The sequence below is a fragment of the Scardinius erythrophthalmus genome (assembly GCF_964197995.2).
Source record: "Scardinius erythrophthalmus genome assembly, chromosome: 2".
NCBI classification, from domain to species: domain Eukaryota; kingdom Metazoa; phylum Chordata; class Actinopteri; order Cypriniformes; family Leuciscidae; genus Scardinius; species Scardinius erythrophthalmus.
The window spans coordinates 66830308-66902396 of record NC_138222.1 but is presented as its reverse complement, the minus strand read 5'-3'; the positions used below and the strand labels follow the sequence as shown (position 1 = coordinate 66902396).

Sequence of the window (72089 nt, the reverse complement as noted above, 5' to 3'; positions counted from 1 at the left end):
CCACATACTGTGGCCGCCAGGTTACAGGCCTCACCCAGCCTTCCTGAGTATGAGCTCCCACACACCGTGGTTGCAGGTCTTCCTAGTTATGAGCTTCCTCATGTCAGGTTACAGGCCTCATCCGGCCTTCCTGAATGTGAGTTCCCACATACTGTGGTCACCAGGTTTCAGGCCTCTCCTCCTTCCTGAGTGTTAAGCTCCCACATTCAGTGGTCACCAGGCTTCATGCCTCCTAGGCCTTCCTGGTTATGAGTTCTCACATGTCAGGTTACAGGCCTCGCCAGGACTTCCTGAATGTGAACTCCCACTCACTGTGGTCGCTAGGGTATAGGCCTCACTGGTTGTGAGCTTCCACATGTCAGGATGCAGGCCTCATCAGGCCTTCCTGAATGTGAGCTCCCACGCATTGTGACTATCAGGTTACAGGCCTCGTCTGGCCTTCCTGATAATGGGTTCCCACATGCTGTGGTTACCAGGGTACAGGCCTCACCGGCCTTCCTGGATACGAGCTCCCACATTCTGTGGGCATCAGGTTACAGGCCTCAGCGGCCTTTCTGAGGATGAGCTCCCACTTACTGTGGTCGTCAGGTTATAGGCATCACTAGGCCTTCCTGAATATAGAGTGATGAAGTACATGCACCTTTACTTCATCTATTTTTCTTTTTGGTACGTACGCTCCCGTACCTTCTTAAACCCATACTTATGGTAAGTCACACGACTGAACGTCTTGTGTACTTTCTCAAATCCATATTTTTTGATAAGGGTCATGCGCTGTACGCTTCGGTCCCTTCCTATGTGGCTCAGACCCCGGTCTTTCACCTCAGGTCCCACTTTAGATGCGTCCTGTCATCGAAGTATGCTACGACAGACGCCTTTTTCTAGCTACTTCCACATTCTGATGGGCTCCCACACACTGTGGTCACCAGGTTACAGGCCTCACCGGCCTTCCCGAGTATGAGCTCCCACATGCTGTGGTCGCCAGGTTAGAGGCCTCACCAGGCCTTCCTGAAAGTAAGCTCCCACAGGTTGTGGTCACCAAGTTTCAGGCCTCACCGGCCTTCCTGAGAATGAGCTCCCACATGCTGTGGCTGCCAGGTTAGAAGCCTCACCGGCCTTCCTGGATTCGGAATGGCTAAGTACATGCACTTTCGTTTCGTGTACTTTCTAAAATCCATATTTATGGTAAGGGTTATGCGCTGTACGCTTCGTTCCCTTTTTTACGTGGCTCAGACTCCGGTTTTACGCCTCCCTCTCGAGCTATCTCCCACATTCTGTGGTTATCAGGCTACAGGCTACAGGCTTCATTAGGCCTTTCTGGAAGTAGCCTCCACATGGTGTGGTTGTCAGGTCAAAGGCCTTACCAGGCCTTCCTGAAAGTAAGCTCCCACAGGTTGTGGTCCCCAGGTGGCAGGCCTCACAGGCCTTCCCGAGTATGAGCTCCCACCTACTGTGGTCACCAGGTTACAGGCCTCACAGGCCTTCCTGAATTTGAGCTCCCACGTGCTGTGGTCGCCAGGTTACAGGCCTCACCGGCCTTGCTGATGTGAGCTCCCACCTATTGTGGTCGCCAGGTTAGAGGCCTCACTGGCCCTCTTGAGTTTAAGCTCCCACATGTTGTGGTTGAATACGAACTCCCACATGTTGTGGGGGTTATCAGGTCAGAGGCCCTACCAGGCCTTCCTGAAGGTGAGCTCCCTTTAGGCCCTCACAGGCCTCCTCAGTGTTTTGAAATACAAACACTGGGTAGATCCATGGATCGAGTAGAGAAACTCCCCTCGCTGGCAAGGGTTGTAAAGCACTATGCTGAGTCATACTCTCCAGGATATCCCGTCTCTGAGATCCGGGCTGAGTGGTTTACTGCCTGCTTTGCAGTCACTCGTGTTGGATGCCTTACCTAAAGGCAAGTGTCCAGAGGCTCTGTCTTCAGACAGACTGGAAGTGGCCAGACTTAGTGTCTTATGTAGTGACACCAGGTCAGGCCTGCCTGGTGGTATTTCAGGTGGCACGTTCCCCTGAATAGTGACTGGCTGGGGTTCCCTCGGGTCCCCTAGCCACATTCCCTAGAAGGGACCCTTTCTATTTTTTTAATTGTGGTTCTAGGCCTTTGAGCTGGCCCAGGTAGATCTTCCTTTATACTGTGGAGGTTTTCTGTGGTATCCTTTAGCTTGGGCTATGACCGTAGGGAGTGCTGTCACTGACAGCCCAGTGTGACCTGAGGGGGTTCTAGCATTCACCGGATTGCTGGTTTGACAGTTGTCACTGCCTTGGGGCATGCACTCCCCTCAACATAGCGGAGTGGGTATTTCGTTCCCCAAAGCGTCAATGACGTAGTGTCGAGTTCCCTTCGAAAGGGAACGTCTCAGGTTACGACTGTAACCTATGTTCCCTGAGAACAGGGAACGAGACACTACGTCTCACTGCCATGCCTCGGGGCCTGCCTGCAACAGTCCCTTCAGACGATAGGATGTTGTCATGTGTGCAAGGCTCCCTTTTATACATCCAGGTCGCACTTTAATCAATTAAGCTGATGATTCACGGGCTGTCGAGTTGATATTTGATTTCAGACACCTGTCACGCCTGAGGCGTTCCCCAAAGCGTCAATGACGTAGTGTCTCGTTCCCTGTTCTCAGGGAACATAGGTTACAGTCGTAACCTGAGACGTTTTCCAATTTCCATTGTTTATTTTCAGAACTTATTTTGTCAAATGGGGTTACATTCTGGTAACCAGTGCGTTCATACTCCTGTTTGAGGTCAACAAATGTCATAGTGACTTCCTTTGTGTTCATCACATATTTTTTGTTATCTCTGACATGTACGCTGGAATAACATTTCCCTGTACACACAGTGCAGCGGCTGTTTCTCATGACTGAACACCATGAGGGATGACTCGCCCAACTGCAGCCCCACTCATGACAGTTTTCCTGGCAGACGGAGCAGCAGGTTGCGTAGCTGTTCCACCATGATTCATTTACAGTGGGGACTTTTTCTTTGATATATTTGAAGACAATAAACTCAAAGTTTTCACCTTTCTCAATCTCTTCTCTGTTCTGTCTTATGGCTTCCTGAACCTGAATTAGTGCTCTCATTTTTGACTCCTTCTCATCTATTCGGTCCTTCAGATTAGAGACACAGGCTTCAAGTCGTCTTCACTCTTTCAGAACATCTACTGTCATCTCAACACTTTTTCTGTTCTTTCTTCCAGGAGTTTGAAGAACTCATTCATGCTTTTGTCTCCCATTTCCCAGGCTGATCTGTAGAGATGATCACACTGTTTGTTTCTTTTCTCTTTCTGTCGGTTGTTGAATAAGAAGTGAATGGATTATGTTTTACTTTTCTTTCTGCAGGGTATTCCTGCTGTGTTAACCCCCTGAGGTCGGCGGTATCGCCGGCGATACCAGCTCGCTTTTTTTTTATCAGTGTAAAAGAAACTCATAAATACTCTGTTGACTTTGATTTTCCATAGGAGTTTCATACATCAATCGATTCTGTTAAATGTGTATTATTTTTGTGTATACTTACAATTAAAACAAAGTGTTGTGCTTTTTGCCAAATAAAGAAAAATAAACACGAAGCGAGTTCTGCCTTCTCTCTGCCAGTGAAGTCCATTCTGAAACGCGTCTGAAAATGAACAATAACTCAGCGAATACTAAGTCAAACAGGCATACAGACACACAGGCATGAAGCTTGAATTCTCTTCTTTTAAATGAAGTAGTTTATATAAAAAACAAATATTCTCATCTTGTGAAATCTGTATTAAAAGAGAGCGATTCCAGTCGAGCTCATTACAGCTCATTCAAATGTAATGTGACACGCCCACGGAGAGCGCGCGCTATTCAAACGCAAATGATTGAGGCAATCCACGCAAACCTGTGAACGCCCCCCATATCAGCTCGAGAAAACACAAGTTTATTCAGATCATTACTTGTTTACACAGTCTCGCAGCGCTGTGAGGAATAATAATAATGGAAAATGTACCTCAGAAGTGCGGGTATATCGAGGAGCGAGCTGAGGAATACTGTAGTAAGTTGTTTTCCTTCTCACATGAATCGGGTTTCTGTTTATGAATGAATGAACGGCAGAGATGCGCGCTGTTTACCACAGCTCGCAAAAAGACAGTTTAAATTTAAATCGCGTGTGTGAATGAATGATGATGTTTTAGCAAACTGTATTGCTATACTGAGATGAATAAAAATCGACTGAAATATGTTGAAATAAAATGTAGGCTATTTGTATAAGCAACGTATTAAACTGCAAATTAACATTTATATGCCCTAATATTTCATAAAAACAACGTTACAGTCAGGCGAAATATGAAAGACAACATTTTGTTGACTAGATTTGGGTACAGTTTTTAATGTAGAATATACAGCCACATCAAATAAGCTTTTGTTTAGCAATTTCTATATATATATAAAATACAATTTTTGTCAAAAATAAAGTCATCAACTAAGATGTTAGCTGTTCCAATGTTGGCTATATTCAAACTAATGAATACATAGATAAAGCTTAAGCTTAAATAAAAAAAAAGATTTAAAAAAAATGTAGGCCTATAATCTTTTTTTTTTTTTTTACAAAGAAAGAGTACACTTGAAATATTGTTGAAATTGTAATTATTGTTGTAATTGTAACCTTTTTAATAAAATAGCAAAACATATTTACAAGATAGATGTAAGCAAAATCTTAAATGGTCAATCTTCTAAATATATCTTTTGTCCTTGCATTGTGGCTTAGTCAGTGTCACACCTGAATGAATGGCTAATTATGCAGAGTCATTACGCATAATGGGTGGGACATTGTAATCTCAGGTGTAAACCACTCCTCGTTCACGCCCCCCTCGCATATTGGCTTTCCAAGCAAAACCTGTTTTACATCAATTTAAATCAATGTATTGTTTTATGTGAATGATAAAGCAAGACTATTTTCACATAATTTTGAAGCCAGAACTCAAAGCGACAACATCCATTAGTCAAAAGTCTTATTGACACATATTTATTATGAGTTTTGTGGTCTTATTTCAGCAACTTTCATTTAAAAAAAAATTCAATAACCACGCATAAACATTATTCTCTTAAAAATTCAAAAATATACATGCATGGTGATCACATATTTTGGTAGCCCTGTTTGTGCTATATAGAGTGAATTTACACCTTTGCCATTAACATGTTTGTAAATAACTGAAAAAAGCACAAATGTCAGAGCATGTCAGAACACCTCCAGGGCCCAGAAAACCGCTCAGACTCCAGAGGGTTAATGGCATTAAGAGCATCTGATGGAGATCCTCCATCTGAGTGTGTTATAATGAACACTATGTTGTTCTCTATATCTTTACCAAACAGAGACAGAACTGAGTGAAATATGTAATGCTGTCTGTCAGAGAGACAATTCTGAGACGCCTTCATCACAAAACACACTGCATCAATATAATGAATCCCATCATCCTTATCTGAAAATAATCTGGTCAGATACTCAGCAATCTCTCTGCCTTTCTTGTCTCCTCCAGTGTCTTCATATGCTGGAGTGTCAATGATGGTCAGAGATGTTGGGTTTTCTTCAACAAACGTGTCACGGGGTGACTAGAGGCAAGCGGAACCTTTTTCTCTTGGAGGGTATTTCCCCCGCCGGAGCAGTTCCGGTGCGACACCCGGCCGGTTCCGGTTGTCTCATGAGCTATGATGAAAAGGGGGGATTAGACGAGGAAATGAGTGTCAGGTGCGCGATGAGATGGTGGCGATCGGCGATTGGGACACGTATCTGAGATGCGGATTATAAAAAGAGACTTTGGGGTGAAGGAAGGGCGGAAGTACGCAGCGGGAGAAACCAGTGTGAGAGAGAGAGAGATCGGGAAGAGAGGAAGTGGGGCGGAGACGGATTTTCGCAGGCTGTTGACTGGAGGTAAAACTGATTCTGTAAAGGAGGACTCTCGGAGAATGAAGTACGGATGTGCACATGCTATTTTTGGAACAAGTTAACCCTCTGGGGTCTGAGCTGTTTTCTGGGCCTGGAGGTGTTCTGACATGCTCTGACATTTGTGCTTATTTCTGTTACTTGTGACATTTTCATGGCTAAAGTCTGATTACACTGTATTCAGCACAAACTCTGCTACAATAATATATCAGCAGCATGTATGTAAAAGTTTGTAGTTTTGAGATAATGACATTTATGCGTGGTTTGTGAAAATACAAAAAAAAAAATTCTCACTGAAATAAGGCCATGAAACCCATACTGATAATTTCTTCACAAGACTTTTGAAAATTGTATCACGTAGCCTATAATATTTGCTCCAAAACTATGTGAAAATCATCCTGACTGCTCATTCAGAGAAGACTGTGTGAAAGTCTCACTAATGACACTGATTTACGACGTGGATGGATAAGAGCGCTCTCTTCCTGGTTGCGGGGACTTTTATTTTGACGGAACGCAGCTCATACAGTGGAGTGCTTCAGAGTGCGCGCGCGCCCCGATCCAGTCTTGCATCAGCCGTCATCTTCAGAGAGAACGAGCCGTGAAATTCCCTGACTAAATGCAGTTTTGATCTTTATGTTCCTTGAGTGTTTAAAGTAGTGTGCGTCCAGAGAGAAAGTGAGTATTGTAAATTTCACTGTTACTCGAGCTGAGTTTATTGTTGTTTGCTGAGATAGAAATGTTGAAAGAGTTATGACACAAAATGGATGCTAATGTGAAGTATTGGAGTATTTGAGTTTTCATCCAGTACAGTGTTCATGTATAATTATTATACATGTAAGCTGTGTATTATGTTTCATGTTCTGCTGTATTCAACGGCAACATTGTGTTGATGTTTTGGGGAAGCCAGTAGTTTTAATGCCATTTATGTTGTTATGAGTGTGATTGTGATAAGAAAGAAGCATTGTTTGTTAGAGCATATCTTTATTTGTTTGTTACAGACCACACATTCATATGCTGACACTGCTAAGGACATAAAGCAAAGCTCATTAGGATCTGGCTTCTCCTCATCACCTGCTTGCATAAATAAATTGGTTAAACTGGATTCCTTCTCCGATTTTGGTGTTCTTACCGGCACACCCGGACCAGCTTCACCTCATTAGCAACAGCTAGCACCTTACAGTCCTTAGCCCCTAAGCTACAAAGACAATATATTGATTTAAAAATTGTAAGACATGTTTTGTGTGAGAAAGCTTTATGCGGGGAAGGCGTGATCACCTCATTAATATGTAAGCTTTTCACACCTGAGAAAGACAAAGACACTCCCTAATGGCCCTATTAGGAGCTAACAGGCCCTGTCATTCTGAGCAACCTTACACAAAGAATGAGGAGATTTAAAAAAGAATGGCTTTTTGATTTATTTACAACACAACATAATCCAAAGATACAAAACAAATGACAAAAAAGCTCTTATTGAAAACAATGATCCAAAGACAGAGACCTTTGTGCCATACCTAAAAACATTGTACATACCTTTAATTTCCAAGGTGTTTGATTTTCACTTTACCATGTTCATGTACAGAGACTCATGTGAATGTTGAAGTCAGCAGGACTTGGTCCCTGAAAGAAAAAAAAAGTGAACATACTGATATCAAAAGGAAAATATAGGGAATATAGTTCTAAAATTTATTGGGAATAAATTTTAGATTTGTCTGGTTAAAATAGCTTTTTAAAGGTGCATTGCGCAACATTTCATGTTAAAAATACCAGTTTTTCTTACCCATACATGCTTAAACAATTGCCTGATCGGCTGAATGAGCCCTTCTCTGATCACTGCGATTGCCTCTATAATCCTGTACAGTAAAATAAATAAGAAGGATTCGGGACGGAATTTGAGACTGGGCAAACTCCATGTAAGACAAAGACACATGCGTGTGGTCCATGAGCGTGCACACCTCTGGTTGCAGTTTCGCTTGTCGCCAGAGGGGGCATAGTTCTGCAAAAACTCAGAGACTTGCGCAATGCACCTTTAAAATTCACAGAATACACACACACACACACACACACACACAAATGTTTCCAACAATATATAATATAATGAACACCAGGTTTGTTGTGCCTTGTAAGCATAGGCTATGCACAGTGCTGCATAAAATAATAATAACAATAACCTATAGCAGCATATAAATCTTCCAAAAGATTTCAGTAACAACTACGCTAGAGAAAAATATATTGATTATGATATGTTACTTCAAATGTTTCCATTCGTTATGATGATATGAAATTAGATAATAGTAAAAACATGAAGCCTTTGTTTGGTGCGTTTTGCTTTTCAAACGCGATCGTTTCAAATGCGATCGTGATACATTCAAAACCAGAGGTCGTTCCAAAATATGAAACATTATGGTTACCATATTATACATATCTACGTTTGAGCAGATATCCACAAACACAGTAACAGTAAACACGGGTCTAAATATTATAATATTCACCATATATCTAGCAACAGTTCAACTGCAATGTGAAGTTTATGCAACAATAACATGAACTAATAATTAAGAATTTCTTACCTTACATCTTTCTTGTCTTCAAATCGCGTTCTTCTTCTTCTGAGTTAAAGCCAATGTAAGCTCACAGCACGTCTTTCAAACTCGACGAAAAGCAGAGACTTTGGTGAAGTTTGGTGCTTTGTTCTTGAGGTAACGTGAGCGTTCGTGTGAGGCATGGACGATTTGCAAGTTAATCTCTTTTGCGCGCGTGGGCGTGGTCAAATTTAAACTAATGAGCAAGCGCGTTAGAAGCTGAACATCTTGTTGGTTTTATACAAATTACTTAAACAGAGAATATTTGTTTTCAGTTTGAATCCGATCATTTAAAAGTACACACTTAAATGTTTATAAAGTATTCACTGAGTTTTGTTTCAGCTTACAGACGTGCTCAAGAAAAAAAAGTTCAGCGAAGCGAGACACACCCTGTTTATTTTCTTTATTTTACAAAAGCACAATGTTTTGATTCGATTGTAAGTGGACACATACAAAAGTAGAAATATCACAGATTCTTTTTTCATATTTCTTTTTTCTTTATGACCATAAATGACGGAGAAATTTAAGTTTATTGTGCTACTATGTGAAGAAAATCCAGCAAAACGCGCCGGCGCGTTTGTCGACCCCAGAGGGTTAAGTACCACGCTTACCTTCTATATTGATCCTCAAAGCTCTGTGTTCCTACATGGATGTGATGGTCGGATGATTGTTGGTTGGAAACTAAACACTCTGATGTTCTAATCTCTCAAAGCCAGTATGTTTGTTGTTGTCCATCTCTCACGCTGTCTTTGAGCCATAATCCCCTCGAAGCTGAAGATTCTGTTCCTGCATGTATGCACCAGTCCGATGATTGTTTGCTTAAAACTAACATTATGATGTTCTGATCTCTCAAAACCAGTCATGCTTGCCGTTGCCCATCTTTCACGCCATCTTTGAGTCCAAATACACCGAGGACGAGGATTCAGCCCCCACACGTAAGAGCGTTTTGATGATTGTGTGCTTAAGAACTAAACATCATGTTGTTCTGATCCCCCCAAGCCAGTAAAGTTACTGTTTGTTGTCATCCATCTTCCTGGCTGCCCCCGAGTTATAGTCACATCGAAGACGAGGAACCTGGTCGGAGCTACGAGCAAAGGCCCTAGTTCACTGAGTGTGTGGATTGCAGTGCTTATGGTGGATATTTGCACGTGTGAAGTTTTTGGAGTGCCTAGTTGAATACACGAGTGTGTGTTCGTGCCTTTGACCTGTTGGATCGCCTAACTCGAGGGGCGTTGTGTCTTGCTAACCAGTGCTTGTTGAGTGTGTATTATACCCTGGATTCAATTGTCTGGCATCATGACGTGATCTACAGAAGAGAATTGATTTAGAATTTATATGTTATGATTTCAATCAGTTATAATTATTCAGTTATTATAATAGGGGTTGATAAAGGAATGTTATTGGCTCGTGGCCAGTATAAGAGTGTTGGCCCGATTGACAGAACAGCCTTTTGGGCCAGTTCAGTGCTAAACATTTCACAATCCTTTATCTTGTATGATGTTTTTTTTTTGTTTTTGTTTTTTTCTAATTCGACAACAAGTTTATGTTGTTTATCTGGCTAAGATAAGGAAAAAAAAAAAAACAGATTAAGGAAGAAAATCTTACCGCTTCCCCTCTGGTCGATTCCCATCACCTGTATTTGATAAGCATTTTCAAAGATTTTAATAATGAATAACAGACAAAATAAATCACTTTTTACTTATTTTAATATTATTCATGACAATCAATTTCTGTGATTACAAAATAATGTGGTAATTTACAGACTCACATATAAAATTAATAGGACAATCATTACTGTGATCTGAAGCATCGCTGTCATCACTGCAGTCAGAGTTATTGTGAAGTTGATCCATCTTAAAAAAAAAAAAAAAAAAAAAAAAACTTTTACTGTCTCTTAAGCAGTGTTGGGCAGTAGCGTTGTTGCTACAAGTGGTGATGTTACTAGTTTACATTTCTCTAGTGTGGTTGTAGCATCGCCGTTTTCTGAATCAAATAGCTTTTCAGAAGCTAAGCTCTTTTTTAATAGTGCGGCAGCGTCCACACCACACTAGCTACAGAACCAAGCATTTCTAAAGCTCAAGCTCAAATCGGAAATACATCTGCTAAGTGTAACTGATGCTGGATCAGTATGTGACCACACACACACACACACACACACACACATTTTTTTTACCACACACACACACACACACACACACACACATATATATATACACTCACCTAAAGGATTATTAGGAACACCATACTAATACTGTGTTTGACCCCCTTTCGCCTTCAGAACTGCCTTAATTCTAAGTGGCATTGATTCAACAAGGTGCTGAAAGCATTCTTTAGAAATGTTGGCCCATATTGGTAGGATAGCATCTTGCAGTTGATGGAGATTTGTGGGATGCACATCCAGGGCACGAAGCTCCCGTTCCACCACATCCCAAAGATGCTCTATTGGGTTGAGATCTGGTGACTGTGGGGGCCATTTCAGTACAGTGAACTCATTGTCATGTTTAAGAAACCAATTTGAAATGATTCAAGCTTTGTGACATGGTGCATTATCCTGCTGGAAGTAGCCATCAGAGGATGGGTACATGGTGGTCATAAAGGGATGGACATGGTCAGAAACAATGCTCAGGTAGGCCGTGGCATTTAAACGATGCCCAATTGGCACTAAGGGGCCTAAAGTGTGCCAAGAAAACATCCCCCACACCATTACACCACCACCACCAGCCTGCACAGTGGTAACAAGGCATGATGGATCCATGTTCTCATTCTGTTTACGCCAAATTCTGACTCTACCATCTGAATGTCTCAACAGAAATCGAGACTCATCAGACCAGGCAACATTTTTCCAGTCTTCAACTGTCCAATTTTGGTGAGCTCGTGCAAATTGTAGCCTCTTTTTCCTATTTGTAGTGGAGATGAGTGGTACCCGGTGGGGTCTTCTGCTGTTGTAGCCCATCCGCCTCAAGGTTGTGCGTGTTGTGGCTTCACAAATGCTTTGCTGCATACCTCGGTTGTAACGAGTGGTTATTTCAGTCAAAGTTGCTCTTCTATCAGCTTGACTCAGTCGGCCCATTCTCCTCTGACCTCTAGCATCAACAAGGCATTTTCGCCCACAGGACTGCCGCATACAGGATGTTTTTCCCTTTTCACACCATTCTTTGTAAACCCTAGAAATGGTTGTGCGTGAAAATCCCAGTAACTGAGCAGATTGTGAAATACTCAGACCGGCCCGTCTGGCACCGACAACCATGCCACGCTCAAAATTGCTTAAATCACCTTTCTTTCCCATTCTGACATTCAGTTTGGAGTTCAGGAGATTGTCTTGACCAGGACCACACCCCTAAATGCATTGAAGCAACTGCCATGTGATTAGTTGATTAGATAATTGCATTAATGATAAATTGAACAGGTGTTCCTAATAATCCTTTAGGTGAGTGTATATATATATATATATATATATATATATATATATATATATATATATATATAACATGATTATAATGATAAAGCTTTTTCCTGAAGTCACTGAATTGAAACATGTTTTTCCACACCAATCAATGTCCTTCTGTATATTTCATACATTGCATTATTGTGATATTGTTCATTATTAGGAGATTTGTGAGATGTTTTCAGTTTATCATCATTTCATCACATGACTTAAATCAATGAGAGTCTGACTATCATTCTCACAGTTTACTTTAAACATATTGCATTTCCTTATAAAGAAACTGCATTTCATATCTCATTTATCTCTGGTTGAGGTTTGACTTTTGGACCCTGGATGAAAATGAAAGCATTTAGAGGTGTTTTGAAGCAGTATAATATCTTTTATTATGAAACTTTGAACCTTTGCTTATGTATGTAGCTTATCTGATAATACAATAGACAAACTGCAACGTATGTTTCTGACAATAATTAACCACATTTCACTGTCCTCAGATCACTGCAATAGAAGCTCCACCGCTGTACATTATTGTGCACAGGTACTGTCCTTATGTACAATCATATATTATGATTTATATAATAAATTCAGAGCTATTTAAAGCAGCCCCTTACAAAAAATAAATATACTTCAAGTACATTTGTTTATGTATACTTATAAGTAAAGTTCAAGTTATATTTTTAAGAATACTTTATGTAGTACTATACTAATATCAATGTACAAGAAGTATACTGGTAAGTTTTCAATACTGCTAATGACTAAACTGGCCTACTTTTTATTGTAAAACAATATACTTTTAAGTGTACTTTAAGTATAACAGTAGAAAACTTGAGTACACAACTAGTTTACAGCTAAGTTTTTCGTTTGTACTGCAACTAGTATAAGAAAATGTCTCGGGTTACGACTGTAACCCTTGTTCCCCGAGAAGGGAACGAGACACTGCGTCGTCGTCGTGACGACACTTTGGGAACACCCCCAGCGTAATGCATCTGAAGCATGAATGAAATCTGTCCAATCCTGATTGGTGCTGCGTCATGACGTAGTAGATGACGGCATAACCGGAAGATACAAAGGGACGCCGGCACAAACATACATTAGCTATTTGCGATGAAGCAAGCGCTCTGACCGTGATAGGTGTGGCGACGAGACGCAGTGTCTCGTTCCCTTCTCGGGGAACAAGGGTTACAGTCGTAACCCGAGACGTTCCCCTTCGAGGGAACTCGCACTGCGTCGTCGTCGTGACGACACTTTGGGAACGTAATACCCACTATGCCACACCTTAATCACACCTGCCCTAGTATGAAGCTGAGAACCAGGCATACTTAGGACGCGAGCACTCTGGCGCCAGGCGTTACAGGGAGTTGCAGACTGTAAAAACGTATGAAGGTGTGCGGGGTGGCCCACCCGGCCGCCTCGCAGATCTCCTGAAGCGAGACGCCAGAAAGGAGGGCCACCGAGGAGGCCATGCCCCTGGTGGAATGAGCCCTCACGGCCATAGGTGAAGGCAAATTGCGCACCTGATAAGCCGTGGCTATAGCCTGGACAATCCAATTGCTGATTGTCTGTTTAGATGCAGGCAGCCCTTTCTTGGGTGAACCAAAGCACACCAACAACTGGTCTGACTTCCTCCATTGAGAAGACTTCTCCAAATAAACCCTCAGGGCTCTGACTGGGCAGAGCAGGTGAAGTCTCCCCTCTTCCGCCGTCCCATGAGGTGGAGGATGGAAGGCCTGAAGAACCACTGACCGTGCCACATTCGATGGCACCTTGGGCACATTGCCCGGTCTAGGATGTAAGATGGCCTTATCTCCGCCAAGGGCAAACTCCAGGCAAGTTGGCGTTATAGCCAAGGCCTGGAGATCCCCCACTCTCCTCAGAGAAGTGATAGCAAGGAGAAAGGCCACCTTAAGGGTCAGGTTCTTTGCCTCAGCCGACTCTAGTGGCTCGAAGGGGGCCTCAGCCAACCCTTCAAGTACCACCGCCAGGTCCCAATTTGGGACTCTGGAGCGAGCCGCAGGCCTCATCCTCCGAGCCCCACGGAGGAAACGTACAACCAGATGGTGCTTCCCCAAGGGCCCATCACCTACAGGTGAGTGGAAAGCCCCAATGGCAGCCACATACACCTTAAGTGTGGACGGGGTAAGACCGGCGGAGAAACGATCTTGGAGGAACTCCAGCACTGAAGCCACTGGGCAGTTAACTGGGTCCACCTCACGCTCTCTACACCAAGTGGAAAACACATTCCACTTCAGGCTGTACAGTCTCCTGGTGGAAGGAGCCCTGGAGCTGAGTAGGGTCTCGACAACACCTGCTGACAGGCCAGCCTCTAGGTACCGAGCCCCCTCAGGGGCCAGACCCAGAGGTTCCACAGCTCTGGCCGGGGGTGAAATATTGTGCCCCCTGCCTGCGACAACAGATCCCTCCACAGAGGGACCTGCCACGGGAGGCCTTCCAGCAGTGCTACAATGTCCGAGAACCATACCCGGGTCGGCCAGCGAGGTGCTACTAAGAGTAGGCTGATCCCCTCCTGGCGGACCCGCTCCAAGACTCCCGGGAGCAGAGCGATCGGGGGAAATGCGTACAGACGCAGCCTCGGCCACGTCTGCATCATAGCGTCCAGCCCCAGCGGAGCTGGATGCCTGAGAGAGAACCACAGTGGACAGTGGGACGTCTCTTGAGACGCTTCCTACTTCCACTGGGCCGAATCTCACGCACATGGCTTCCACCACCTTGGGGTGGAGTCGCCACTCCCCGGGCCTCAGCCCCTGCCTCGACAGGACGTCTGCTCCCTGATTTTGGTCCCCGGGGACGTACATCGCTCTGAGAGACGACAGTTTCCCCTGGGACCACAGAAGGATCTGGTGTGCCAGTCTGCATAGAGGGCGCGACCTCAGACCCCCCTGATGATTCAGATACGCGACTACAGATGTGTTGTCCGAGCGTATCAGGACATGGTGGCCGCGGAGGTCCGGGAAAAAGCTCCTCAGAGCTTTGTAGACCGCCAGCATTTCCAGGCAGTTGATGTGCCAGGAAGAATGCCCGGTCTCCCACAGACCTCTCGCAAAGCGGCCGTCCATGACCGCGCCCCAACCAGTGAGGGAGGCATCTGTTGAAACGGTTTTCCAGCAACATGATGCTCCCAGCACCGGTCCCTGGGACAGGAACCAAGGTTTCCTTGCAAATGCCAAACGAAGGCATTTGCGCGTTACCCTGATCATACGGAACGGATTTCCCCTCGGGGAAAACCCCTTGGCTCTCAACCACCACTGTAGGGGTCTCATGTGTAGCAGGCCAAAAGGTATGACGTTGGACGCTGCTGCCATGAGCCCCAGCAGTCTCTGAAACTGCTTCACAGTGAGGTTGTGGCCTAGCTTTGCTCTGGAGACCATCATCCGTATTGATTCCACGCGCGCGGGAGACATTTGTGCCCGCATCGTCGTGGAGTCCCATACAACTCCCAGGAACGTAGTCCTCTGGGAGGACGTCAACACACTCTTTTTTGTGTTGAGTCTCAGCCCCAAGCACCTGATATGGGCCAGAACGACATCTCGATGCCGAACTGCCATCTCGCGCGACTTGGCCAATATTAGCCAGTCATCTATATAGTTGAGAACACGGATGCCCTGGAGTCTCAATGGAGCCAGCACTGCATCCATGCACTTGGTGAAGGTGCGAGGGGAGAGAGCTAGGCCAAAGGGAAGAACCCGATATTGGTACGCTTCGCCCCCGAAAGCGAACCTCAGAAACTTCCTGTGACATGGAAGGATGGATATATGGAAGTATGCGTCCTTCAGATCTATCGTGACGAACCAGTCCTCGAACTGGATCTGACTCACGATGGCTGGAATTGTGAGCATCTTGAACCTGAATCTCCTCAGAGAACGATTCAAGTGCCTGAGATCTATTATTGGATGCAACCCCCCTTCCTTCTTGGGAACTATGAAGTACCGGCTGTAGAACCCGGACTCCCTGTCTGGCAGAGGAACACGTTCTATGGCCTCCTTGACCAACAGGGATTGAACTTCCTGTTCCATAACCCGAACCTGCTCCGGGCCGACCACAGTCCAGACCACCCCGTTGAACTTTGGTGGAGGGGAGTTGAACTGCAGTCTGTAACCCAGCTCTACAGTACGCAGGGCCCACGCAGATATATTCGGAAGGCATGACCATGCGCCGAGATAATCTACTAAGGGAACCAGCCTCTCGAGGCTGGCCTCGGGTGTCAACCGAGACTCGTTCCCGACCCCCTGAAGCGGCTGACCGGCAGGGAGCAGTCGGGAATGATTTTCGGTGTGCGGACGCGTTCGCTGCCCAGCCACAGGTCTTTCTAGAGGTTGCTGGGGAGGCGTGCGTACGCGGGAAATCAGTGTGGCCCGAAGCGTGCTGGACGGCGGGAACACAGCACTGATTTCCCGAGAGCTCCGGGAGGGAGGCGACCTCAATCGCTCCACCCCGGGGGGGGACAGCTCTCAGCGGTCCGGCCGCAACTAGGACCGCTTAGAGGAAGCCTTCTTTGCCTGAAGGACGGTCCTCAGATCGACCTTAGGCTCCTAAGGCTTACCTCGAGAGCGCCGCCTCCTTTGCCAGGCTCCCTCGGGAGGGGCGCGGGTGGCGACACTCTCTTTTTGCACCTGTCGGTGCGAGGAGCTGGTAGACGGCCGAGGCTGCCCTTTAGAGGCAGCCTTCCTCGAGGAGCCGGAGCGACGGGTGAGATATTGCTGGAAGGCCGCCGACTGCTTTCTCACCTCCTGAAACCTCCCGACGACGGTATCAACCGCGCCGCCGAAAAGGCCAGAAGGCGAGATCGGGGAATCTAAGAGAAAATGTTTCTCCTTCTCTTTCATCCCCGACAAATTCAGCCACAAATGTCTCTCCACACACACCAAACCAGCCATGGAGCGGCCGATGGCACAGGCCGTCTCCTTGGTGATGCGGAGAGAAAAATCGGTGGCCTTCCTGGGCTCCACTATATCTTCTGGAGAGGGACCCTGGCCCTCATCCAGCTCCTTGAGGAGGTCGGCCTGGTATGCCTGCAACACCGCCATGGTGTGCAGATAGCTACCAGCCCGCCCGGCCGCCATATAAGCCCTGCCCACCAGCGCTGATGTATCGCGGCACGGCTTAGTGGGCAGTATCGGGGCCTTAAGGGACGATGCGACCTCGGGAGAAAGGTAGCTCGCGAGAGCCTCCTCCACCCGAGGCATTGTCCCATAACCACACTCAGCCGCCCCCAATACGTTAGCAAAATCAAGTACTGGGGGGGTTGGAGAGCCTGGCTGAGTATGGTTTGTCCCATGACTTGCACAACTCATTGTGCAAGTCAGGGAAAAATGGAAGGCCCCGGCGTGGAGGTTGAGATTTGCGCTTGAAAAACCTCTCATCCAGTTTACTAGGCGGCTGGATTTGAGGTTCTTCTTGTGGCCAATCGATGTTAAGCTTGGCCACAGCCACTCGCTACAGGCGGCTCTCGAGGGAACAGGCGGCTCTCGAGGCTCACGCTGAGACAGTGCACACACAGCTGGTGTGTGTCCGAGCCCGAAAGATAGCGCGGACACGGATCCACACACACCTTCTGAACTGCTCGCTTGCCATGCTTATAAACTGCTTGTGAAACTGTATGAGGACAGACAACACCAAATAAGACTGACAGAAACACAGAGCGCTTTAGCTGAAGAGAAAAAAGCTAATGTGTGTTTGTGCCAGCGTCCCTTTGTATCTTCCGGTTATGCCGTCATCTACTACGTCATGACGCAGCACCAATCAGGATTGGACAGATTTCATTCATGCTTCAGATGCGTTACGCTGGGGGCATTCCCAAAGTGTCGTCACGACGACGACGCAGTGCGAGTTCCCTCGAAGGGGAACTTTAATGTATACTGATAGGTTACTATAATACTTGTAGCACATTTTTTATTTTATCAAAGTACACTTTTAAGTATACTCTCAGTAAACTACCAATTAAGTAGTTGTATGCTGCAGTTTTCGTTGAGTGAACATAACATCCTACTTATAGATTACTATGTATATATTATTTTTGCACTTTAAGTATACTACTACTACTAATTATAATAATACGTTTTATTTATATAGCTCTTTTAAAGGACGCTTTACAATGAACAAGCAACAATAATGGCAATGGACAATGATAACAAACAAAACAACAGTAGGTAGATGAGAGTAAAAGTACTACAATGTTCCTATTTAGATATAGATTTTTTATACTTGAAACATCCCTTTAGCTGTACTTTAACTCTCCATTTTAAAAATACTTTATTCTAGCTTCATGCATCCTTTTTTATCTACACTTGAATGTGGGTAAGTGTAATAAAAAAAAGCAACATTTATATGATGCATATTCGTCAAAGACTACTTTAAGGATCTAAGCTCATGGTCACGGCGCAAGTGCACTTAGGGCGTCTGAATCCACTTTTGCAAGTTTAACGACAGGAAAAATGGTCGGCGCTCCCGGCGCATGGTATAAAACGGTTTTCCTTATTCTCTTAATTAGTAATGGGTGTGTTTTGTCTCTATTTTCTTAATGAGTAATGGGTGCGTTTCGTCTCCATTCTCTTAATGAGGAATGGGTGTGTTTTGGGCTTTACGTGCAGTAAACCAATCAGAGTCTCATCTCCCATTCCCTTTAAATGCCAGTTGCACTCGCGCCATCGTGGATCCGTTATTTACATGAAGGAATTTGATACTGAACGCGTCTCCAGAGCGCAAACTGGATTCCATCATATCTTTATGTACACAATATTAACCTTTTATATTTTAATACTTTTTTTTTTTATATTTGGCATGTTTGTGTGCAACTGCGCGTCCCTGTGTGTGTAATAAGCAGAGTGTGTGTAATAAACAGAGTGTAGGCACACTGTAAAAAAAAAAAAAATTCCTAATTTTACAGAGAATAACTACATTTTTTTGAGTATTTTTCTGTTATTTTAAATCATATTCAAAACTCTGTAAAATTACAAACAATATCTGTAAATTAATTAATTGACTGTTAATTTAAGGATTATATCATTAATTACAAATTACAGTGATTCTTATTTCTTCACATGACAATTACTGTATTATCTATACAGTATTTTTCTGTTTTCTTTAAATTACATACAAAACTCTGTAAAATTACAAACAATATCTGTACATTAATTAATTGACTGTTAATTTAAGGATTATATCATTAATTACAAATTACAGTAATTCTTATTTTTTTCACAGAACAATTACTGTATTATTTATACAGTATTTTTCTGTTTTTTTTAAATTACATACAAAGTTGTGTAAAATTACAATCAAACTGTGTAATTAAATATGTACATATGTCCTTGTAATTTTTAAAGTAAATGTTATTAGTTTTAGATGTAAGTGTATTTTTACATTTAAACTCTGTAATTCTGGATACAAATTTAATGCAAGCAAACTGCACAATTATTGTTAAATTGACCTTGCTGGTCAGACAGCAGGCCAACAGGGTTCATGGTGGAACATAAATGTGCGTTTAGGTCCTCCTGGGAAGTTTGTATTCATGAGGTTTTACTATTTATTTTTTATGTTTTAAATTAATTTATGAAGCCACTGTATCATTAGGAATAGCAGCTACGCTAATTCTTTTCTATTTGCTTCTCTGTTTTATCTCGGGATGCCCATTCTGAGTTAACTAGAGAGTGTGTCAGCTCCATTTTGGATCCAGTCTATTATGAAGACTTCAGATGAAGCAAACTCTGAATCAACATGCACCAATGCTACATTGTTCTATATATCCTAAACATTTGATAACATGTATTTATTGCCTCAATAAGCTCATTGTTTCTGCCTTTACATTGTTAGTTAACTGTGTGATTTGTATATGTACATTTGTGAAATACATAATTTAGACAGTTACCTCTGATAACAGATTACTCTAAATTGTAACGTAGACTCATGCCTTTTCTGTTAAGCTGCTTTGAAACGAAAAGTGTCATTGTGTATTGTGAAAAGCGCAATACAAATGAATGTGAATTGAATTAAATTAAAGTGAATATAATCAGGTGGGACAAAATCAGATATGGTCAAAAGATCCGATCTGTGCATTAAGAGCTGCAGTGTAAATGCAGCTGTTCTCATGTTAAACTCATTCTGGTTCAGGATTTCATTTCGCCCTCTAGTGGACATTGAGCATATTACAAATATAGAGAACATAAGTTGAAGCAACTAAGGCATATTTCAAGAGATGGAACATGACAAAATATTAACATATTATAAAACATATAACATAAAATATCAAATATTAATTTGTTTTTCAGGTTAAATGGGTTAAACTTCTTTTTAAAGGATTGTTAGACCAGGGCTTCCCAGGAACATGGTTGGGGACCCCTGGTCTATCTCAGAGCTTCTCAAACCTCACCACATTGTCTGTCTTCCTCATCAGACACACCCAATTCAACTCGTAGAGTCTCAACTAATGAGCTGATGACTTGAATCAGGTGTGTTAGATGAGGGAGACATGCAAAATGTGATGTTGTGAGCGGTCCTGGAGAGGTTTGAGAAGCACTGGTCTAGACAATATATAAAAGACCTCCATCTATCCACTGCTCCATTCGTCAGAGCTCAGGGAACAAGTGTAAGACATCGGGACTACCGCTTGGCAATGGATCATTCTGTGAAGGTCTGATTACATGTGCATCCCACAGACATGTGATTTCATCCAATTCATCCTGCAATGGAAAATGTTTATATTTTAGATAAAATGAGAAAAACCCTTCCAGGTGGACAGGCTGAGGTGGAGTGATGAGCTATGATGCTGGAGACCAGGGGCCGTATTCACAAAGCATTTTATCTTACCACTAGGAGTACTCCTAAATCGCACTAAAAGATTTTAGCTAGGAGTTTTCTCTTAGAAGTTATTCACGACGCCTTTCAGACCTACTCTTAGTAAAGAAAAATGACAACTCCTAAACTAAGAGTGAGTCTTCGTTGCTATGGATGACGTCATTACTCATGCACGAGCTTGACTGAAGTGACCACCTTGATTGGCTGATGATTGTAACGCGGGAATGATTCCAAACACCTCCCCTACGATGATGAGTGACAGGTGACAGGTCTGAGAGTGCGTGCGCTACACAAGTATTGCGAAGGACGGAAGATGATGAATAACTGAATAAATAGCCTAAATGAATAAAGAGTAAAGGCGGGCATACACTGTGCGATGTCTGTGCGATTTCAGCAAGGAACCTACTCACACTGAACGAGTAGATCGCATGCGATGTAAAGCCAAAGCAAAGGATTTGTGTGCTCAAACTGTACGGTCCGAACGTCGAGCTGCGACTTGACTGCTCACACTATACGTGTGAAATATGCGCGAATCAGCGCGATAAATCCTCGTGCCGGGTTGCGCCTATGGACGATATCAGCCTATCCAGAGATATTATCAAAACAAGCATCAGCTATCAATATCAAGAAGATTTAGCATTTCCAATTTATATATTAAATTATTAGTAGGCTAGTATTATTGTATTATTATTATTATTATTATTAGGGAAGGCTACTTTTATTATTAAACTGATAGGCTATTATAATTAAATTGCCACGCAACAAATTTCATAGCGCATCACCGCATAACCAACGCGCTGTGAGGATAATAAAATATTAGCCTACATAGAAGCTTTACTTCTGCTCATTAAAAATTATACATATAATTAATTATTAACAGTCTATAATATGTCCGAACACTGCAATAATTCATCAATGAAAATTAAAAACAGCTTTATTTCAATTTTTTTTTTAATAATAATAAAAGAGGCAAAGTGTACATCGCAGGTGGCTTGGAAGAAGTGGGTAATGGTTAATCCATTTTGCAACACGAACTGGAGGTAAGCAACAGTAATAGCTTTGAACTACAGAACTTAAAGATCTCCCTTTTTTTTTTTTTTTTTTTTTTTGCTGCAGATGAAACTGTTTTCGCGCAGGTGCAGTGAGGGAAAAAACACTGAGTTTAGGGCAATCGGTTCATAGCTCTGCTTCAACTGTGCGATATAGTCACGAGGAGCGACCAAAATTTCTAACATGCCAGAAATTCATCCGACCATCTGATTGCCGGTCGTGAGAGGTTAATCGCCTCTCGTTTCCCCCTGTACACTGCACGAACACGGCACGACAAACGACGCACGACAAAGCTGAAAATCGTCCCAACCCGAAAAAGAGTCGCACGAGTCAGAATTCGGCTCAAAATCGGACGAAAATCGCACAGTGTATGCCCGCCTTAAGGCAAAACAAATAGCCTAGTAGCCTAATGAAACATATGGATTGATGCACTATCTTTGCAACATTATTGAATTAATCTGTCACTGCCTACGTTTGCAAAGAGAAGAACATTTTAATTTGATTCACAATGAAACGTTACAAATAGTTTACATGCAATGAGTAGCCTATAGTTTTGGTTGTTGTTGGTGGCGTTATTGCATCCCTAGTTATGCCTACAATGCAAAATTGTTCCCTCGCGATTGGAAGCTCCTGTAGCCGCCGCGTACGCATTTCAAAACATCGCAACGTGAAATGCCACAAAAAGCGGTTTGTGAATAGGTCTTAGTGAGTTAGGAGTCCTCTCGACTTCTTTTAAGCTGTCCCAGGCTTAGGTGCTACTTTTAGGGCTAAAATGCTTCGTGAATTACTCTTAGTCAAAAAAATTAGGAGTCCTAAAGTTACGAGTGACACGCCCATTATTTTTAGGAGTTGCTCCTAAATTCGCCAGTTAGGAGCTACTTTTAGCCTTAAAATTCTTTGTGAATACGGCCCCAGAAGACCTGAGGCAGATCCACACAACTGAGTGAGTTAGAGAAGTCAAGGGCTGAAGGGAACCAGCAGAGTCAAATAGCACGACGACGGAGAAATACTCAAATAAGCTTTATTTAATAATACAAGATCACTCAAAACACAGGAATACGTATAGGAGACAACACTTCAGATTTAACATTGAAGTTAACGAGAATCGAAACACGGGGATATTAATACAAGGAACAAACAAAAGATACTAGAACGTATACAGAATCTGATAATCAATGATTAAAGGCTTGATTAAAAGATTAAAAGTTTTTTCTACATTTTTTTTTCTAAATTTGTTTAAACTTTCTTTATATACCAATACAAAATAAAAATGTAAGTACTCTGAAAAAGAGAGTATAAAAATTGAGTGTCTGTAGTCCTCTCAAAAGCGCAATAAACACAGCTAGGCTAGGTCACTGTGAAACTTATGACTTTGACTTGAGACCGCACTAACCAAGGCCCTCAATGAGGTTTCCATCTCTCTCGGTCCACAAATTATTACTGGAGAGGGAGACTATGTGTTTCATCTCGAGTGGGACAATCTGAACAAAATAACGACAAATATTCATGGCTCAAATGTGGTGAACTGGATCGGTGGACGTTACAAGTACCTTTAGAGGCAAAGGGAAGGTTGGGCCTCTGAAAAAGCTGCAGAGTAATCCAAAGTACCATGCAGCCTTCAAGTGAGTATTTTAGTAAGATATTCTGTAGCATGTAATGGCAATTAATGCTGAACTTAGGTATTGATACATTGTGACTTTCTAATACTATAATTATTTATGTCCTCAGAAAACTTGGTGATCAGTGGTCTGTGGAGCCAGATGTGGTGGAGGACATCAAGGCATTTACATGTGTAATGTATGGCCAGGCACTCGAAAAATATAATACCAATATAATGGTTTGAATAGTAACTCCTTATTATGGGAGATGTTCATTTGGACCAACATGTGACAATATTTCAAGTAGGGATCATCAACATTTGCTTATTAGACATCTTAAAGACCATAAAAATACAAAAGTTAGAAAACATATATCAATAGGGAAGGAGTTCCAGTGATCCAATGTCACAGATTTTTTAATTTTTTTTGCGTTTATTTGAGTTTTAATGCACCATACATCATCTAATCATGACAATCCTCATATATATTCCTCATGCAAAGACGAAGGGGAAATGGGGTGGATCGTGTCTGTAGGATGTATTGTTTAGATTCTATGTAGATGTAAAGTTTTCATTTTTCACAGCCGAAAATCAAGCACGGACACAAAATATGATACAAAGAAAATCACATACGGGACAATAATTTGCGTGGGGAACATCAAAATTCCTTTACCTTTGTAACCGCTGTCCACTTTAGTGGCATGCAGCTATATATATCTGAATAATAGGAGGGGCCCACCAAACTAAAAACGTATTGTTGCAAAATCTTAATATGTTCCCCAGTGTGTAGCCACCAACAATAAAGACAAGAATTAACTTTTTATACCTTTATATCAATTTAGGAAACAGAAGAAACAAACAGAAAAATGCATTTATATGAAAATGAATTGAAATGAAACCAGTTCAACAAATGAAAGCAGTATCTACACAGATGGTCTGTAAAAAGAAAGACTCAATCAATAGAAAAAGAATGACAAATGAAAATAAATAAAACTATCTAATCAGTTCAATCTTGTAGTTGAGTGATTCTTTGAGCAATTATGGAATCACTACAAAGAAAGTTGACATATAGTCAATTTTGAGGATGATGTCCAAATCCAAAAAAAAAACTTCAAATGCTCTTCCAGTAATCCAAGAAAATCCACAATAAACAAAATAGTCCACAGAGTCTCATTCTGGTACTTAGGATATTTGATAATCCACAAGGTAATGCAGTGAGATCAATCCATTAGAAACCACTTGATGTCCATTTCAGTAGAGCCTTAGCAACTCATGTCTCAAACAGTCTCAAAATATAAAGTAACGTATAAAGAGTCCATCTACAAAAAGAAAAGATATCTATCATATATTATATACATCAAAATGAAACAACTGCACAACATTAGGAAGAACAAAACTTACATGATTGAACTGGAAACAAAGTTTCTCAATCAGGACTCCAATGAGTGTTGCAGGAGGTGCTTGGATAAAACCATGCTTCCCTCTTCCAAACAAACTGACTCCTTCTTCTTCTTCTTCTTTCGTTTTTTGGCGCATTGCATTCTCAGGGCATACCGCCACCTACCTTTGCTGTTATGCAGTCATGATTTCTTATAATCAGCTTTTCCTTTTTTCTTTTTTCACTCTCACTTGCCTCTTCCTCACAAATCAATCCTTATATATAATTATTTGATGCTCCATCTCATTCCATTTCCCATATCCGATCTGGCGCTGCGTGTTCAGCTCCTCCAGACCGGCCTATGAAATCTGGAATAGACCAAAGCATCCTTATATTAAATCCTTTCACTTAAACCCGTAGTATATATGTATTCTATTAACATTCTGAATCCTACTCTATCTCTATTAAAATCATAACCTAACAAATATGCCAAATCCTTATTAACCTTCCCTCTTTCGTTTAAATATGATATCAACTCCTTCCTTTCCTCATCAAACCTTTTACAATCGAATATCACATGCTCTACTGTTTCTTTCTCCCCACAATTCTCACATAAACCAGTCTCATGAACTCCAATTATAAAGAGCGATGCGTTCAGTCTTGAGTGTCCAAGTCTCATCCTAGTCATTATAACCTCTTCTTTCCTATTTCTACCATTTATACATTTCTTACCTACAATTTTTTTAATATTATATAAATGCCGCCCCTTATTATCTGTATTCCAATTTTCCTGCCACTCTTTAATAATATTTTCCTTAATAATAGATTTGATTTCGCCTTTACTTAATGGAACATTAAAATCTATTTCTTCCCTTTTTAAAGCATTTTTTGCTAATTCATCAGCAGATTCATTACCAGCTATTCCTGCATGCGCTGGCACCCAGCAGAAAATTCAACTTCTATTCCTATCCTTTGTATTCTCCATATTAATGAAAATATTTCACACATCAAATCTTCTCTAGCAGTACAATAAGTAAAGAGTGATGTTAAAACAGAAGCAGAGTCAGAGCATATGACTACTCTGTCCGGTTTTACCTCCTCTACCCATGTTAATCCTATTATAATAGCGACCATTTCAACAGTATAAATTGACAATTTAGATGTTAATCGTTTAATTATTGATATTTTAAACTCTGGAATATACACTCCTATTCCTGTAATCCCTGATCTTGGTTCTTTAGATCCATCAGTATAGATGTGCATACTTGCATAGAATCTTTCCTGTATGTATTTATTAACTTGGTACTTAATCATACCAATTTCCTCCTATTCCCGTTTCTTATCTAATATTCCTAAATCAATTTTAACCTCAGAAACAATCCATTTCGGAACCTCTCCCCATACAGGTGACACACTACTTTCCATATTAGCAATCTGATATTTCTCTGCTAACTGCTTTATCTTCCATCCATATCCTCTCTCGTTACTTAAATATTCCCAACAATTATTTAAAACATCTTTAGCTATACTTTCTCCAGTGTAACTCTTTAAGGATGTCCAAAATACCAAAGACAATTGAACTCTCCGTAATTTCAATGGCATTTCATTCGCTTCTACTAATAATGCATTGACTGGTGTTGTTTTAACTGCTCCTAAGCATATTCTGATAGCTCTATATTGAATTCTATCTAACTTTATTAACAATGATTCTGACGCTGACCCATAAATCATGCATCCATAATCAACTGTCGATCTTATCAAGGCTTGATAAATTGTTATCATTGAGTCTCTTTCTGCTCCCCATTCTTTCCCAGCTATTGCCCTCATCACATTTAAAACCCTCCTGCATTTTTTATCTATTTCCTCAATATGTTTATTCCAGGTATATCTCCCATCTAACCACATTCCTAAATATTTAAAACTTTTAACTTAACTGACTCCTTCTATACTACTACCCTTTTAAATACAAGAGGTTCAAACGCTCATGCGCCCCCTAGTGGTGAGTAAGAAGAAAAAATATCAAAGTAACAGCTAATACTGTTACACCTTAAGCATTACAAAAAACTACGTTAAAAAATATACATTTCAGGGGTGCAGGTCATTTTTCAATATTTTCTAAATATTATTTCTCTGGTGATATCCTTGATAGAAAAACCTACTGATAGAAACACGATCATCCATGGTTTCTCTGATCATCTTGTTCTTTTGAAGAGAGTCAGGGCACAATAAGGCAGTGCCTCCTCAAAAATGAGAGAGAAAATTCATTTTGGAATTAAAGACAGAATAATGCATAAATCATTCACATTGTTTACTTGATTAGAAATGTAATAAAGTAATGCATTTGTCAATTTTGTATGCAATATGAAAGTTTGAATGCATTTAAAGTATGAACCAATGTATTAATTTCTTACACTTCATAAGAACTGTCCTGTCAGGCGCTTCACTGTGTGCAAGTTAAAATTACCTTACAATCTACGCAATCATTAAAGACATTTCTCCTTATTTAGAACCTTTTTGCCATAAAGGGTTCTTTAATATTAAGTCAATAACTCTTGAGTTTTATCTAAAACTTCATTGAACCTTTTTTTTTTTTTTTTTTACAGCCTAATAAAGAGTTTTAAATGTCTTACTGTATGTTTGAAATTATTTCTTTATTTACATTTTTATTTTAATTGCTAAAACATGCTTTCATTTAAAGGGGTCATATAATGCCATTTTTGTACAAGCTAATATGATTCTTTAGGGTCTAAATTAAAAGTTTGTAATATGCTTTAATTAAAAATTCTCATTAGTATTGTAAGGAAACACTCATTTTACCTGGTCAAAAACAGCTCTGTTTTCAGCACGCTGTTTAAGTGCATGCGTCTTTAAATGATAATGAGCTTTGCTCACCCCGCCCCTCTGTTCTGTGCGGACACCGTTTGTAACACAATAACACAATAACCAGAGCCCGTCTACGGACATTCTCTGACAATAACTAGACTTGTAGTCAAGACCGCCTAAACCGAGACCAAGACACTACCAAGACCAGAGGGTATCGAGACCAAGACAAGACCAAGACCAAGACCAAGACAGACCAAGACCGAGACCAAGTCGAGACCGGAGGGAAAAAAATAGACTAGTGTTGAAGCTAAGCAATATGAATTCAAGAACAGCAGCATACTAGGGTTCAGCCGCAGTTTACATTCAATACATATTAGATGGTATTACCTCAACTACACAGGCAGAACAATACAGAGACAGACCATCATGTCATGTGTGTGACTGTGAGCTCACTGTAAATGTTTTTGCAGGGTGAGATCAACTATGTGTAGCAATTGCATGACGGCTGTTACTGCACTATTAGAGGATTGAGACTCCCTTAACTTTTGTGTACTGTTGAGGACTGACATGACTGGTACTGACTGGTTCATCTGACAAAACATCAAACACCTCCAACACCATCTTGCTCCTCCAACAACTGTCTAAAGAATGAGAAATATGTAACCAATTGAAATTATACTTAATGTGTAGATAAAATCGTAACATCAAATTAAAGATACGCAATTATAAACTTGGATTAGGCCTAATGTTTAGTCAACACAACAGAGATATGCAGATGATATTTAAAAGACCATTTATTTAGTCTAACACCATCTTAAATACAATACTGTAATCAAACAACACACACACATGCACACACACACACACACACACACACACACACACACACACAGAGAGAGAGAGAGATCTCAAAGACACAAATTCATCTAAGCAAATGCCTGCCTATCTCTGCCGATTTCGGAGTCTCCAAATTAATTCATTCTGCAACTTTTAAATACATAATAAAATGTTTAAAAACGAAATTATCAACGCTATCTCACGACCAATTCGTACGAATTCGTACGAATGATAAAAAGTTGGCTAATTCGTACTAATTCGTACGACCTCACTCGTACGAATTTGTACGATTTGTCTAAACCCACGTGATGGGTAGGTTTAGGGGCGGGGTCAGGGGTCATTCGTATGAATTCATGCGAATTGGCCAATTCGTAAAATATGTACGATTTTGCAAAAATTAACTAATTCGTACGACTCACGAGTCAGGTCGTATGAATTCGTACGAATAAGCCACCTCGTAGAATGTGTACGTTTTCCCGTGAGATCGGGCTGGAAATTATAGGCTTATAAGTGCGGGATCCGAAAGTTGGTTGTTTTGTCGCTATGGTTACACACACACACACACACACACACACACACACAACGTTGGCGGTGCGCTGACTGCGCTCAAAGTCATCTGTCAGTTGTGCAGTTACCCAAAATCTCCTGAATGAAGTTTACCCACGAACAAGAACCGGTTCGTGGGTAAACAGAGGTAAGTGTACTGCAGTTGATCAGTTCATTTCTGTGTTTACTGAAGTTAAAGAGTTCGAGATCAGTTGAAGCAATAGTTTATGAACTGCTGTTTAGTCCACATGTGAACATAAACATTTATTTTTAGTATTGATGGATTTTCATTTCCTGTCCTCCACAAATTCAGCAGATGATAATGTATGTAATGAAGTGCATATGGAGACATCTCTTTTGTTTTGATCTGCATATATTATGTAGTTTTATTGTTTCAGATTTCCGAGACAGATGATGTATGAAGTTGCAGACAACCAGTGCTGTGATCTTACAATTTCTACTGTAATTCTTTCAAAACAGTCATGTTGCAAGCCATCCATTTTGACAGTTGTTTCAACAAGAGGTTGAAAGTGATGCATTGTTACTGTATTCATTTGTCTCCTGCAAACTATGTACACACTCTAGGAATAAAGCCCTGCTATGCATGCATTATTAAATGTTCTTGTCAGAATTAAAAGATTCAAATACATAATTATATTTGATGTACACATTTTATTAATTTGAAAGTTTCTGAATCCTTTGGGAATAATATATATATATATATATAAAATGACTTAATCATGATTAATGTCTGTTACATATGAAGATCATGAACTGACAATCTTAAGTATGAAGCACAACATTCAGTACAGATAAATATACGTCTCTTCCAGAGTTATGAGATCCAGTCAGAGTCTTCTTTGCTTTTAAAGTATATATAAGTGCAATACATCAAGTGAAAAGTTAACAAATTAATTGTGTTCAGTCATCACTAGACCTCTCTGTTAGGACATATCAGATTTTGGTCTGATATTTAAAATAGTAAAACCCTATAGTACAAGAGGTGCAGACAGAGGAAGTGGGAGATTAAGTGATGGTATTTGAATAGAGTTTACTGAATAATCGTAGTTGCATAATCTTAATTGCTTCTATGTATACCTTTATCTGATCAGCATAAAATCAGATTTGCCTATTTTACTAGGCTAAGTAAAATTAATGCTTCACAACATTGTCCTGTGACACTAAAAATCTTGAGATGACAATACAGCACATAACATAAATGAATGTTGAATATATTGGTAACACTATACAGTAAAGTTCATTAGTTAACATTAATGTATTAACTAACCATGATGCAATACATTTGTTGCTGTGTTTGTAAATATTTGTTAACGTTAGTTAAAAATACAGCTGTTCATTGGTAGTTCACAGTGCATTAACTAATGTTAACAAGATTTTTATGAAGTAATGTTGAAATTAACATTAACAAAACTGTATATGTGCAGTTCATTATTAGTTCATGTTAACTAATGAAACGTTATTGTAAAGTGTTACCAATTAAGACATTAATAAAAAAAAGTAAAGTAAAAAAGAGAATAAAGAAACAACATGAATTAAGATGTTCGTGACTGCTATCCAGATGTCATGCCAAAGGTGAGTAATCCTGAAAAATGCAGGGAAACAACAAGCGTTTAATAATTTACCAACATACACAAATGGCAAATAAACAATGGGTGCTCATTAAGATAGGTCTATTCACTAGTATGTAAAGAACAATCTCGATGAGGCCAGTGCTAAGAGAGCTAGGGTGGGTATTAGATGATTGTTTTGCATTCATTAGCGTGATTGTTGTAGCTGTGAGAGCTGTCTGTACCTGTGGCTAAAATACAACAAAACAAGTATCATTCTTCATTTTTGACACGATATGGGACATCTGATTACCACAGCACTTGCTTACATCAGTTAATAGTTCATAAACTATTGCTTCAACGGATCTCGAACTCTTTAACTTCAGGAAACACAGAAATGAACTGATCAACTGCAGTGCACATACCTCTGCTCAGCCACGAACCGGTTCTTGGTCGAAAGCTGACGACGTAACATGCCGGTAGGCCCGCCCTCACGTGATACCAAATGGTCGATCGATAAGCTTAAATCTGATTGGCTAAAGAATACGACTCATCTGTGTAGGAGGAGTTTGCTGCCAGGAAAGTCTCAAAAACACACACACACAAATCCAAGGTGATTCACAAGTGGATGACGATTTGTACATTCATATTCAAGGATAAACTCGTACATTTTAAACATTCAAAGGTTTTTGTGCACAGTTGTATATCTACGAATTGTGTTTTGCATTTGTGAAATGTAATTTATGAATATCTAATTTTATTTTGCGCATTTGAATTGCTTTTTGTTCAAATATTTTTTTTTCACGCACGTGAATTTTTTTTGTGTGTGCCTGAATTAGGTTTCATGCATGTGAAATTGTCTACGCATGAGTGAATCATGTTTTTTGCGTAAATTATATTTGAGACTATTCTGCCTCCATACATTCTGCTCAGCACTCCAGCTATCAACAATGAACGCGCCGGTCGGCGCGTGCTATGATTGATAGCTCGCTCACGAGGGCGAGAGGGCGGGTCTGTGTTTGAAACGCTGCTGTCAATCAGCCATCGTGGGAGGGGCGTCGATATTGTGACAGCTTGATTTGAGACAGGAGGAAACATATAAGAAGATTTTAAAAAAAAACACTGGATGGATTTTTATCACTTTATAATGGTTGTGTACAGGCACTGCCAACACACATTTCAGTACAATCAACTTGTAAAAGTGCATGTACCATTATATGACCCCTTTAAAAAAAGAAACTGAAATCAGCAGGAAGTCATGCAAACATGGAAATGAAATCCTGTTTACATTGATCACATCCTGCATGGTCACTAATGTCTGATTATACTGTATCATGTGAATCTGAACAGCACCACCTGTTTACTCCACCTCCTTTTCAAATAAGAAGCCTGATATTAAATTAAAATCATTAAGGATTCTCTCTGTTTATTGTAACTCCATCCATTCTCCAAACCACTTCTCCTATATAAAGACCAGATAATGTTAAACAAACATTCTTTTAATGTTACTGGAAGAACTGTCGTGGAAATTTTAAACTGTATATTAAACTAACCATGTTTATAACATCTAACCTTATTTAACATCTAACATTGGAACAGGATGTACTGTACGAAACCAATGGAAAACTTGTGTCTTTGACTGTGTGCGTATGTATGTAAAAATAACTTAGTTTTGGGAAATGAAACTAGACAGTCTGTTAGAATCTTGTGATTACAGATGAAGTCACCACAAGATCAGAGTTTGCTTTACCTAGTAACAGAGGGGTTTGCATATGAAGAACCAATCAAATAGTGGGGATATTATGTAATGCAGCCTGACATTTATGTCATACCTCTATACTATAAAAAACTGTTGTATATGTGTTTTACGGTGGGATGTCTCAATGGAATTTGTCTGAGATCCTCCGGCCTTGATTCTTCTTGGGAGAGTTCTCTGAGAACTGCTCGAAGACTCTCCCGGCCGTTATTAAAGCATTTAGAGGACATTTGCTGGAAGTCTGTCTGTTCATTTCTGCTGCGCAGCAGGTCAGTTTAGGGAATCAAGTAAGTTAGAGTAAGAAACTCGGCCAGATGTCGACTGAAGACGCAAGAGCTAGAGTATAAAGGTTATTAAGTGTCGATTGTAGACGCTCTGTGTCGATGAGTAGACGCAACAGTTTTATTATTTATTAAGTGTCGATTGTAGACGCTCTGTGTCGATGAGTAGACGCAACAGTTTTATTATTTATTAAGTGTCGATTAGTAGACGCTCTGTGTCGATGAGTGGACGCAACAGTTTTATTATTTATTAAGTGTCGATTAGTAGACGCTCTGTGTCGACAGTAGACGCAACAGTTTTATTTTAGATAGTCAGGTTAAAGGAAATTCCTTTACAGAACATTTGTTCATAACTTTAAGAGAACCTTGACAGAACGTTAGTAAACGTTGTGAGAATGTTCCCTGTTAGCTGGGTACCAGCTTCTGTTAGGAATGCTCATGCGTACGATTGTTTTAAGAAACTTCAAGACATTTTTTTTGTCAAGTTTTTAATGTGTAATTATTACTGTGATTTTTGATATTATACACTGTATTATTTGTAGCACTTTGTGTATAAGAAAGGTGCATTACAAATAACATGTATTATTAAAACAAACACAGTCCAAATGATTCTTATTAATGCTTTAATTGACCATTAATTTAAATGACAAATACATTTATATTTTCCAGAAAATTGACATCCCTAATTGCAATTACACTGCAGAGGGAAAATATACATATAAATCACAGACACTCACAAAGACTGGCATACACAAAAAGACAACATTTTGGCCTTACATGTTTCCTTTTTATCAACATGTATTAAGTAACAACATGTAGTTTTTCAACCTTCATAATATATTTCCAAGACCCTTGTGATGGTACATCGACTTACAATAGGTTGAATGACACGTCTGCCAGAGCCTGACGGGGTGTATCGCTTTTACTGGCACTATGTAACTTCGGGGTGCGGGTAGTAACCAGAGCCAAAAAGAACTACAAAATTCGACTGCTTTACGGCATACGTCACTTCGTCCACTACTTCCTCAAATTCGGCCGTGACAGGCCAACCAGCGCGTTTGTTTTCGTGCGTCTGTTTTCGTCATGGCTGAAGCAGCAGCGAAACGTAAGAAGTCCAAGGTTTTGTCGGAGTAGAGTCGGAAGAGGAAAAGGGAGAGTGATAAACTGAAAGGCAGGACGAGGATCAATATTGGTCGAGCGTTTGCCTGCTGGCGTGAGCTTATCATCAGACCGATGCTGACTTGGCCGTCATGCTGTTGAACAAGTAAGTAAATTGCTTGCATACTATCTTTAGTTTTTCTAATCTGTTGTCTGCCTGGCTACGTTACGGAAACTATCTGGTCCTCCATTTATCTTCATGAATCAGCTAACGTTAGTAGATGAGCGAATTATCAATCTGGAAGCTAGTAAACACTAACATGCTAGTTTTAGATGGTTAGGATGCTATCGCTTAGCCTGGCTAACGTCAGACCACTTTCTCTTTGAGACGTGGTCTGGATACTACATGTTCATTTTCTCGTATTTGAGGCGTGGTTTACGAATGCCCAGAGCCGTTTATTGGGCGCTACAAAATGTCTATCAAATGCGCCTGTACGTAGCTCATAGCCAATCGTTTCAATTTATACCAGATGACGTAAGTAGAGCGACAGATATTCAACGAAGAAGACGACGATGGGTCAGAGATTTATGTGTACACCAGAGTCCTGCACGGGTCCGATTGTGTAAATCCGCACCCGACCCGTTTTCCAACAGCAGCACTAATAAAAATCTGCACCGACCCGCTTAAAATAGAACCGACACCCGACCCGCACCCGAAATAAAATCAGTTTAGACTATCACATTATAGACACTTACAAAAATGTTTATTGCCAGGTCATACAGAAGTTATTACACGACAATTAACACAAGGACAACTTCAGCCGAAGCTGTCAAAAGGCCGATACATGAAGAACATGGCTAACGTTACCACACAAATCGAACAGACGCGGCTACACCACTATATGCCACACAATTTCGTCTAGCCTACATCTGACAATTTTGGGTTCAAACACGCCCTGCACACCACACATACTAACAGTGTTAAATATGAAAAATACCGTTCGATAGAACGGCTTTGTTACCAGTTATCTGCGTGCTTCCTCAGGGATGAAGTTCCACATTTGCGGCTATCCAACACGAAAATGTTTGCAGCAAAGCTTTTTACAATATTTTCTTCAGATAACTCCAAACTTCTCCCACACACTGGACTTGATTTTTGATGACGTATTGTCGACAACTTTACAATCATTCTCCACTAGCTATTCTTTTCTTCAACTCCTCAGCATCCATCTCGACGACTGCAAGCAGATCGCGCGCGCGGTTATGATGAATTTTTAAAAGTGGAAGTAGCCTAGGTAACGTTATAGATCCTGGGAGGGGTGGCGCGTCGGCACAAATAAACTGATGTGGATTTTAAATTATTTTATCAACTTAAAATACAGGCATATTTTTGTAGATGTGTTTGTTTGCTAAACTAAATATGCATATATTTTTACGTCTGCCATGTTGTATCCATAGATAAACAAACTGCTTCGGTCGGTGTGTCGCATATACTTCGTCATCGTCTTGCTGCTCCCTCCCCGTTCTGTGATTGGTTCCCTATTTCAGGGGAAAAATTAGCCCATGGTAGCCAGACTACCTTGCAGCGTGAATAAAATCACGCTGCTCAAGGCAGTATGGGGAAACCCAGGCTAGCTATCGCTATCATTCTCATTCAGATTTGAGCATTAATTGCAATCGACATGCAAATCACAAATGTTTGAGTTAAAATGTTTAGTCTACTAAACATGTATAAATTATGAAAGGAGGAAGATTAATAATATTATCATTGCCCATATGAAAAAAACCTGCATGCTTCTTCATTTACAGTAACAGCCCGTTCTCATCCCAAGTCGTCATATACTGACGCTTTCAAAATTTCTTCAATATCTGACGCACAAAGCACCCTTTAGCGTCCATATGAGACGCATAACCCTACCACAGACCTAAACCTACCCATAACCGAAGCGTCTCATATGGACGCTAAGGGTGCTTTGTGCGTCGGATATTGAAGAATGTTTGAAAGTGACGATTTGGGGATGAGAATGCGTTGACAGTAACCGTAAATCATTTTACGACAGCGGTAATGGACAATTCCGCTTCCAACCTTTAGGGCGACCGCAGAGGAAAAGTTCCATGTTGTTGCTTTAACCCTTTATGACCTACCATAGAACAGTTCTGCCAGAGTATATCTTTGTATTTTCACATGCTGTGCTGTCATTCTTTTGAGCATTTTCATATGCCATACATCAAAATAATCCTTACTCTCCCAGTTTGAAGGCTATATTTGTAATAAATCAATAGTAACTAGATACATATCTCAAAAGTGCAATAAACAAAAGGAAAAATAAAAAATGCATTTTTTTTTCTACATATTTTATTCAATACAGAAATTTGCTAAATGCCAACCTCAAACTTGTCAATGTGAAAAACGTGCATAAAACAATTTAAAACTATACAGAATTGATTTGAACTGTTTACATAAATTAGTTTCTAAGATATACTCATTTAAAGGTCTGTACAAATTGCGTAATATGCGTTTACAAATACAAAAGAAAAACAAACAAACAAACAAAAAACAAAAATGCATTGCACATCATTTCTTTCTTTGGCTGCATTCCTGGCTTTCTTCCTGATAAAACAATTTAAAACTATACAGAATTTATTTGAACTGTTAATTAATTTCTAAGATACACTCATATAAAGGTCTGTACAAATTGCGTAATATGCGTTTACAAAAACAAAAGAAAAACAAACAAACAAAAAAAAAAAACACACAAAAATGCACCTCTTTCTTTGGCTGCAGCTGCACACACCTGGCTTTCTTCCTGGGACGGATCTATTCCTTCAAGAAAGTTGGTTTCGTCCTTGAAACGGAATCTGGAGCCGATGAGCAAACGGAGAGTTCATCTTCATCGGACGCAATTAGTATTGCCAAAACAACCGCGTCCGTGTACTTTCATTTAGACTAGACGTAATGTTACGTGCGCGCGTGTGTGTGTGTGAATGTTCTTGCATTTGTAAAAGAGTATTTGTGAGTGTGTAAAGGAGAAATAAATGATAAAATGAAGCAATGATAAAAAGACAATAACGAAAAGAAAGAAATATACCGGTACAGCAAATGGGAGTCAAACGCATGGTCAAATGACGCAGCTTGTGACGTCACAACATGTGACAACCTTTGGGGTCATAGTGCACAGAACGTAATACGTCAATGAGCATCGGAAGACGTAACTATCAATCGCAGATCTACAGAACATGTGTGCAAAGACGTGCAATGCATTTTTGTGTGTTTTTTTTGTAAACGCATATTACGCAATTTGTACAGAATCATTAGAGGGTGAAAACAACGCAACAGGAGCATGTTGGAGGCTTGATCTGAACATGTTACATCTCTGGTTTTGAATGCAAAAAGAGTTATTGAGCTAGCGATTTGGTTTCAGTTTCTATAGGCTCTTAAACAGACACACGCAAATGGGAGCGCCGGCGCTCCCGTCGGTTTTAAAGGGTTAAGAAATAAAAACTCTACTCTAAATAGAAAAAGTCCCAATATATTCCCAACATGCTTAATCACTGGAGAATAGCAAGTGCATCAAGATAGAAATAAAGATAACCAAACTAGAAATTACTTTATCATGAAAACCCAGAATATATTTAAGAGAAAGTATTCACAGTGCTTCACTTTTTCCACATTTTTTTTTTTTTTTATGTTACAGCCTTATTTCAAAATGGATTAAATTCATTATTTTCCTCAATTCTACAAACAATACTCAATAATGACAATGTGAAAGAAGTTTGTTTGAAGTCTTTGCAAATTTATAAAAAAAAACAAAAAAAAAAACACATGTACATAAGTATTCACAGCCTTTCCTCAATACGTTGTTGAAGCACCTTTGGCACCAATTACAGCCTCAAGTCTTTTTAAATACGATGCTACAAGCTTGGCACACCTATTTTTGGGCAGTTTCTCCCATTCTTCTTTGCAGAACCTCTCAAGCTCCATCAGGTTGGATGGGGAGCGTAAGTGCATAGTCATTTTCAGATCTCTCCAGAAATGTTCAATCGGGTTCACATCTGGGCTCTGGCTGGACCACTCAAGGACATTCACAGAGTCGTCCTGTAGCCACACCTTTGTTATCTTGGCTGTGTGCTTAGGGTCGTTGTCCTGTTGGAACCGTCGCCCCAGTCTCTGGAGCAGGTTTTCATCAAGGATGTCTCTGTACATTGCTGCATTCATCTTTCCCTCGATCCTGAGTAGTCTCCCAGTTCCTGCCGCTGAAAAACATCCTGATGCTGCCACCACCATGCTTCACTGTAGGGATGGTTTTGGCCAGGTGATGAGCGGTGCCTGGTTTTCTCCAGACATGACGCTTGCCATTCAGGCCAAAGAGTTCAATCTTTGTTTTATCAGACCAGAGAATTCTGTTTCTCATGGTCTGAGAGTCCTTCAGGTGCCTTTTGGCAAACTCCAGGTGGGCTGTCATGCACCTTTAACTGAGGATTGGCTTCCGCCTGGACACTCTACCATAGAGGCCTGATTGGTGGAGAGCTGCAGAAATGGTTGTTCTCGCTGGAGCTCTGTCAGAGTGACTATCGGGTTCTTGGTCTCCTCCCTGACTAAGGCCCTTCACCCCCGATCGCTCAGTTCGGCCAGGCGGACGGCTCTAGGAAGAGTCCTGGTGGTTCCAAACTTCTTCCATTTATGGATGATGGAGGCCACTGTGCTCATTGGGACCTTCAATGGTGCAGAATTATTTCTATCCCCTCCCCCAGATCTGTCCCCTCCCCCAGATCTGTCCCATCCCCCAGATATGTCCCCTCCCCCAGATCTGTCCCATCCCCCAGATCTGTCCCCTCCCCCAGATCTGTCCCCTCCCCCAGATCTGTCCCCTCCCCCAGATCTGTCCCATCCCCCAGATCTGTCCCATCCCCCAGATCTGTCCCCTCCCCCAGATCTGTCCCCTCCCCCAGATCTGTCCCCTCCCCCAGATCTGTCCCATCCCCCAGATCTATCCCCTCCCCCAGATCTATCCCCTCCCCCAGATCTGTCCCCTCCCCCAGATCTGTCCCCTCCCCCAGATCTGTCCCCTCCCCCATATCTGTCCCCTCCCCCAGATCTATCCCCTCCCCCATATCTGTCCCCTCCCCCAGATCTGTCCCCTCCCCCAGATCTGTCCCCTCCCCCAGATCTGTCCCCTCCCCCAGATCTGTCCCCTCCCCCAGATCTATCCCCTCCCCCAGATCTCTCCCCTCCCCCAGATCTGTCCCTCAATACAATCCTGTTTTTGCAGTCTACAGATAATTCCTTGGACTTCATGGCTTGGTTTGTGCTCTGAAACGCATTGTTAACTGTGGGACCTTGTATAGACAGGTGTGTGCCTTTCCAAATCATGTCCAATCAACTGAATTCACCACAGGTGGACTCCAATCAAGTTGTAGAAACATCTCAAGGATGATCAGTGGAAACAGAAGGCTCCTGAGCTCAGTTTTGAGTGTCATTGCAAAGGCTGTGAATACTCATGAACTTGATTTTTCCATTTTTTATTTTTAATACATTTGCAAAAATTTCAAACAAACTTCTTACATGTTGTCATTATTGGAAATTGTTTGTAGAATTTTGAGGAAAGTAATGAATTTAATCCATCTTGGAATAAGGCTGTAACATAACAAAATGTAGAAAAAGTGAAGCGCTGTGAATACTTTCCGGATGCACTGTATGTCTATGATAAAATAACATACTGAGCATTATAAACTCCCGTAATTCCTAGTAATCTGTGTTTATATGTCCGGTTCTAGGTTTTGCAGTTCAACATTTAATTCATCAAGAATCTTTGTTAGCTCCTCTTTTGTCTTCCTTATTTTTGTAACAAATCTCATGATCTCAGACTGCAGCTCTTGCACATTTCTTGTGTCGTTAGTGGACACAGGGGTTTGGTTGCTTTCAGACTCTGTATTGGTTGCTGCAATTTCTGATTCTTGTTGAGTCGCTATTGAAGCATAATCTCTGCGGAGTTTGTGAATTTCTTTGGCGTCGAGGGCAATGAAGAGGATGTCAACAGCTACAAATAGTCCAGTCAAAACCCCTGTTGCTGCTTCAGCCACACGAACGGCTCTTGCAGTCTGAGCTGCAACTCTCCCAACATTTGCAACTTGAGTTAAGCGGATAAGCTCTGCAATCCCTCCCAGTCCTCGTCCAAGTCGAGCCCCGATATTTGCCCAATCTGCCCCAGATTGTGTATTGGACCACGATTCCCTGCTTTCAGAAAGCACCTTTCGAGTTATCACTGCTATTTGGATGTTTTGGATGCAGCTGCTTGTGGAGGCTATTTTTTCTTGTAACTCTGTTATGATCATTTTGATCTTTTGGCGGTCTGTGCGCTGGTTGACCATCTTTGTTATGTTACTCGCACCAGATGCTACTCCACCAGCTACAGCTACACCGATTCCCACTCCTGTTACTATCAGAGAAGCTCCGAGAGTGAACGGAGTCAGAATAAGCCCAACTATAGATGTGATTCCTCCAGCCAATCCCACTACACCTCCTGCAAGGCTGCCTACGGTTGTGTTGTAGTGGACCTTCTCCAAACCTTTGGCCAGCTCTTCAAGAACATTTAGCCTCCCATAAAGCTCTTCAATAGTTTGTGTGCTCTGAAAGAAATCAAGTTTAATGAAATAAAATTTTTGTTTGACGGTTCAGTGTTTTGTTTAATTTCATTGTGCCCGTGTATAAAACATGGTTACTTTAGGAGACTACAGCAAAATGTATGAAAAGTATAAAAGTTACATTTTAATTACTCAACTCACCTTTTCATAAAGGTGTTTAATGATAAAGGGCCTCATCAAGATTTCACTGACAGACGGGCGATTCGCTGGATCGATCTGAAGTGTGTCTTTTACCAGCTGACGAAGGTCCTCAGAGAAGGTTCTAGGAAGAGCTTCATAGGAGCAGTTGAGTATCTTTGAAATAATATCAACTGTGCTTATTCCTGTAAACTAAAGACAGACAAAAATATGAGGTCACTAGTTGTCACAATACAGATTGTATCAAAGCAGTTTTAAAGAAAAAGCACGTTTCAAGATCCACGTCATGTTCAAGTTTTTCCTTAGCCCTTGTCAAGACCCAAATTAGCGTTTGATTACTGTAATCAAGGGGTTTTCAAAGTGTGGTGTGTGCCTCCCCCTGACATAGACTTTTTTTTAATTAATCCAAAAATTAAAGATCTGTCATTTACTCACTCTGTCATTCCAAATCTGTGAGACTTCCGTTCATCTTCTAAACACAAATTAAGATATCTTTAATGAAATCAGAGTGATTTCTGTCCCTCCATTGACAGCTATGCAACTACCACTTTGACGTTTCAAAAAGTTCATAAAGACTACGTTCAGACTGCAGGTAAATGTGGCCCAAATCTGATTATTTTTGCTCAAATGTGACTTAGATCTGTTTTCTTATGACAGTGTGAACAGAATCTGATGTTTTCAATTTTGATTTATGCCACTTTCATATTGTGGTCCAAAATCAGATGCAACCTGATCGGAATTATTGCGATAAAAATGCAGGTTAAGTTGTTCTCGGGTGGACAATGTACAACAAGAGCAGGCATTATCTATATGTATCTTCCAGTGACGTACAACCATCACGCAGTGGGATTTGAATAACAAACGAATTGTATAGGCGATTCTATCTTTTGGAAGACCAGGGCTGTGTTTCCGTTGTCTCTCAGCGCGCTACGAAGACTCTTCAAGGTATAACTTAACTAAAGGTATACCATTTCTAGGCGTGTTCCCTGAACCATACCTGAGGACGCTGCTTAAGATATCCCTTCTTACGTGTGACGTTACCTGTCCGTGGTGATGCTGCTCAATTTGTTGATATCGATGGCTCGAGAATCAATTATTCTCTCATGCAGGGGCTGCTTCACTGCATTATGTGAGAAAGCGCTGTTCTTTATAAAAGAAGCACTTCAGAAATAGTTGAAATTGCATTTATTAGGACTCATGGGATATTATAAAAAAAAAAATACTATAATACAAACTATAATAGCCTAGCCTACATATTTCAAAATTGTATCATATATTGCTGCCATAATAACCATTTCAAATTTTTATGTGCTTTCTTCTCTTCCCCATTTTTGTTCACTGAGGTGGAGCTGCGATGAAATATTGTTCTTTAAATACTTTCCAGCATTTCAGTAATAAAAGTGTACATCTTACGTACGGTGCTCGGCAGCGATCAAAAAGGATTTAAACAGTTAATTTTAAATCTCTTCTTGTAAACTCAGAGATGTGGATTCAGACGGCAATTAAATTACCACACGACACGACCTGTTTGTCAAAAAACAGGTAATTTGGCCAGGGATTTTTACGCGGGTTGGGTGAGAAAAAACACAGACATTCTGGATTCAGACGGCACTAAAATCACAGACTTACCCGTCAATGTTAAAAATACCGTACGACCCCATGAGAAACAATTAGCATCTGAATAGGACGTAACTGACAGTATGCTTTCACTGGCCTCACTGGCACTGCATCGCTGCCATAGTTTGAGCAAACTTCCCACCACAATCATTTCCTTTAAATAGACTATTAAGCCTTTAATGGTTTGCAGGCTGATGTACCTTAGGATAATATAATAAAAAATCTAACAACAATCAGTGTAATGACAATTTTATTCTTTGCATGAAACCACTTGAATTAGCCTAATTGAACACTGTCTGGGTGTATTAAAACTTCAGAATTAAATTCGTATAGACCTGCAACAGTGATAAGGTAAAGCTTAGGCCCCATCCACACTACTGCGTTTTAGTTTAGAAACTGAGAATTAAAACGAATACGATCTCCGTCCACACCAGCGTTTTAGTTGCGTATTAGAATTGATCTCCGTCCACATTAAAACGACTGAAAACGCGGACTATTCACCAACACTGGGCATGCGCGTGCCGGTGTAAACCTAGAGACTTTCAAACATCAAAATGTAATTTATTAATATGTATTTGTGTCAAAATGACATATAAACATCTTTTCCTATTTTATTTTGCCTGGAAACGCTTCCAACACACTTGCGTGTAGCATGAAAAATAGGTGTCGGTTCTATTTCTAGCATGCCGAGCCGCGCCTGAGACGCGAATGTAAGAAACTGTTCCAGCGGGTGGAGTTTACTGGTACTAAATATTACCTGTGAATACTCCATGACTGATGACACCCAATCATAGAGCCGAGCGTGAGCCTCTGCGTCATCATTTCTAAAGTCCTCCGTTTTGACCCGTCTTCACTAAAAGGCCCTCCGGAGATTCAAAACGCAAAATGGGGTCGGCAGCGTTTCTAAACTTCTCCGTTTTAGGTCTTCGTTTTTGCTGTTTTAGTCTGGACGGGAGGTGCAAACGTAACAAAAGGTCTCCGTTTCTAAACGAAAACGCAGTAGTGTGGATGGGGCCTAAGAGTGGTCCAGACCAATCTTCCGAATGTATGACTTACAGAAGGTATATTTAAAGCTGAAGTTGGCAAAAAAAAATTTGATCATATTCAGTGAAACCGAAACTATGTTCTGACAGAACAACATAAATCAGATGGTTTTAGAAAAAATCCCACTGTTCTACCTCTACCTAGAGCCTATTTGTTTGGCAAAAATCCACCGCTCCCGGATCTTCTGGTCCAATCAGCGCAGGGCTGTGTGAAATCTGACTGTCAATCACAGTTTGTGCACACGCCACAGATCCCCCCTTCCTCGCGCACATACTTACAATATCACATGCACACGCCTGAAGTTCGCAGGTGTGTTGGATTGTATACAAAGTGTGATGGCGGAGAGAAAATCTACTAACAAGTTTCCAATTCCTCAGATAACACAGAGCTAGGAGGCCCAAAACAACCAAGGAAAAGAAAACACATGTAAAAAAGAAGATCGATGCTGAAGAGGCGGACGCGTTCACAGAAAATCTGGTGACGAGCTGCGGAGCACGAACTCGATGGGAGGGTGCTCGGTGGTAGTGGGGGAGGGGCATGAGAGTTGTAAACATTAAACATTTTGGCTAAGTCCCCTCAATTTGCCAGTCTTGCCGACTGCAGCTGTAACTAAGAACGTTTCGGGAAACACATATTAATGATAAGGTACAGCTTAAGGTGTATCCTTCAGAACGACGTAGCATTAAAAAGGTTTCGGGAAACGCAGCCCAGAACTTTATTTATCATGCACTTTCGACTTTACAAATTTGCAGAATGTTTACATTCACAAACACACACTGCATGAAAGGGAATACAGTACAGGTCAAAAGTTTGGAAACATTACGGGTTTTTTTTTATATTTTTGAAAGAAGTCTTTAATGCTTATCAAGGCTGTGTTTATTTGATCAAAAATACAGAAAAAAAAAAAAACAGTAATATTGTGAAATATTATTACAACTTAAAATAATAGTTTTCTATTTGAATATACTTTAAAAAATAATTTATTCCTGTGATGCAAAGCTGAATTTTCAGCATCATTACTCCAGTCTTCAGTGTCACATGTGACATCCAGTCTATCACATGATCCTTTAGAAATCATTCTAATATTCTGATTTATTATGAGTGTTGGAAACAGTTCTGCTGCCTAATATATTTGATGAATAAAAGGTTAAAAAGAACTGCATTTATTCAAAAAAACAACAACAACAAAACAATTATAATAATACAAATCTTCTTTACTATCACTTTTTATCAATTTAACACATCCTTGCTAAATAAAAGTATTGATTTATTTCAAAAAAAGAAAGAAAAAAATTACTGACCAGTAGTGTATATTGTTGTTACAAAAGATTTCTATTTTTAAAACATTTGCTGCTTTTTTTATTATTATTATTATTATTTTTACTTTTGATTAATCCTAAAAAAGTATCACAGGTTATGAAAAAACATTAAGCAGCAGAACTGTTTCCAACTTTGATAAAGAATCATCATATTAGAATGATTTCTGAAGGATCATGTGATAGACTGGAGTAATGATCCTGAAAATTCAGCTTTGATCACAGAAATAAATGATAATTTAAAGTATAATAAATTGAAAACCAATTATTTTAAATTGTAATAATATATCACAATATTACTTTTTTTTTTTCTGTATTTTTGATCAAATAAATACAGGCTTGATGAGCAGAAGAAACTTCTTTCAAAAACATTAAAAATAGTATGTTTTAATAAATGTTTCCAAACTTATGACCTGTACTGTATATGAAAAACTATTATGGGGCACTTTAAACCCAGATGAGATATGTCCCTAAGGTACTTTCTCCCCTCTACTGAGGGAGAACAGACTCCACACCAGCTTTGCCCTCTTCAGGCCCTTAGGGTGTACATAGAGCGCTTTAGCCAATTCAGGCAGTCGGAGCAGCTGTTTGTCTAAAGGGCTGCCAATCACGGAGCACAGACTGTCCCACTGGATAGAAGATGTTATAGTTCTTGCAGTGCCCTATTGAGGTGTGGGCCCACTCCACCAGGGGAATGGCCTCCTCTTGGGCCTGGCCTAGTGGAATATCCATCACTGATATCTGTGTGGAGGCCGGTTGGTCCTTCTTCCCAAAATCATATCGAAAGTAAAATTTCCAGTTACTGATGTAACCTTGGTTTCCTGAGAGAATGGGAAGGAGCAGTGTGTAGCTTGTGGCGCTACTGTGAGTCGACACTGCTGCTTAATTGTGTTTTAACACAATTGTGTACCATACCATACAAATGAGTGGCTCAAAAACAGAAGTGTTGAATAGGGGTTGAATAATTATGACATAACTATATTACAAAAAAATCCTATATAATGACATTATCACCTTTGCCACTAACTGTTATAGATTAAAATAGTTTTTTTAGAAAAGCGATTACATTCATAAATTATTACAGAGTGCATTATTACAGGGGTTGATTATTTTTTGATTGCAATATATAATTTATTGTTTTATAAAAGCTTGAACCAAACATACATTCAAACCAAAATATATTCAGACTCCTTCAACATTTCTCACATTATCACAGTTTATTCGCTATATTTTGGAAAATCAAGCGTAGCGTCAGTTCTGGCAGGTCAAGTTAGTCAAGCTCGCATCAGCTGACTCTCAGCTGATCCACATCTACCTATAGGAATATGACGCCTATCACTGTATACATATATAAGCTCCTTCAGTATTATCAGCAGCTATTGCGTTTCTCAGGAGCTAATTACCCTCCTCCCTCCCCAGCTCCTCCTCTCGCCCAGTCAGGATTTGACATTCTGGTTCTCCTTGAATCAGAATAAATTATCGAATAATGTTGTACTTTAAAATCTTGAATTAATTATATGTGCTTAAATTTGTTGGTTCTGTTCTGTTTACCCCAAGGGGGGTTATTGCTGCTCTCCTCTCTTATCCATGCTAGGCTGCTAGTTCTCGCCCAGAACAGAACCATACCGCCAATCCAAACTGCATGCTAATTGTCGATCATATTTGACGACAGTGGTCCTGACAGAAATGGTAATACAATATGACAAGAACTCAGATTTAAACTGTGTTCAAATTCATCTTGATAATGTCAGATAACTTTGAGCAAAACATGGTCAGGTCAAAGTGTCTGAAACATTTTTGGTACCAAACATGTTTATACATTTTACTGGTAGTCACTATATGAAGAATGTTTGGGTATAATATCTCACAGTTTACTTTATTTTGCTCTCCTCACTTACACAAATGAACTCTAGTGTCCTGCACCCACTAGTAAAAAAAATATCACAAATTATATCTGGTGTCTGAATCATTTTTGTTTGACTGTATCTGATAAAAGAATATCTTACCGCACACTTCCGCATGCACATCTCATAGATGACACATCCCAGACTCCAAATTTCACTGCGAAAAAGCGAAGGTTAGATTTTCAGTGTTCATTCATGGAAAATGTATTATAAGAATAATATAAACATTGATAATGTAATATTTTATTACGATTTCTCATCATAAGGGTTGCCATTCAAATTCTCAGGTGCAACGTATGAGAGAGCTTCAGTTTCTGCTGTCTGTGCTTTAGTGGACCTGATAAAAACAGAAATACATGGTTCAGATCATAATGCACACACACATACTATTCCTTTTATTCTGTGTTATTTAACGTACAAGTCATGTTTTGAATCAAAGGAGCACATACAGTACCATTCACGAATCGCTCCAAACTCTCCAAGACGAATGGTTCCACATGCAGTGAAAAATATGCTCTGCCATAAGAAAACACACATTGAGTATGTTATAGCTGCAGTATTAGTTTGAAATAATAAAAATGACAATCTGATTAAAGACTGTGATTTATTAAACAAAATTATTTAAAAACAAATGTATGCATGAAATTATAGTTCACAAGAAGATCTGTAGATGAAAATGCACCTCTATTATCTAAATCCATGTTAATATATAAACATGCATTTAGGAAATCTCATTTCATGCCAACTTTAACTGTATTGCATTTATACCTTGGGCTGCAGGTTTTTATGTTGAATCTGTTGATCATGAAGGTGCTTCAATGCCATGCAGATCTTCACAGTCCAGTCCAGAATCTATAAATACATGAAATACATGAAAAATGTGAAATTAAAAATGTGGAAAATAGTATTGCAGTAGTTCTGTATTTTTAAGGCTATGGAGAAATACCAACATATATATATTTTATATATAAAATAACAAATCTTTTAACATAACTAATAACAAAAACAAATCATATTCAGTGTTTACATAAACGTTTATGGCAGTAATGGATTCCTTTTTTTTGTACAATTTAAGCATGTTCCTTCCTAATTAATGTCACGGCTTCACCAAGCTCTCCCTCAACTTCCACACATTCACCATTCACAAACTCTTCACTCTCTACACCTTATTACCACACTCATCAAGGATTGGACTCATACCCAGCACACTCTCATACCAGAACCAAAGTATTATTTTCAACAAAACAACAACAACAAAATCTCTGTTAATTCTCAGTAAGAACTTCTGTAGACATATGACAGTCAGTCTGGTCAGTAATAAGTGAAGCTGGTAATGCTGTTATTGGAGTATCCTCCTCTGCTGAGATCTTGAGAGATTTAATGTGTTGCCATGCATTTGACCCTTTTTTGCAGTGCCGTGCTAAAATTCAACATCTGTCTGACATTGGAGCTTGACTTAAAACAATCGTTGGGTTTAGACGTCAACCCGACTTTCATTTTCAACCTCAGTCTGACTGACTTTGGATTAGTTGAAGACTTTAAAGATTCCAATAAGAAAAACAGAATATAGAAAACAACCACAACACACAAACACTGCAACAAAATCCCAATATTAGTTCATATTTACAGATAACGTTAAATTTGTAGATAAATGCTTTAATTTAGGGGGGGAAATGGGGAAAACCGTTAGTTTAACAGTTAGTTCTCTAAATCATGGTATTGGGTTCAATTTCACCATCTGTAAATCTACAAACATACCTCAGAATTTATAACTGTTCCCTGCAATGCAAGTTTTGTTATCTCTGCCAGATCTCCACCCTCGCAGTGATCCAGGAAAAGGTAGAAGCAGTCACGATCTGAAAGCAGATTCATTCATTACGGTGTGCCTTAAAATAATTTATTAATATTTACACCTAAGTGTGAATACTGTATAGCTCTGGATGTAGATTAAGATGTGTTAAAGTGTGACTTTTAAAGTTTCTTTTAACCTCTGATGATTTCCTTGTGATGGACGATGTGTGGATGATTGAGCTTTTGGAGAAAGTTTGATAGATCATCCTAAAAACAGACACAGACTGATCAGAATTTCTGTCTTTAAATATCATTAGAAACAAAGTATCCATCTTACCTGTTTAGCATTCAGCTTTTTAATGACAAACTGATCACCACCTTCATTCTTCACCAGCATCATCTTGTCTTGTTCACTCACTAGTTCGTAGCCATGATCTTTTAGAATTGACTGTTTGCTGCCCATCTCTGAAAGTTTCTGCAACTGTTTAAGAAAAGCATTGGTAAGAAGATTCACAGACATTTTTATTTTTTATTATTATTAAACAGGTCATGAAAAGCATTTAATTCTGTATTTTTGTAAGATTTTTTTAAAGACCATAACAAACAAATTGTTGATGTTGTCAGACCAGTTTAAAATGGAACACCAGAATACGTTTTTATGATTAAACTGTAAAATCAATTTAAAATCAATAGAGTATCTATTGGTACTCAAATGCAGAAATTAATACTTCAATAATGTTGGTACATTCTGTCTGAATTTTAAAATCACTATTTATAATCAGAGAGAGAGAGAGATCAGGGAGAAGTCACTTCAAAAATAGATTAATGACTCTCTCGATTGTAAACTCAAAGTTTTCACATTTCTTGATCTCGTCTCTGTTCTTTCTGAGGGCTTCCTGAACCTGAGTCAATTCATCAGTTTTTGACTCATTCTCAGAGATTCTCTTCCTCAGATTCGAGACACAGGCCTCAAGTCGTCTTCGCGCTTTCAGAACATCTAATGTCACCTGAACACTTTTTCTGTTCTTTTCTTCCAGGAGTTTGAAGAAGTCGTTCATGCTTTCGTCTCCCATTCCCCAGGCTGATCTGTAGAGATGATCATACTGTTTGTCTCTTTCTTCTTTCTGTCGGTTGTTGAATAAGAAGTGAACAGGTTCGTTGTCTTCATCTCTTCTGCAGGGTATTTCTGCTTTCTTAATGGCATTGAGAGCATCTGTTGGAGGTCGTCCATCTGAATGCGTGAGTAGAAACACTATGTTGTTCTCTATATCTCTACCAAACAGAGACAGAACTGAGTGAAATATGTAAAGCTGTCTGTCAGAGAGACGATTCTGAGACGCCTTCATCACAAAACACACTGCATCAATATAATGAATCCCATCATCCTTATCTGAAAATAATCTGGTCAGATACTCAGCAATCTCTCTGTCTTTCTCGAATCCTTCAGTGTCTCCGTATCCTGGAGTGTTAATGATGGTCAGAGATGTTGGGTTTTCTTCAGCAAACGCCTCATAAACAGTGATCTCAGACGTCTGGGATTTTGACTGATCTTGATGTTTTTCTTCTTCTGTGATTTGATAAAACTCTTGATCCTCAAACTTCACTCCCAGTAAGTAGTTGATCATGGTGTTGATCATGGTGGTTTTCCCAGAGCCGGTTTCTCCCACCATCAGGATGACTTTGTTCTTCTTACTTCTGTCTCTTCTTCCATATGTCCACTGTCTGACCTTTTTATCAGTCCCATCAAGATATTTTCTTTCAGTGTTCAGACGATAAAGTGCTGGAGGACCTGATTTCAATAGTGTGGCATCATGACGTGATCTACATAAGACAATTGATTTAGAATTTATAATGTTATGATTTCAATCAGTTATGATTATTCAGTTATTATAATAGGGGTTGATAAAGTATTGTTATTGGCTCGTCGCCAGTATAAGAGTGTTACCCCGTTGGACAGAACAGCCTTTTGGGCCAGTTCAGTGCTAAACATTTCACAATCCTTTATCTTGTATGATGTTTTTTTTTTTTTTTTCGAACTTTGCTGATTCGACAACAAGTTCATGTTATTTATCTGGCTAACACAGATTAAGGAAGAAGATCTTACCGCTTCCCCTCTGGTCGATTCCCAGCACCTGTATTTGATAAGCATTTTAAAGATTTTAATAATGAATAACAGACAATATAAGTTACTTTTGACTTATTTTAATATTATTCTGACATTAGATATTGCTTTCTGTGATTATAAAAAATAAAATGTGTAATTTACAGACTCACATTTAAAATTAGGAGGACGATCAATACTGTGATCTGAAGCACCGCTGTCATCACTGCCGTCAGAGTCATTGTGAAGTTGATCCATCTTAAATAAAACATATTACTGTCTCTTTAGTTTTCCATCACATGTCCTTATAAATATTGTTGACTGAGCTCACAGTGTTCAACAAATCATTAACAATATATCACAAAATTAAATAAGATTCCCTGTTAATGAGTTGTTGAACAGGAGTATAAGGAATACAAACAGCCTTTAAATGGCATACTTACAGTCTACAGGGGAGAGCATTTGAAGAAGTTCATTTGATTAACATGCATTAAATATTATACATGTTAATCAAATGAACTTCTTCAAATGCTCTCCCCTGTAGACTGTAAGTATGCCATTTAAAGGCTGTTTGTATTCCTTATACTCCTGTTCAACAACTCATTAACAGGGAATCTTATTTAATTTTGTGATATATTGTTAATGATTTGTGATTTGTGATTTGTGCTCTCTGTGTATTTGACAATCAGTTACAGTTTATGAAATTATATTTTAAAGACTTAGGAAAATTGTGATAAAATCCCAAAAATGAAAATTCTGTCAGTAATTACTCACCCTCATGTTGTTCCAACCGCGTAAGACCTTCGTTCATCTTCGGAACACAAATTAAGATATTTTTGATGAAATCTGAGAGCTGATCACTCCTCCATAGGCTGCTAGGTGGCCCAAACTTGCTGGCCCAGAAAAGTTATTTAAGAGATCGTTAATATAGTCCAAGTGGCTACAGTGGCTCAATCTTAAGTATATCAAGCGACGAGAATACTTTTTGTGCGCAAAAACAAACAAAAATAACGACTTTATTCCACTATTCATTTCCTTCTCTCTGGACCTCTAGTTGGTTCACGTAGTGTTTTTGCGCAGCGCGTCTGTGTTACACGTCACCACGTAGGCTCACTATTGGCCGACGCTGGTCATGTGTGTGATGCGTGATGACGTGTAACACAAACGCGCTGCGCAAAAACACTACGTGAACCAACTAGAGGTCCAGAGAGAAGGAAATGAATAGTGGAATAAAGTCGTTATTTTTGTTTGTTTGTGAGCACAAAAAGTATTCTCGTCGCTTGATATACTTAAGATTGAGCCACTGGAGTCACTTGGACTATATTAACGATCTCTTTAATAACTTTTCTGGGCCAGCAAGTTTGGGCCACCTAGCAGCCTATGGAGAAGTGAGACAAGGCTCAGATTTCATCAAAAATATCTTAATTTGTGTTCCGAAGGTGAACGGCGGTCTTACGGGGTTGGAACAACATGAGGGTGAGTAATTACTGACAGAATTTTCATTTTTGGGTGAACTAACCCTTTAAAGCAACTCTCTGCTCTTCCTCACAATTTGTCAATTTTTCAGTAATTGAAAAATCACATTATTCTGTTCCTGTACACATTTGTGTTATGTAACCTACACTATAATATTAACATTTTCACATACAGTTTTTTTCTCGTTTGCTTATAAATAATCAACAGATTAGTCCATCATTAAAATCATCAGTTGCAGCAAGCGCCTGCAGAATAGAGGATGGTGGGACAGTAAACATGGCATGAAGAAGTAGATTAAGGAAATAAGTTAAAATGTTAAATTAACACTGCTGTGTTTATATGAGAACAACCAGCAGAGTGTTAAAGTAACTGAACCAGTTAATGAAATAATTAAGTGATTAATCGTCAAGATAGAGCGCACGCATTTAAAGTTATAATGGTGCTAATACTTTTGGCTGGAGATATACATCTGAACCCAGGCCCCACGCTTGAACATCAGGCTAGCTCTGTGGAGGTAATGCCTGACACAGGTGAAGCCACGCAGCAGGTGATACCGCCCCTGACTACACCAGCGCCTCACGTAGCGGAGCTGGAGGAAATGTTGACTCAGTGCCAGGAGCTGCCGTGTCAGCGTCATGCAGGGAAGCGGAGCGCATCAGAGCTCCGTGTGAGGACATCGGACCGCGTACACACCGGTGAGTTACCCCGCCTGGCAGATACCCATCCAAGGACTGGACCGGGGGCTACCACGGTTGTGGGGGCCGGCGAGGAGTTTCGCTTGCGGTCGGGTGACAGAGCAGCGGCGTTAGCTACAGTGGAGCGTGCTAATCCCTCTGAGTCTGGGGAAACAGTAAACACGCTACAAATGCGCTCGGGTGGCTCAGGTAGTCGTGCTGCACAGAAACAAAAGGATTATCTACTATTTCAAACTGTCAATCATGCTCGTGAGCTTTGGGATGTAAAGTGCAAACCAAAGGGAATATTAGGCGGACAGTTAAACATACGCAGCCTTATCCCTAAACGTGATCAGGTCTCAGCACTTCTCATGGACTCAAACTTGGACTACCTCTGCTTAACAGAATCGTGGCTCCACAGTAACATTCCAAGTAATATGATTGACTTTGCTGGGTATCAGTGCTTTAGAAAGGACAGAATTACAGGCAAGGGGGGAGGAGTATTAATATATATATCAAAGATAAATTTAAATGTCATTTAATTGAACTGAACACCCCCCTGGAATGTTTAGCCCTAAATGTAATCCTATCGCCTTCTATGAATTTTAATATTTCTGTCCTCTATAATCCACCTTCTCATAATGTTAAGTTTTATGATGAATTAAATGTTATAGTTAAACAACTGGACTCTTACAGAGAGACAATATGGTATGGTGACTACAATATTAACTGGTCTGATAAAAAATGTAAACATAAACTTAAAGCACTTATGACAAAATTCAACTATAGACAAATGATTGTAGGACCCACAAGAATAACAAGGCAAACTAAGACTCTCATTGATTTGGCATTTACTAACAGACCTGAACAAATAACAAGGATTTATAATTTGATTACTGGACTCTCGGACCACAACATGACTTTGACTGTTAGGAAACTGACGAAGAAGCGCCTGCAGTACTTTGGTAAATCTGTTCATGAAAAAATACAATTCATTATTCCTAAAAGTAAAATTGTGCAATTTGAAAGAGAGCTTAAAAACATAAACTGGGAACAAATTATGACACTAGATGATGTAGAGGAGTGTTGTAATTCTATGACCACATCTATTACAAATCTAATAAAAAAATTTACAAAGCAAATAAAATCTAAACAAAAAGATTCCACGGTGCCCTGGATAAATAATGAAATACGAAAACTTATGAAAACGCGATATTTAGCTTTGAAAACGTCTTTAAGATCTAAACTTAATACCGATCTCCTGACTTACAGAAGTTTAAGGAATAAAGTCGTATTTGAGCTGCGAAGAGCAAAAGCGACATATTACACTCATCTAATTGATAGTGCTAAAGGCAACAATAATTCACTTTGGAGGCATTTAAATAATCTGACTAATAAATCAAATAAACACAAAAAGATTACAGAACTTAACATCAATGGTAATAGTATAACTGATTGTGCCACTATGGCTGATGAATTAAATTCATATTTTGTACAATCTGTTGAAGAATTAACAAAAGAATTCCAGCCTGTTAATCGCCGCAATCATTCATTGAGAGTTACCTCAACAGATTCCTTTTATATTAAAGAAGTGTCGGATACAGAAGTTACAGAAATAATCAAAAAACTTTCAAATTCCAAGTCTGATGACATTTTTAGGATGAATAGTTGTTTTCTTAAAAAGTATAATGATATTCTTGTCAAACCATTGACCCATCTCGTTAATCTTTCCATAAGAACCAGTACATTTCCCAATGCATGGAAACAAGGAATAATCATCCCTGTGTTCAAAAGTGGTAGCCAAGACTCAATGAGTAACTATCGCCCTATATCGATTTTACCAGTTTTATCTAAAATAATTGAAAAAGTTGTAGTAGTGCAACTGAATGACCATCTAGAAGCCGGACAGCTACTACATCCTCACCAGTTTGGGTTTAGACCAGGGTATTCGACGGAAATAGCAAACTGTTGTTTAATTGAAAATGTAAAAAAATCCCTGGACAAGGGCAATGTGGTGGGAGCTGTATTTATTGACCTTAAAAAGGCATTCGATACGGTCAATCATAGTCTGCTTTTATCTAAAATGTTTAATTTTAATTTCTCAAATGAGGCAGTGTTGTGGTTTACATCTTATCTCCAGTCTAGAGTGCAGTGTGTTAAAGTTGATCAAAACATATCTGCACCCTCAAACATAAAAATGGGCATTCCGCAGGGCTCTATACTTGGCCCTTTGCTGTTTAGCCTCTTTATAAATTACTTACCTCTGCACTGCTCAGGTGCCAGTTGTCAACTTTATGCGGATGATGCAGTTCTTTATGCACCCGCCAAGTCACCTGAGCAGGCTGCAGCTGTACTGTCTACTAGTATGTTTGACATCCAACAATGGCTCATCCAAAATCAGCTAGTTCTAAATCTCTCAAAAACAGTTTCCATGTGCTTTTCCATTAAAAAACTTGATTTAAAAGGGCGATTTAATATTAATATACAAAATAATGAAATTCATCCAGTTACAGAATTCAAATATCTAGGATTGGTTTTAGATTCTCAATTAAAATTTGACAAGCATATAAAGAAAATCTTAAAAACAATACAAAGTAATCTCAATTGTTTCAAATTAATTAGAAGGTACATACCGAACCAGGCAGCCCTGCTGTATATGCATGCTATGATTGTTTTCTCATATTTCATACTGCATGACAGCATGGGCACAAGCCGCTCCCACAGCAACTAAATGTATAGGTTCTGCATACAACCGAGCAATAAAAATTATGGATAAAAAACCAATACGCCACCATCACTGTATTATCCTCAAGAAATATAATTTAATGAATTTTGAGAGCTTTAGTAATTTTAGCTTTCTTAAATTAATTCACAAGTGCATTAATCATTTAGCACCTGAGCCATTAAGTTCATTTATTGAGAGACAAAGCAGCACTCGAGTCACTAGGAGTTCCACAAATCATGACTATAAAGTTCCATTCTGCAGGACCAGCTTTGGTCAGACGACCTTCTCTGTGAAGAGCTCCAAACTTTGGAACTCATTACCATTTGACATCAAGACTGTACTTAACTCTAAAGTGTTTACTTTCAGGCTAAAAAACTGGTTAAAAACAAACCAAAAGTGTACTCATTTTTAATTATTGTAGTAGGTAAGAGTTGTATATGATATGCATGTCTATACATTATGTGTTTTTTTTTTTTTTTTTTTTTTTTGAGGTAGTGTAGCATGTACATTTTATGGGTAAATTCTATTGTGTATAAAGGCCCAACCAGGGACAGGAGTTGTTTATATATCATGTTTATATTGTTTTAAATTGAAATAGTGAAGTATGGTAAATTTTAAGTGAAGTATGTAAATTTTATTGTGTTTAGAAGCCCAACCAGGGACAGGAGTTGAAAATTAGCTTTTGCTACAAACTTTTTATGCAGCACTTCAGTGACAAGCTTTGCTTTGACACTATGTTTGTTTGCATTGTCCCTGTCAAATAAATAAAAAATAAAAAAATAATAAAATAAATAAATAATAAATAATAATGTGAAAACTGGGCATTACTGAAGACACCTGATGAAAACAAGCACAATCACTGAAGGACAGCGAAACAAGAACTACAACTGACTTCAGCCACAGCTTTAGATAAAATCAAAAGTAAAATAATCGTCAGAGTAGAAATCCTGGTGTTGAGCAATCTTAGAGTTAATAGTTACATTTGTGTTGAATTTCAGTGGATAAACACTGCTAGTGTAAACCGCACCCTGCTGGAGAGTTAAACAACGAAATTAAGTATTTCATCTGATTTATGATATGTAGTTTATAACAATATTTATATGCGCGCCTAAACTTTTCTCAGAGACATTTTCTTTGACTCACCGTGGAAAGCAGACGAGGAGGTGCTTTTAACAGGGAAAACTCCCAAAGTGTTTTACCTCATGTACAATACGCATTTTGTAACATCATATTGTCAGATCAAACTGTTATAAGCTGCCCAAATTTAAAATGTTAACATTAGTCTGTAGTTCTTGCATGTCTCGTGACCAAATCCCATACACAAAAGAAATACATGTAAATATATTTTAAAGTGTCAAAAATATATGTGGCATATATTCCAAATACATTGACGTTGTCCACTTATATTTATCATTTTGAAATATATTCTGAAATATGACAAAAATATATGATGTTAAGTGTGAAATATATTTACATTTATAACATGTAATGTAAAATATATGACAAAATATATGGTCATAAAATGTTTAGCTTGCTAAAGAAGGGTCGAAAATGTATTTTGATCATAGTAATTCCTCTACCTTTTCCCCAATACACAACAGTAGGCTACCATATTTCACTACTGTATTATGACACACAGCTATAATAAATACTGTACTTACATTTAAATGACTGCAATGTAAAATGACAGATAGTTGCTTTCCTAGGACTATTAGGCCATATTAGGTGGCACGTACCTAACACTAAGTGCAGTTATTAAGTGTGCTTGCTGAAAGCAGCACACTTATTGTTCTTCTTAAGTTTTCTTCTTCTTCTTCTTCTTCTTCTTCTTCTTCTTCTTCTTATTATTATTATTATTATTATTATTCCCGGGAGAAAAATTTTGGCCAGCTCCTGCGCCTAGGCCCTTTGAGACAGAGACACCGTTCCAACTTTAAAACGTCCGGTCAGTACCGGTGTAAGTTGCTCTCGAAGATGACATCACGAGTCCATGTCGTTCGTCCGCCATATTGGATTGAACAGAAAGCGAAACTAAATTTTCACAGGTAACAAATTTGGTCCGAACTTCACGAAACTGGACGTACATGATCCTTGGACCAAGCCTCACAAAAGTTACTAGAAGGATTTTTGATTTTCGGAAGCGTTTGCCCGTCACAGCCAAACGAAATCGGCGGCGTAGTCGCCAAACAGGAAGTAGTTCATATTTCAGGAACTCTGTCACGTATCGAAACCAAACTTTATACATTAACTCGAGACTCCAATGTGATGCACAAGATCTGATTTTTTTATTTATTTTTTTATTTCAGGCTAATTGACAAACCCATTTACCTATGTCTATGCAAAAGAGTTTCACCTCACACTTTTAATGTTAATGCATTTAGACAGTAGGTGGCACTGTTGTATTACATTTCACAGAGCTGCCAAGTCAGTGTATAGACTGCATTTGTTTTTACTAGGTTTGTCTTAAAGGTGGGGTAGGTAGGTTTTTTCGAAAAAACTTTTTCCAAAATTTGTTTAAATTGTCTTTATATACCAATACATAATTAAAATGTTAGTACTCTAAAAAAGAGAGAATAAAAAACTCTGCATTCTGTGTGTTATTTCCTACATAAAATTGTCCTTTTAGGCCAATAAAGTCAGTAAAGGGGCAGCCGTGGCTTACTGCTTAGGGCTTTGGGCTTGTAACCGAAGGGTTGCCGGTTCGATCCTTGACCAATAGAAAAAATGTGGATGGATGAAGTAGAGTACTGCTCTCCCATGCCCACATCCACGGCTAAAAAATAAATTGAAAATGTTGTTTTTTTGTGAAAATGTTGACTTTTTAAATTTCAAAATATATTTACATATATTTAACTAAAATATATTTATTGGGCCAATTTCAAATATGTGCATATATTCCATAAATATATTCTGAAAATATTTTGTGTTTGGGATGTTATCATGAACGGTGAGTTTTGCTTGTTGCTGTGTCGTTATGTTGGACTTGACTGCTGTTTTAATATATTTAATTTGAACAATATATTCAAACTCTATATTGAGTGAGTTACGTTGTTCATCATTCAAAGTGATTTTGTGCCTTCACAAGAAAATGGCACACGAGTCGCATAAAATATGTGTACTTTTTTAAGCATTACAGTGTGTTTCATGTTCAGCAAAAGTGAGTAATTTGAGTAAATTATTCATTTAATGCTGTTAGAGGGGGATCATCCTGGTTTAATAGAGAAATCAAAAGGAGACGATGTGCTTGAAAATTATAAATCCGTAAACATATTAAAGGAGACATATCATGCTTTTAAATTGTTCCTTTTTACATATAAATCATACATTTGTAGTCTATATAAAGCGGAACTGCAATGCTTGGGTCTGAATTCATCATTATTATAGCTCCACAGGCCCCTTTTCTACCCCTTTTCTGATGTGCGTCTGAGAGCAACTCGTTTTGGTGCGGTCTCTTTAAATACAATTGAGACACTTCATACCCCGCCCCCTCTCCAGGATGCAGAGGTTCAACTCCACCCCGTTCGGCCATTTTTGTAGTTTGATAGCAGAGATAAGATTATCTAGCGGCACAGAAACTTTTTATTCACACGTTATTAACAAAATGTCAACAACGGAAGACTTGTCCAGCCAGCCTTACATGTTCGAGCCAGAGTCGGAGCGGGAGCGAGATGAAAATGAAGACGACGAACCTGTAGAACAACGTCTTCATATGGATGTAGCAGCTATCGCACTGGTGTGTACTGTATTTACACATGAAACTTTGGTCTTCCGACCTTTTACCACCGTGTCGATTTATTTTGATTACTATGTGCGAGGGAGAAAGAGCAAGAGAGCGTCTAGTTTGGAGACGGTGAAGTCTTGTTTACACTTTCGTCTGGCTCCGAAGAGAGAGAGTGTGTGTGCGCGCGCGACCGGGGTCTCTCTCTCTGCTCGTTCTTTCAGTTAAACATGCGCCCTGTCACAAGCGCGGCAGTTCATCTACATTAGACGGTGTAATGAAGCGTGTGGGTTACTACATCCAACAACCGAACATTTTAACTTACCCTCTCGTAACTTCTGCATCCTTTAGCTTGGACTACAAAATTGCAGCGAGAAATAAAAATGGCGGATTGCTCGAAGTGTTGGGCCGAAAGTCAATGTCCTTATTTGGCAGTTCCGCTGCAAATACTGTGACGTAATAGTTCAAAAAACGTCATAGAGAACAGAAAAATCGGAACAGGTTGAAAAATATGACCAAAACAGAATATAAAGATATCAACGAAGCACCTGAAGAGAATAATTTCATATTTTCTGTACTTCTAAACACTCCAAATATACAACAAAATGCATTTAAGGGCTAAAAGTACATATTTCCATATGTAAGATTATTGATTGTCATTTCAATTATTAATATTTATTTTTGCCTAATAATAAATAAAATTTCTAGAAAAATGTGTAATTTGTAAAATGTAGGACATGAGGGTAAATAAATTATGACAGAATTTTCAGTTCTAGGTGAACTATTCTATATTGTAATTGATACTTGACTAGTTTAAATAAATGTGTGTGAAATTATCCTGTTTTAGGACAGGAGCTTTTCTGTGATGCTGTCAGTGGGAGTGGATATCTTGCTTGGCTGAAAACTGTGCAGAGAAACGCATCTCAACATGCTGAAAACTAGGAGACTAAGGCTACGTTTACACGTGGATGGCTATTTTCATAAACGGACATTTCACCCTAGCCTGGCTCCGCCCTCCTACGTACTTCCGCTCAATTTCATTTTCCTTCAGTACTACGTCTGGGACTGCTGTATATTCTTAGGTTTCCAGAAACAAATTTTTTGTAGGACCAATCAGCGAATAGAGGGAGTGGCTGAGAACGATGACGTTGATGTGATCACACACATGACTAGCGTCGGCCAATAGTGAGCCTACGTGTGACGTACAACACACAGACGCGCTGCTTTATCAAGACTCGAGGAACAGAGAGAAGGAAATGAATAGTGGAATAAAGTCGTTTTTTTTTTTTTTTTTCGCACAAAAAGTATTCTCGTCGGTACTCTAAACTTTATATTATAAAGTATTCTAAACTTTATAAAAGACAGACATCTTATTCTAAACATAATCCTCTGATCATTCGGACGATCACACGTTAGCGATTGGTTATGGCAGATCCTGAGTGACTCTGGGCAGACCCAATAGTTTTGAACTTTAACAGAGAACCCGCCTTCAAGGAAGTAAACGTTTCTCAATGGAGCGAGGCCAGACTCTCTGTACAAATGAAATGTACGAGAGTCTGGTAGAACCAGGCTAATTTCACCCCTCTTCGTTTTCAAAAATAACATTGTGCACACGAACCTGTATGCTGTCAAGAGCATGCCAAACCTGTAGGTGGCAGTGTAACGAGAAGCTCAAGCCCACTTTAGCCAATCAGAATCCCGAAAATAGTCACATTCTGTGACGTCGCTGCCTAAAACTCCGTTTTTCTCAGTTTACATGCAAACGGGTAAACGAAGATTTTCTAAATCTTCACTCTGGCCAGAGTTTTTAGAAAGCATCGGTTTCATTGGCGAATCCTCCGTTTGCGTGTGAACGAAGGGCGCAAACGAAGAGAAATGTCTCCGTTTTTCAAAATAACCATGTACGTGTAAACGGGGCCTAACTCTCTCCAAAGAGATCATACACCATTAACTCAGAACAGCGAGTTGACAGATCCTGCAAGAGAGGCCATTCAACAGCTTGCCAATACAGCATTCGAGATGAGTGAATCATTTCACCATCATTAACTGGATTACTTGAGTTATTTTTTTTTTAGATTTGTTCAGTGAGTATTAACATGTTTTTAAGTTTGATGGTAATGAACGGGATTCTGTTGTTTAAGATGATAAACGCAAGGATTATAAACCTTATGGCATTCAACGTACATATGGACCAAATAAGAATATATGTATTTCATGCTTTTGCTTGGACAGTATGATGTTTTAATACTTGTAAGAACGTTGTTTACATGTTTTGAAAATATTGAATGTGAAAATATTTTGGTGTGGGGAATTTTTTTTTAAATTAAATATAAAAGTGCATTGTTTTGTGATTATTATTTTTTATTTTATTTTATTTTTACAAATTATAAGCATTGGGCCTACAAGAATTGTAAAATCATATTAGGTGTGACAACAACTATGACATAGGCTATTAACAATTTACATTACTGTGTTCCCATACACAAAAATAAATAAATATATTTGAAATATATTTTTGGAATATATGCAAATATTCTAAATTGGCCCAATACATATATTTTAGTTAAATAGTGTAAATATATTTTTTATTTTTTTTGAAAATATATTTTAGTTAAATATGTGAATATATTTATATATCTGTATATTTACTAACAACATATATGTTCATATATGTTTTAACTTTTGCAAATTGTTTCATTTGAAATATATTTTGTAATTTAAAAAGTTAACATTTTCACAAACAAACAACACATTTTCAATTTTATTTTTTTTTTTTTACATTTTTATTTATTTCATTTTAAATCTGAGTTCAGCTATTTTTGAGTTGACAGCTGTCCCCAGTTGTCCCTTGTTGTGTATTGGGGAAAAGGTAGAGGAATTACTATGATCAAAATACGTTTTCGACCCTTCTTTAGCTAAACATTTTACGACCATATATTTTGTCATATATTTTACATTACATGTTATAAATGTAAATATATTTCACACTTAACATCATATATTTTTGTTATATTTCAGAATATATTTCAAAATGATAAATATAAGTGAACAACAATGCAAATATATTTCAATGCATTTTTTTTTTCCTGTATGGTAGGCCTATTCTTCTGATACACCATACTTCCATTTATCTACTCAGTCAAGAGTTACATTCATTTTTTAGGAGTTATGAGTTTAAATTAACTTCATGAGTGTTAAATGTTGAACTCGAGACAGTGTTAATTCATAAACCTCAAATTCATAAGAAAACTAACTAGTGGAGCCGCTGCTGTGACGCAGTACAAACGCTTTGTGAAATGTCCGAAATTCGCGCATGCGCAACAGAACGCTCTTGCCGTTGTCTCAGCAGCTGCTGTTTAAAGATGAACTGAACTGAAAAAAATCAACATTGATAACGTGTTGTTTATGACAATTAAAAGTAAATTACACAAATTTTTTTTTTTTTTAATATCAATATAGCTTTTTTTTAAGCAACACAAAAATTGCGTTTGTTAGTATAAGAACGCTGGCAATTCTGATGACATCACTGGCATGGTAGATCCTGCGAAGGTATATAGGCAGCTGCAACTGCAGGTCCTATACACACGAAAATTAGTCATTTTGGTTACGCGTTTGAGCCTGTGAGGGACAGGCCAGTAGTACCTGACTACCACCACAAGGAGGACGATCAGTTTCAGGCTCCACCTACAGTACAGGATCGTTTGGGGGGAAGTGACTGGTGTGGGTGCGGGCGCTGCCGGAGCATGGACACTGCACCGGAATCGATCTGTTGCAGAGAGGTCAACCTGGAACATTTAATTTTTGAAATGCGATATGGAATTAGACCATATCGCATATATCGATATAGTTCAAATTTGTGATCCTTGCTCCCCGCGCCCGCGCCCCCGCTCCTCCTTTTCCAATCTGCATGCGTGTTTAGGGCATGATATGAGAGGCGAATCATGACTACTTCAGAAAACCCAGCACAATAGGAACTACCAGGCAGTGACATAAGTGTACGCTGAAATAAAGTTTTTCACCTCAGAAAAACTGACTTTCTTGTCCTGTCAGCCGTTATCCTGTTCTCGTAGCGCACACTCTTCAATTGCACGCGCAAATGCAGCGGAGCGCGCTGTATCGCCTCACTGATCCAAGTGCAAAAGAAACTACGAGCATGCAACGCCGTTACGTTGTAAATTACACGAAATAAAAGTAATGCAGGTATGCTACAGATTGTATTTGCAATGTACATAGTCAATTATTAATGGAGCAATAGTGGTTCATGGTGTTATAAGAGGGAAATGTGGTGGGAGGTTGGAGGGCTGTAGCCTGTCATGCACTCTCATTTATTGTATACAAGCACATTATGCATTTTAGTAAATAGAGACTGCTTATATATGTCGTGTGCATTTAAAGAAAAATACTAAAACATTTTTGAGGTACTGTGCGTTTTAGAAAGTCGAGGACGATAAATGGCAAATGTGATTGGACAAATTCATCCAATGGGATCGCTTGTTAAGTAGCTGCACGCAAAATGTTAAAATCAAAATACTGCACAGATACTTCTTACTATGGACCTAGCAGCTAACGTTAGTTCTGCGAGTTGAACTCCCTGCATCAACAATGTTTCCTGACACGATGAACATCAGCTAGCTTCAGGGTGAGTAACGTTAGAGAGGGACATTGGATTCTGTTTACAGACCTGCTGCGGTTTAGTTAGCTGCTAGTAAATGCATTATTATCTATCTGTGATATCGTCGGAGTCATGATTTATTTATACAGTTTATATAGTCGTAGTGGTGTCTAGCTTGTGGAGTTTGACAAAAGTGCTTCCAACGTGTTTAGCTGCTAGCCCTTTACCTAGGTTGGATCGTTTGGTATCTAGCTTGGTTTTGTGACTCAATTTCAATGAATGCCGAGTGTGTCAGTCTCAGTTTTGTTGAACGCTATAAAGCCTGGTTTCCTTGTCAAAGGTAGCCAGTGAAAATGTATCGTAACCCCAGCTGCCTTAGCACTATACCCCCCCCCCCCCCCCCCCCTAGACCTGTTGGTTTCTGTTTCCTCAGCCATGTCAGCTAGCCTCAGACTATGTACATGCTATGGCTGCTCTGCTTGTTTTGGTTAGCAACAGAGTAGCTTACCATGCCAGTGACGTAGTGGAATGCTGAAATCCAACATGGCGGCGCCCGTGTAACAACAACAACATTTTCAACATACCATTTTATCCCTTTTAACAAATTCTGCCATTTTAATAATTGTACCAATGAGAATAAATAAAATACATCTGTTATATCACCTTTACTTCACCTACACCTCAACTTTACAGTTCAGTTCATCTTTAAAGTTCCTGTTTTCAGTCACGCACACGCGCATGGCGCACTGATGAAACGCGCAAATTCGATTTAATTTTTTATATAATATATATATTTTTTATTTTCATTTGATATTTAAAAGATTAAAACATTTTGCCAACATGAGGTCTTGTGTCACAGTGTCACTGTCAGTCTTTTTACATCAGTGCAAAACTAGTGCAGCCTATACGCAGATTAAGACAAGTTCATCAGCCTGCACTGATTAATTCCATGTTGTAGCAAAACAATAAGGTGCGACCAAATGAGAAAGTTGTTAGCACCAGTGCATTGAGTGCAACCAGTGTATTATAGTCCGTGAGGCAGACCCCCAAATTTCAGAAATTAGTATCATAAGAGGGCACCAATGTTGCTCTTTTTTATTCAACAGAGGGATGTCCCTGGACCACAAAAATGCATGATAGCAATTCTTAGTGGTTAGCTTAAGGTACAAAAATCACCAATTTTATGTATGACCCTCCCAAAATTTGTCGAATTCAACGTAAAGTCAGTTATTTCTTTAATTCATTATTTTTGGTACCAAAACATTTATACTTGGTGATATCTAGGTTGGAATATTGTCAAAACTCAATAATATAGTTATTATGATTATTTTTCTGCATAAAACATAGTGGTGTACAGCTTTCACTCATTGTTTTAAACTGAAGACCAGTCAGTATATGCTTCCATGTAACAATATATTATACAATTATTGATTAATCTATCAAGTCATTCATTGTATGCTAATTACCATGGATAACTAAACAACAAGTGAAGTGAATGCTAATTGCCCAAATTGTACATACATTGTCAAACACATTTACAGCAGCAAAGAAAGCTAAAGTGAAATGAAATCAGGTGATGATGGTTACCTGTTGATGGTTTTATAATCATCATGAAACAGCCTGATTCACTGAGATTTTTATAATCTAACAATTGTGTTGTACCGTTAATATTTTCACATCACAAACCCTGTGTTACTGAAACATCAGATCCAGCAATATTATAACAATCAGTTAGATTTTAACAAACATGAGCAGGCCAAAGTCAGTTTAATATGACACACACAGACATCAACAATCAGCGTATGAATCTCAACAATGGTGAAAATCAAAAGTGCCTTGCTGCAATGCATGCTGGGTACCAGCATAGTACAAAACTCCCAGCATGCATTGCAACATGAATAACTTATGCAGCTGAATTGTACTATAATTTTGTTTAATTCTAAATATTTTGTTTTATTTTTTGCTGTTGTTTTTGTTGTGAATTAGTAGCTTTTCAGTGATGTTCTGAATTGATCTGTTTATCTAAATATTTGTGATTGTCACCATTGTTGAGATTCATACGCTGATTGTTGATGTCTGTGTGTGTCAGCAGCTTAGTTTTTGATCTCATGTTTATTAAAAGATTTAAACTGACTGTTATAATATTGCTGGATCTCATGCTGCAGTAACACAGGGTTTGTGATGTGAAAATATTAATTGAACAACACAACTGTTAAATTCGAAAGACATCAGTTAATGAGGTTATTTTATGATGATTATAAAACCATCAACAGGTAACCATCATCACCTGATATCATTTCACTTTAGCTTTCTTTGCTGCTGCAAATGTGTTTGACAAACACACTGTCACAGCGGCCAAAAAAAGACAAAAGATATGATAAGAGTTAAGAGCCCAACTAATGGAAACACTGATCACTGTTATGGTGACTTCAAATGAAACACATTAGAGTTAAACCTCTGTTAATTCTCAATAAAAACTTTTGTAGACGTCTGACAGAAATAAAGTCAGTCTGGTTAGTAATAAGTGAAGCTGGTAATGCTGTTTGTGGAGTTGTTTAATCCTCCTCTGCTGAAATCTTGAGAGATTTAATATGTTCTTTTCTCTTCAGTTGATTTCATCTGAGGCTGGGACTGAAGTCAGTTGTAGTTCTTGTGTTTCTGCTCATCTCTTTTTCTGTTCTCTTCTTTCCTTCAGTGATTCTGCTTGTTAACAGGCTTATTAAGGCTGAAATGACTAAATATTTCATATACACAGGTTTTGTGGCTCAGATAAGGTTGGCTGTGCTCTTGGCTGATTTGTGGCATTGCTATGGCCTGCTTGTGGCCCAGATCTGGCAAACAGGAGTGATGCGCCCAAGTGCCATCATTCCACGCTGCATGTGGGCCAGATCCGCATTCCACAAGTTCCAGATGTGGGCCGGATCTGGGCCGAAACAATGTTGAGACATTACATTTTCTGTCCTAAAGAGCCTATATTATGATTTTATTTTACTTTATTTTATTTATATATATATATATATATATATATATATATATATATATATATATATATATATATATATATATATCATAAAAGAGATCTAAAGCAATAGATATGTCAATATAATACAGTTTATCAATGTTGAGATTTATTTTGCATAATTATATTTTTTTCAGCACGTTTAAATGTAAAATTTTTAATTTTCATACCCTAAGCTACCTACATGGCACTGCTATCATGCATTTTTGTGGTCAGGGGGCATGCCTGTTTTGAAAAATAAACATTAGAATTGGTGCCCTTTTTGATACCAATTTTCTGCCCGCCTCACGGACTATTAGTCTGGACTGGAGCCCTGTGGTTATGGGATGTTGAATGCGGAAACCTATCCACGCAGTTTTATAACAAACCCAAATGTCAAATTAACGCCATGGAGATTTGATATATAACTACTTTGACAAACAATATTAATAATTTGTTTTGTGATTAAAAATCGAATTACAACAGATGTTTTCTCTCCGATATGCATTTAGTTTCGGTTTCATTTCGAGCAAATCGTTTTAATGTCGGTGCGTCACACTCGCAACTTCAATCCAACGTATTGTAAACTGTTCAGTAATGCCCCACACACATTCATTCACACTATTCCACTAGCCTTACCTTGTTTCAGTTCTGGTCGAAGCGTGTGTGTGTCCGGAGAACAGGAGAAGCTCGATACACCAGCTCGATCTCCACGCGCTGAAAGAGCTCTGGGCTTTACTGCATGCGCGATTATACAAATAATAATTTCACTTCTCATGCGAACCAAACTATCCAGTTTAGTTTTAAGCCATGTTCATTACACAAATAACAGATAAACAATGTGTAAATCTTAAGCTAAGATCAGAAATTAAGTTAAAACAAAAACAGATTGATCAGCGCTCCTCCCTTCTTCTTTCTCTTCTCTTCCTGCTCTATCTCTTTATGTCTCACCCAAAACAGGCTGAACAGTTTAACCCGTATAACCGAGCAAAAATACAGTTTCAGAATAAATATTGACTTAGTATTTGTATGTACATGTATTTAACCAAATTATTAATTGATTGGGCTACATACTCAAATACATTTTCCAAACTGTTATGGGTGGCTAAGTAAGTTAATAAGGAGACCCCCTGTGGGAACATTTATACTGTTCAGTACAATAGTGCACATCTATACATGTCTGAATATGTTTTTAAGACAAAATATGTGTATAGGCCTACACACAGAAATGGACAATGACTGTAAAATGTCAGAAACTGCTAAAGATCCAAATTATACTTTGTTACAATTTATGACACTTTGTTGTATATGATGTCAGCAGCTGTATTTAAAGGTAAAATCATTTTTCAGCATGTGTTTCAGTACTGGAGATTATGTCAAGCTTCTTTGCTTATTCACCATTTGGACCAGATTGAAACAATGTTCACAAATGGCTGAACATCTTTAAATAAAACCCCTTTTACAATACAGTTTAGAGGAATAACCCTTAACTCATAAAGAAACATTGATATTTATAAATATTTTGTGTCAAGTTTTTTTTTTCTTCTTCTATTATTCAAAAGCTATTTTAAGTGCAGCTTCTAGTCTGCTGATGCTGGATAAATTCAGATTTGTTCAATACTGAGTTTAAAGCTTTTGAAATAACAATGAGCAATTTAATGGTTTAATTTTGAAGCACTAAGGTATTATTATTATTTTGTTTTATTTTTTTTGCATACCTTAAATCTGCTGCAGTGTTTAATTGTGTCCTCTACAAAAAAATAAATATTAGTAAACTAATGTAGGGACTAGTGAATGAGGGTATATGGTGTGATTTGGAACACAGCCTCTGAGTGTTGACTTTAATCACTGTTAATTCACAGTAGCCTATATTCCTCTATGCTGTTTTCTCGAAAAGGACAAATATTACCCAGAATGCATTGCTTTCTACTGTATATTATGTATACTGTATATTATGTATGTTGCCTTTGGCTTGCTCAGTTGGGGATATTTTGGGGATATTTAATTTTATTCTATCAATCAATAAATTCCACTAGAAACAAACTTTGTTGTATTATTTTATTTTAATACTGTGAAGCTGCTTTGATACAATCTGTATTGTGAAAAGCGCTATACAAATATACTTGATTTGATTTGATTTGATATTACTGTTGTAACCGCACTGGGTAGTACAGTAATATAGTACACAACCCGTTCTCATTCCCGGGGCGTAATATACTTACGCTTTTGACACGTCCGTCAGCGTATACTTTCAACGCACATGGCACCCATTAGCGTCAAAAGAGACGCACAGAGCTTTCCACTAACTCCAATGTAAACCCATCTGCGGTACTGTTGAATGCCCAGGGCACGGCGAACTGAGTGTTGATATAACACCCCGGAAGTGTCCTCACTGTCAATTCAAATGTTTTTTTTTTTTTTTTTTTTTATATATACATATATTCATTGTTTTGACAATTTCACCATTAATAATCAATTAATCTCGATAAAATATTTGGCAGAGAGAACTACCCATAATCCATTGTCATGGAGACACTGACGGAGCCAGTGGATTCACCCAATACATGGATTTCTCGGCGACGTCATCACTGCTTGCGCACACAACCAGGAGGCAGAAAGACCCGCGGTCTTCGTACTGGAGTAAAGGGTTTAGGCTAGTAGCATAGTGGTGGTATTGTCGCTAAGTCAAAATACCAAGGAGTTGTTGCGTAATTTATTTACATGCAGGCTTATCTGCTCATTTAAATTATACGTGTTGCAAGTAATTCCAAATCTAGGCAAATGGAAGAGTGGGACAGAAGGAGGAAGTTGTATTAGCTGCTATATTCTTTATATTCATAATTTGACGAGCTGCACATGACCACATAGCACATAGTTGTATTCATCAAGGGATTTGTACGCTCTAATCATTTCTCTTGTATACACACTTGCTTGAATAAGATAATTGTTCAGTTGTTTAATAGGTACAACGATAACCTTTCTTAAGGAGCAAGACGCGACAGCCATCCATAACTCTTGATAACTCTTTATTGCCTCAACCAAGTACCGTAACACACACAATATATGTTCCACACATTTCCAATGCTACCGTATAGAACCTAATACTACATCCCCCTTTCAAAATAAGGCTCCTTCTCTTTTTATCTTTTCAGGGGTGCTAAATAAATGCTAAATGAGGAAACAGTTATCTTCTCTAAATAATAATTCTGTAAAATGTTTACATTACCACAATGCTCTTTTTATTTTTTTATTTTTTTTATATGTATATATACAACCAAATAACAGCAAAACATGTTCCATAACTTTTTCTCTCTATACTAGAAGGATGGGGTAGACTGCCCAAAACCTTCAACTGAGTGTGGGGATTATTCTGCCCCATTGACCACTCAGTATTTATCCGGGGTATCTCTCTTAGTCTTTTTTCTGTAGCCGGTAAACTTGCCATGACAGAATCAGCATACAAATTGACGTCTTCTTCAGAAAGCCCTTCTGCCACACTGCTTATGGGAGCTCTAGACAACACATCAGCTGTTGCAATATTTTTGCCAGCCACATGCGATATGGTGAATGAGAACCTCAAAAGACGCATACGAAGCCGCTGAATACGTGGAGGAAGTTCATCCAACTTCTTTGAGCTAAACAGAGGAACTAGGGGTTTGTGATCCGTCTCGATGTGGAATTTTTTCCCAATGAGAAACTCAGCAAACCTCTCACAGGCCCATGTGGAGGCCAGCGCCTCCTATTCAATTTGCGCGTATCGCTGCTCCGTACTACTGAGAGACTTCGAAGCATATGCCACAGGTTTCCATACGTTGTTTGTTTGCTTCTGAAGGAGAACAGCTCCCAGCCCATATGAAGAGGCATCTGCAGAAACAACTGTATCTTTGTTTGTGTCATACAGTGCCAAACCTGGAGGTGTTGTCAGTTCCTCTTTGATTTTCTCAAAGGCCTCCTGCTGTTTTGACCCCCAGACCCACATGTTGGACTTTCTCAGTAAATCTCTGAGTGGCTGTGTTTTGTCAGTCATAAATGGTAAGAATTTACCAAGGTGATTGACCATTCCCAAAAACCGTCTCATTTCACTTACATTACGTGGTTGTGTCATGGCTTTTATTGCTTCCACCTTCTCTGGGTCTGCACTCACCCCTGACGCCTCGATGATTTGTCCAAGAAATTTGATTTTCTTTTTGGAGAACTCACATTTCTCATTGAGTGTGACTCCTGATTCTTGAAGTCTCGAGAGCGCCTTCCGCAGCCTCTTGTCGTGTTCACTCTGTGTACATCATCCATTTGACATACAACTCCTTCCAGTCCCTCCAGGATTCTTGACATGCGTTTTTGGAAGTGCTCTGGCGCAGAGGAGATTCCGAAGCATAGGCGGTTATAACAGTATCGGCCAAATGGAGTTATAAAGGTGGTGAGTAAAGACGATTCCTTTGAAAGTGGAATCTGCCAAAACCCAGAATTGGCGTCAAGCTTAGAAAACACTTTGGCACCTGCAAGTTGACCTAATGTGTTCTCTACAGAAGGGAGAGGATGTTTTTCCCTCATAACTGACTTATTCAGTTCCGTGAGATCTGTGCAAATTCTCACTTTCCCTGTCCGCTTGGGCACCACGACCATGGGAGCACACCATTCCGTTGGCTCCTCCACCTTTGAAATTACCCCTAGCTGTTCCATTCTGTACAATTCTTCCTTCACTTTTGGTAGGAGAGGGAGGGAAATGCGCCTAGGTGTTGAAAGAGAAAAGGGTTTTGCACCTGGCATCAGCACAATGCTGTACTCACCCTCCATTTTGCCTAAACCACTGAAGAGTTTTGGAAACTCCCTTTCCACTCTATCCTTTGTGATTAAGCTGACCTCATCCAGCCTGGCTACCAGCTGAAGTGCTGTGACTGCTGGTCGGCCTAGCAATGGCATGTTCAATCCTTCAACAACATAAATGTCCTGTTTTGTACATTTATTGTGCTTGCTGAGGGTCGCTGTGAATTTCCCTTTAACCTTCAGTGACATTCCACCCGGCCCCTGAAGAATTTTTCCCGGATGTTTCAGCTTGTTGAACTGGCCTTGGTTATACAGCGTCAAAGGAACAACAGTAACATCAGCTCCAGTGTCAATTTTGAACACTGCATCCAAATTGTCAATTTTTATGTCAGTCATCCATGGGCTTCCTTCCACATTAGCCGTTACTGTGCCAAGGAATACAATATCCTCATCGATCCCCTCAGTTGGCGTGGCTATACTCACCTCGTATACTTTCTTTGATTTGCACACCCTAGCATAATGTCCCTTTTTATGACAACGATTGCATATTGCATCTCTCGCTGGGCATTGCTGCAGATTATGGCCCTTTGTGTCTCCGCATCTTGTGCACAATGACCCCTTTTTAGGTCTTTCCTGAGGTGTTTTCTTTGCCAACTGAACATATTGTGACTTCAATGGTTTAGACTTCATATAACTGTTCTGTTTAGCCTGCACACTATCCAACTGTTCACTTGAAATTTCCCCTTTGAAGTTTGACTTGAGTAATTCTTGTTGTTTTTTTACCTGCTCACTCTGTCGAACTCGTACGACGGCTTTCTCAAGTGTAAGTTCAGGGTCCAGTTGCAACTGTTCTGACAGCCTTTTGTCAGTCAGACCCACGACGAGTCTATCTCTCACCATCT

At 39.3% G+C, this 72089-nt stretch overlaps 1 protein-coding gene across 1 annotated transcript; it reads right to left on the bottom strand.

Annotated features, from left to right (window-relative positions):
• Window positions 1-39195: 39195 nt before the first annotated feature.
• On the bottom strand, window positions 39196-67372 carry LOC308686996 (uncharacterized protein). Its single transcript, XM_081359160.1, has 13 exons — window positions 67063-67372; window positions 50394-50478; window positions 50224-50251; window positions 49127-49940; window positions 48457-48600; window positions 48317-48386; window positions 48087-48184; window positions 47097-47180; window positions 46783-46844; window positions 46579-46665; window positions 46431-46485; window positions 40451-40639; window positions 39196-40294 (listed from the first exon to the last, which is right to left on the bottom strand). The coding sequence occupies exons 2-13, from the start codon at window positions 50476-50478 to the stop codon at window positions 39425-39427; spliced, it is 2586 nt and encodes an 861-aa protein (XP_081215286.1). The 5' UTR covers window positions 67063-67372; the 3' UTR covers window positions 39196-39424.
• Between the last annotated feature and the right edge of the window lie 4717 nt (window positions 67373-72089).

Coding starts and splice junctions, on each gene's coding strand:
- LOC308686996 (XM_081359160.1), bottom strand. CDS start 50,478: ATGGATCAACTTCACAATGACTCTGACGGCAGTGATGACAGCGGTGCT. Junction 48,601..49,126: donor AGAACAGAAAAAGTGTTCAG/GTGACATTAGAT, acceptor TTTCTTAAACAG/TTGCAGAAACTTTCAGAGAT. Junction 40,295..40,450: donor TTAAACACCTTTATGAAAAG/GTGAGTTGAGTA, acceptor GATTTCTTTCAG/AGCACACAAACTATTGAAGA.